The sequence below is a fragment of the Petaurus breviceps genome, unplaced genomic scaffold, assembly GCF_028583685.1.
Source record: "Petaurus breviceps papuanus isolate PSGF00001 unplaced genomic scaffold, PetGlider_PUasm1.0 90444, whole genome shotgun sequence".
Lineage (NCBI taxonomy): Eukaryota > Metazoa > Chordata > Mammalia > Diprotodontia > Petauridae > Petaurus > Petaurus breviceps.
In genome coordinates, this window is record NW_027187256.1 from 816,986 (window position 1) to 889,074 (window position 72,089).

At 38.8% G+C, this 72,089-nt stretch overlaps 4 protein-coding genes and 2 pseudogenes across 5 annotated transcripts; 2 read left to right on the forward strand and 4 right to left on the reverse strand.

Annotated features, from left to right (window-relative positions):
* Window positions 1-8,033: 8,033 nt before the first annotated feature.
* LOC138177755 (olfactory receptor 52B4-like) lies at window positions 8,034-8,978 on the forward strand. The gene has a single exon (XM_069108964.1). The coding sequence runs from the start codon at window positions 8,034-8,036 to the stop codon at window positions 8,976-8,978; it is 945 nt and encodes a 314-aa protein (XP_068965065.1).
* Window positions 8,979-19,669: 10,691 nt separating this feature from the next.
* On the reverse strand, window positions 19,670-20,639 carry LOC138177598 (olfactory receptor 52B6-like; annotated as a pseudogene).
* An 18,209-nt stretch (window positions 20,640-38,848) lies between these two features.
* Window positions 38,849-39,796, reverse strand: LOC138177599 (olfactory receptor 52H1-like). The gene has a single exon (XM_069108811.1). It carries the CDS (start codon window positions 39,794-39,796, stop codon window positions 38,849-38,851), a length of 948 nt encoding a protein of 315 aa, XP_068964912.1.
* Window positions 39,797-50,259: 10,463 nt separating this feature from the next.
* On the reverse strand, window positions 50,260-53,430 carry LOC138177600 (olfactory receptor 52H1-like). Of its 2 annotated transcripts, XM_069108813.1 has the most exons (2): window positions 52,520-53,430; window positions 50,260-50,287 (listed from the first exon to the last, which is right to left on the reverse strand). In XM_069108813.1, the coding sequence occupies exons 1-2, from the start codon at window positions 53,428-53,430 to the stop codon at window positions 50,260-50,262; spliced, it is 939 nt and encodes a 312-aa protein (XP_068964914.1). The 2 variants fall into 2 exon arrangements, with proteins under 2 accessions (XP_068964914.1, XP_068964913.1); XM_069108812.1 differs by lacking the exon at window positions 50,260-50,287 and having other exon boundaries at window positions 52,483-53,430.
* Window positions 53,431-61,524: 8,094 nt separating this feature from the next.
* On the forward strand, window positions 61,525-62,727 carry LOC138177756 (UTP--glucose-1-phosphate uridylyltransferase pseudogene; annotated as a pseudogene).
* Window positions 62,728-70,726: 7,999 nt separating this feature from the next.
* LOC138177601 (olfactory receptor 52H1-like) lies at window positions 70,727-71,674 on the reverse strand. The gene has a single exon (XM_069108814.1). The coding sequence runs from the start codon at window positions 71,672-71,674 to the stop codon at window positions 70,727-70,729; it is 948 nt and encodes a 315-aa protein (XP_068964915.1).
* Window positions 71,675-72,089: the final 415 nt, after the last annotated feature.

A 72,089-nucleotide genomic window follows, 5' to 3' on the forward strand; every position in this document is an offset into this window, starting at 1 on the left:
AGGCAGTTCTCCACTCCCAATCTGTCACATTATCTTCATTAAGGAGATGAAATCTGGAGATTTTAAGATTTTTTTAATTTTTATTTTTTAAACAATCAGGGTTAAGTAACTTGCTCAAGGTTACACGGCCAGTTTTTTTTTTTTTTTTCTGGGTGTGGTGCTGAATATCTGAGCCCGGATTTGATCCAGGTCATCCCAACACTGGAGCCTGTGCTCTTACTCAGTGAGCCACCTGGCCGCCCCTAAGCAATTGGGGTTAAGTATCTTGCTCAAGATACTTAAGATACTTAAGATACATGGCCAGGTGTTTCTGGGTGGGTGCTAAAGTGTCTGAGCCCGGGATTCCATCTCCAGGTCATTCCAACACTGGAGCCGGTGCTCTTACTCACTGTGTTACCAGGCTGCCCCAATTTTAAGATTTTTGAAGATTTTAGTTATGCAGCTGCAATCTTGTCAAGAAGAATATACCTTCTCATTGTCAATATGTGGAATTTTAACAGCTGTAATCACAGGCATTAAAAAAAAACTGAGGAGGAGGAGCAGGAAGACCAAGACTTTCAGGCTCTGGGGGGAAATCGGCATAGTACCTTCTATCTCTATCACATGAAGATTTGCTTTAGAATTGGATTCACCATTTGTGAAATAATTCTGTCCACTGCAAGTTCTAGCTCCCCTTATGTTTGTCTCAATTCATTTCAAAATTGGTTTGGGTTCCACACCTGAGGTGCCACAAAGTTCTCTCATGTCTATCTTAGGTTTTGGCAAGCTAGCTTGGTGTCCACATTGGTGAAGCAAAATCACTATAGAGGCGTTCAAGCAGACTGGCTCTTGAACTACTCCCCAGTTATTGGCTGGAGACACGCTTCCACTGCCATGTCTGTTACAGCCTCTTGGGTTGGCCCCACTGTTTTCATTGCTCCTGTGTGCTGCAGCTGCCTCCTGTCCTCCAGTGTCCACTTATCCTGAATGATTCTTGTCCATACCTATGTAGGCTTGATTGTCAGACCTGAGAAAGACTGACCTCATATTGTTGAGCTCCTGAATGCCCTGAGGCAACAGTTGTGCAAAGTACACAAAGCTTAGCATCATGTGATGCCCTTTCCAAAATATTTATCAGATTATTTTTCAGTTATGTCCAAGTCTTCATGAACCTATTTGGGGTTTTCTTGGCAAAGATGCTAGAGTGGTTTGCCATTTATTTCTCCAATTCATTTGATAGATGAGGAAACTGAGGCAAACAGGGTTAACTGACTTGCCCAGGAGCACACAACTAGTACATGTCTAAGGCCAGATTTGAATTCATGAATTGTTGACTCCAGGTCCAATACTCTGTCCACTGTTCTTGCTGAAGCATATGTTTTCCAAAACCAGGCCCCTATGCCTTGTTCCTACTGAACCCACATATTCTCCCCAGTAACTGAAATCTAATATAAACCCTCCTCCTTTTCCCCATCCATGCTCCCTTCTGGTTAAAAGCCTGCTACACATCCAGCTGCTTTATATCCTGCTCATGGGATATGAGAATACTGGGAGCTGCATGACCCCCAAGATATAAGCCCAATAAATGTGTCATTTGCTCTGATCCCAGCAGTATTAGTGTTGATTCCTTAGTAACCCCTCTAGCTTTTTACTGCTTGTGAATACCTTTTAATGAATCCTTTACTGGGGATGCTCCCAACATGCCAGATGGCCTCTTCTGGTTCATTTAGCAGATCAATGGTGTCAGTGTATGAACTGACTTGATACTGTTGTCTCTATCGTCTCATTGACACAAAGAAAAATAGAATCTTAAGGGTCATTTAGTTCTTACCTGATCAAGAAGCCCAACTCCAACCCTCCTGATGAGTGAGCACCCAGCCTATACTCAAAGACTTCCACCACCACCTCCTAAAGCACTCTGTTCTATGTTGGAGCAGCTCTAATTGTTAGGATGTTTCTCTTGAGATAGAACCCAATTTGCATTTGTAGCTTCCATTCTTTTTTTCCTGCTTTTCTGGAGCCAAATCTAAACAATCAGAACCAATCTAAACAATCTAATCTTTGATTCATATAATAGACCTACAAATACTTCAATATCACTATTAAACGTTTTCTGTCTCCCACAATTCTTTGTTGCTTTTCTTTGAACAAAGAAACTTCCTCCACTTCTTCCGATGAAATCTCTGCAGCTTAGTGTCTCAGAGAGTTGCCTAGCCTTAGAGCAGTGAGTGAAAGAAGTGAAAACTTCTCAGACTATACTCTAAAATCTAGTAAGTCTTTTCATGGGAAACAGGCCCAAGTTCCCCTTCACCAGGGATCACATGATTTACAGGACTCAAAACTCAGAGCCGTAGGGAGTCACCCCTCTCCTCAGTAACACCTCATCATAAGGAATAAGGACAGAAGTACTTTCTCAAATGTACATTGGGTGGTCACTGTTTCCTTTTTCTGGTACTTGAGGTAGATTGCCACACTTAGAGTGTAAGCCTGACTTCCAGCTAGTGGAAGAAAAGGGTTAGGACGGGGGTGGGGGAAAATTCTGCATTAGGGCTTTATAACTTCGCCATTTCCTTTTGTAAATTGCTTCTCCTCCCTGACCATTTGTCAGGAGGGTGGCCCTTTCTCGAGATTGTAATAAACCATTCTTTTCTGCTTTCTACCTTGAGAAACCTCTGAATATTATTTGGGTAAGTATCTCTGTTGCACACAGTTTTGGGGTGCACACAGCAGTGGGAGGGTAAAGGAGTTACCCAGGGTCACACAAGGTCAGAGGTAGGACTTGATCCCTAGTCTTCTAAGGCTGGCTCTCTAGCTGCTATGACACACTCTTGCTAAAAAGCTGTATCTGGAACTGAAGACATCATGCTTGTTAAAGAAGCCTGAGGTTGCAGTGGCTCTTATGGATAGTCAAAATGATTAACTGATGTCAGCTATGGGGGATTGAAGCAAAGGTCATTCCTTTTTGTCCTCACCCTAAATCCACCTTGCCCCCTCTTAAAGAGCTTTGAAAAATATCTCAGAACCTCAAAATCCAGCGAGGAAAGTGTCAAAGAACCTGAAATGTTTGTCTGTAGCTGAATGACTTTAGTGAATAGAGATAATAGCAGAGTCAGAAGTCCCCGGGGATAGAAGGATGGGGCCATTGTCCCTGAGGAGCCCAGAGAAAAGATAAATCACCCTGGAGCTTCCTCTTCCCCTAGTTCTCTAGCTCCTGTCCATACAGGAGCTGGGTGTTCATTTCTGAATGCGATTGCTTCATTTCCAGACCTGAAATATTTGAGGTGAGATGAGGAAGATGAGGTATGTATGAAGTCCTAACGGTAACTAGAGCAAGTTTATGTTTCTATGTACTTTGCATTTGTTATCTTATTTTGTACTGATCTCATTTGTCTTTGAAGGCATTATATCATTTGTTATTCGTAACAACTGTGGAAGGCAGATAATACAAAAAAAATTCTTTGTTTTACAGATGAAGAAACTATACAGCCTAGAGGATAAAATGATTTGCTAACAAAGTGATTATGAGAAAATGGCAGAGGCAGGATCTGAACCCAGATTTTTTGATTCTAGAAGTAGCCCTTGCTTAGCTCATGACACTGAGCTCTAGAACCTGGTCTTCTAGGGAGAGGGAAGTGTGTTGGGTGGTGGTGTTTGTTGGTGGTGGTGGTAGTGTGATTTGTTGTTATTCATTAAGTCACATCTGGCTCTTCATGACCCCGTGGACCATAGCACACCAGATTCTTATCTCTTCCACTGTACCCTGAAGTCTGTCCAAGTTTATGTTCACTCCTTGCAGTATCTATCCATCTCATTCTCTGCCGTCCCATTCTCCTTTTGCCTTCAATTTTCCCCAACATCACGATCTTTTCCAGCGAATTCTGTTTTCTCATTATGTGGCTAAAGTATTTAAGCTTCAGTATTCGTCCTTCCAATGACTAGTCTGAATTAATTTCTTTAAGTTGGTTTACTTGATCTCCTTGCTTTCCAATGGACTCTCAAAAGTCTTCTCCAGCACTATAATTTGAAAGTGTCTATTGTGCTCAGCTTATTGTCCAACTCTCACAGCCATATATTACTACAGGAAAAACCATAGCTTTGACTATATGGTCCTTTATTGGCAACCTTCATGTAGTTCTTTCTCAATCCTGAACCAACCAGTTGTTCTATATGCAGTTCTAACTGTTGCTTCTTGGGCTACATACAAGTGCCTCAGGAGACAAATTGATACTTTGAATAAATGTCACAATTTGTTGTGATCCATACATTCAGAGACTTTATGTAGTCAGTTCAATAAAGCAAAAGTAATGTTTTTTCAGTAATACAGTGAATATTGGCAATTTGCTTTCTAGTTCCTTTGCCTCTTCAAAAACAGCTTGTGCTTCTACTAATTCTTGGTTCTTATATAGCTGAAGCCTAGCTTAAAGAATCTTAAGCATAACTTTGTTGGCATGTGAAATGAGCACAATTTTTGGTTGCCTGAACATTCTTTAGCAGTGCCCTTCTTCAGAACTCAGATATAAATCGACCTTCTCCAATCTAGTGGCCACTGTTGAGTTGTCCAAATTTGCTGGCATATTGAGTGCAACTCCTTAACAATATCATCTTTTAGGATCTTAAATAGTTCAACTGGATTTCTGTCACTTCCACTAACCTTATTGTTAGCAGTGCTTCCTAAGGCCTACTTGATGTCACTCTCCAGGATGTATGGCTCAAGGTCACTAACCACACCATCATAGTTATCAGTGATGTTTAGATCTTTCTTGTATAGTTCTCTTATATATTCTTGCCACTTCTTCTTAATTTCTTCTGATTCTGTTAAGTCTCTACCATTTTTGTCTTTTATCATGTCCAGAGAATTATGATAGGGAAATGCACCCAAACTTGTAAGAAGAGAGGAGGCCCCTTTACTGCAAAGTTATCTGGAGGGACAGCACAGAGGAATTATATTAGTCACAGGGACTGGGTACAAAGAAAGGCAAGCCAACATTACTAAATCTGAAGAGCAAAATGGACAGTTTTCTCTTTAGTACGTATGTGAGGGTGACTAGGGGGACAGAAGGACATAAACCTGTTTGGTGTGAATTTAGTGGTAACAGACAGACCTCTATTTAGTAGCAATGGAAAGACAGATGAACAAGTACACTTTTGATGGGGAAGAACTAAAGAAGGAAAAAGAAATATGGATAGCCACCTATTTGACTGGGAGGGGAGACAGATAGAAAACACCCTTTTATAGGTAAGGAAGATAAACAGCCAGGAAGCTATGGGAGGGAGTGGAGGGGGCCAATGGATAGACAAGATCCCTATTTAGTTTGGAGGGTAGAAAGATGGGAGACTGATCATACAGGGATATAGAACTTAAAGGACTCTTAAAGATTATATAGTCCCAACCCATCATTTTAGAGATGAAGAAACTGAGGCCCAAAGAATGGAAATGTTGGTCAAAATAATACGTTTAGTGCAGTGCTGAGGTGGGACTTGAATGTAAGTTTCCTGAATAATAGTCTACTATGCTTTCCCTGCTTTCCCTTACTTGCTTTGGACCAAGGTAATATAAGCATTTTGGAGAGATGTCATACTGTCCTTAGTCAGTTGAATTACAGTCGTTGAAGGTATGGTATTAAACACACCAAAAAATAGCTTCTCTTTTGCCACATTCCTATGACCCTGGCTCTCTGGTGACATGTTGACCATTTATATAATATAAAAATGCCACACAGGGAAGGTCTAACTTGAAAATAGATTCTATGAGAAAAATCTAGGAGTTTTAGAGGACTATAAGCTCAATATGAACCACCACTGACAGAACAGTCATGGCATCCAGAATGAGGGAAGCGATGAACTGGCTCAACTCTACATTGGTCAGACCACAACTGGGTATCATGTTCAATTCTTGCTCCATATTTTAGCAAGGTCCTTAGCAAGCTTAGCTGTGTTCAGAAGAGGATGAGAAAAATGATAAAAAGATAGGTGACTATTGAAAATCATGATCCAATAAGAATTGGGGATGGTTAGCCTCAGAGAAGATTTTTTTTGGGGGAGGAGTAAGGTTATGATAACTTTTCAGTCATTTTGTGAGCAATAATATATTTTTTTGGGGAAAATAATTAGATTCATTCTTCTTGGCCTCAGAGGATAATAGAACTAGGAATAGAGATAGAAATTGCAGAGGTGAATTTCTATACAGTGTAAGGGAAAATGTCCTACCAAATGAGAACTCTCCCAATGCAGAATGGACTACTTTGCTAAGTAGTACATTTTACATAACTAGATAGTTAATGTCAAGATTGTTGTGAAAGTGATTATTATGTGACTAAGTGATTATTAAGGTCCCTTTTAACTTTAAGATTATTTGATTTAGCTTAGACCCAATGAGAGAGGTTAGATAAAGGTAGTGGAATCTTCTTGAGAGAAGAACAAAATGAGCAGATAATTTCTTCCTCTTTGAGATTCCAAACATCAGGAATTTTGGCTCAGAGGAAGAGCCTAAAGGGAGTGAGGTTCCAGGTAAGGGGAACCCACTGGAGATCCCAGAGAAATTTGGAGAACTAAGGCAATAAGGGCTGTTTGTAAGGAGGTTGTGATAAAACATACCTTATTATTCTCTCTCTCTCTCTCTCTCTCTCTCTATATATATATATATATATATATATATATATATATATACATATATATACACACACACACACACACACACATGTATCAATGTATGTATTTATTGGTGAGTTTGTAGCTGTGTTTGTAACTGTGCTCACAGTGACTGACACACAGTTCAACCCTTATTCTCCTGAGAGAGAAGATTACATGTGTTAAGAGTCTTAACTCACCTGGATATAAGGTACAAGGAAGCAGCCTAGGAACCGTTACACCCTCAGAGGATGCAAAACATTGTCATAGCCTATCTTTGGTCTCTGGGTATGTATGTGTGTGCCATGTATCCCCAAGGACAGGAAGCCTGGCTTCTTTTGTCTCTCCCTGAGAGCATGGCCTACTATGAGGCTTAAAATTGCAGAAAATATTCAAAATAGACTTATGGGAAGGATGGAAATAATCAGTATTGGAAAAATCTATTTTGTTTGTGCTGTTCCTTTCTTTACTCTTGAGGGTATGGTCCAGGAGGGAGGGCAAGAAAGGCTTATGTTTGAAGGATAACAGTGATTTTCTGCAGGTGGACACAAGTTTCAGTATCTTGACTTTTGCATTCATCTGTCAGGATTGACAATATGTTTCTTCCAGCCTCAGACCTATGGAAAGTGCATTGAATTGGGAGGTCAGGGAGCCTGGGTTCTAGAGTTCACTTAGACACTCCCTTTCCCTATGAGTCCTTGAAAAGTCAACTAACCCCTTTAGATATCAATTCAATGAATTCCAAAGTGCTTTTGTGATATAATATTCTACAGTTCCTCCTGAGGTAATGAACCTTTCTGGGTTGACACAGGGAATCTTCTGATTGCCCTGCTACATTGCTGGAAATTTTAACCATCTCCCATCTCAGGCAGAATGGGCATCCAATATATTTTCTTATTTCAAATATTCACCATGCAGCCAAAGAGGGTAATTAGAGGGCAATGAAGCTTTTTAAAGTCTTTTTAGCCTGTCCATAAATGACTCACTGAACTAAAAATGTCACAGTTGGAAAAACCAGCTAATTAAAGGCCATTTAGTCTGTTCCCTTCCCCCTGATTTAAAAGATGAGGAAACTGAAGCCCAGAGTCCAGGAGCAACTATTCAGAGCCAGGTGCTGGCAAAGGTAGATCTAAAATCCAGGTTTCCTGACTCCTAGCCATTTAATGACACACTTTCCCCATTGTCACATACTTCAGTTTAATTTTACAGATATTCACTAAGTATTGATTGCATGTAGTTCAGTGTGCTGAATTCCAGGAATAAAAAAAGACCAAAAGGGAATTACCTCTGCTCTCCAGGATCTTATCTTCTACTGAAGGAAATAGCATGGATGCAGATAAGTAAATTCAAAATATCTAGTAAGTGCATGATTTCCTGATAATATCTTTGTCCACAGGAATGTGACCCAAAGTTGACCATTCCTGGTCATGGCCTCTCCCAACCACACAAGTACCAGTTATACTGTATTCATCCTGCTGGGCATCCCTGGACTAGAGGCCCAGCACTTATGGATCTCCATCCCCTTCTGCTTCTCCTACCTAGTGGCCTTCCTTGGCAACAGCCTCCTTATCTTTGTCATCATCAATGAACGCAGCCTCCATGAGCCCATGTACCTTTTCCTCTCCATGCTTGCTGGGACTGACCTCATCCTCTCTAACACAGCTTTGCCCAAGGCTTTGGCCATCTTCTGGTTCCAAGCTGGAGAGATTTCCCTGGATGGATGTGTCACCCAGATTTTCTTCATCCATTCCACGTTCATTGCTGAGTCTGGAATCCTGTTGGCAATGGCGTTTGACCGCTATGTGGCCATCTGCAAACCACTAAGATATGCCACTGTCCTCAGCCGCAGGACAATTGCATATGTTGGTCTGGCTGTGATCGTGAGGAGCTTTTGTGTGATTCTTCCTGATGTGTTTCTGGTCAAAAGGCTACCCTTCTGCCGCAGCCGAGTACTCCCCCACACCTACTGTGAGCATATGGCTGTGGCCAAGTTTGCTTGTGCTGACATCCGTGTGAATGTCTGGTATGGTCTATCTGTCCTCCTTTCCACTGTGGTGCTCGATGCGTTACTCATAGCCATTTCCTACATCCTCATACTTCAAGCTGTCTTCCGCCTCCCATCTCAGGGGGCCCGTAGCAAAGCTTTGGGCACGTGTGGCTCCCACCTTGGGGTCATCTCCATGTTTTACCTTCCAGGAATTTTCACCATCATCACCCAGAGGTTTGGGCGCCACGTGCCCCTTCACACCCACATTCTCCTGGCCAACGTCTGTATGCTGGCTCCTCCTATGCTGAATCCCATCATCTATGGGGTGAAGACTAAGCAGATCCGGGATCGTGTGGTTAATTTTCTATTCTCATGGGGAAACTAGAGCTGGGAACTTCACTGACTAACTGGTGTGGACAGTTTGAATCACTCTGAAACTCACCAGTTTTGTGATATTGAATAATTCACTTAACTTCTCATATCATTCAGGTCCCATATCTGTGACATGGGGATAATATATACAATGCCTACTTCACAGATTTGTGAGGAAAAAAATATAGCAAACTTTAAAGCACTAAATGAATGTAATTATTGTTCTTACTTCATTATGGGTAGATGACTCTCTTCAGGTTGTAGAGTACCTCTGATTCTCTTGGTCACTCACTGGTCACCTTGAATTAAGAGTTCAGCTTATGGTGAGCAAAATAAGTCTATAGTAGAAATGGGGTTTCCTTGGACAAAAAATAAGTTAGGAGTAAAGAGCCCCAGGAGATGTTGGAGAGACAGAATTCCAACTCAGTAAGGGGTGAACTGAGATTGTCTTGGTGTCAAAATGCTTCCAGATTGCTTCTGAAAGCTTCTTAGCATCTTCAGAAGAATTATGTCCTTGAGTATCTGCAATCTCTCTGATCTGACTTCTAAAATACTTTACTCCATGGAATCCTACCCATCTTTCTTCCAAACTCTTTGAAATGTGATTTGCAGAAATCTAGCATATGTGTCAGACTATGCCAAGATTTCCTTTCCTTCACAGACTCTTGAATGGAATCCCCCTAAAGTTCCCAGCATCCACCTCAAGACCCATTCCTCTTTGTTAATGAGAGCTTCATTCCAAAGGTATTTTCACTGGTTATTTCTCTATTGTTATTCCTTCACATTACCTTCCAACTATTCTTCATTTTTCTTGTATGGTCTCATTTATGTTGTTTCCCCATTAGAATGAAAGCTTCTCGAGAATGGGAGGGAGGTTGGTTTTTACTTTTTATTGTATTCCCAGTACTTAGCACAGTGCCTGGATTACAGTAAGAGTTTATTTAATAAATTCTTTTTCACTAATTTTTTGATTGCGTATACTTTGTCCAATTTGCGTAGAGGCCCTTGAGGCCATGGGTTTTTACAACTGGTTCTTGTCTTAGATTTTGTCTCATGTGAATGTCTAGATGTCTCAATTGCTATTCTTCCTTCTTTGCAGCTACTCTCTATAGGATATATTGTGTGTGTGTATATATATATATATATATATATATATATATATATATAGTACATAAACTGTCATTTTTATTTTGAAGTCCTTTAGATTTGATTTGAAAGACATCTAGGAAAATTTTCTTAGTGATGAATATGAGTAAATAGTATACTATGGTTATTGCCATCTTGGACTGAATTTATGCAAGAGTAGTGTACTGCATGGGGGATATGAGTCCTAACTGTCCTCTCCCCTGGTTAAAAGATATTGGTCAGAAAGTTTTAGGAAAGAAATTTCCAAGCTGAAACATGACCAGAAGAGTGTTCACTTCTGGCACATCAGATTTTAGGAAAGACATGCACATACTAAAGAAAAACATAACCAATATGGTAGAGAATTAGGAAATGTGCCTTATGAGTATGTCAACCTGCAAGTAAGTGTAAGTGGGGATTGAACAGGGCATGTACAGAATATTTTCTGATTCTGGAAGACCACTTAAAAGCTTTGGATGTGATAAAACCTGCTTCCTTCTTAATATGGGACATGGAACTGAAGGATTCTGTTCTGAGATGATTATTAACTGCCAAGAAAGAAAAGTCAACATCTCAGTGGAGCATTACAAATAAAGTTACTTTGATCCTGTAAATTTCTTCCCTTCTGTTTGTGATCATGTCAGGACTGTTTGGAGATGCTTCTCATGAGAAGTAGTGGGGAATGGGGGCAGGGAGGGCACCTTGTCTTGTCCTACATTCTGACTGCCATGTAGCTATGAGCATATAACTTCTTTTTTTAAAATTTTAATTGATTTGTTTATTTACTTTTAGTTTAAAACATTCAGTTCCACAGTCCCTTGAGTTTCAAATTTTCTTCCCCTCTTTTTTAAATTTTTAATTATTTTTTTAAATTAATTTGTTTGTTTACTTTTAGTTTAGAGAATTCAATTCCACAATTGCTTGAGTTTCACATTTTGTCCCTCTCCCTCCCCTCCTCCCTATGATGGCATATAGTCAAGTATAGGATCTGTAAATACTTTCACATTATACATTAGTCAGGTTATAAAGATGGATTATATCAGATGGAATGAAAAATGGTAAAGAAGACATAAAGCCAAACAAGAAAAGGAAAAAAACCAGGTATTTTGCTTCCATCTGGGTATAAACTCAGTTCTTTCTAGTTCTTTCTCTGGATGCACACATTTCTCTCCATCATGAGTCTTTTGGGATTGACTTATATCACTGCATTGCTGAGAAGAGTCCAGTCTATGAAAGTTGGTCATCACACATACGTTGTGTCTGTAATTGTGTACAAATTTCTTCTGGTTCTACTCTTTTCACTCAGCATCAGTTCGTATAAGCCTCTACAGGTAAATATGAAGTACATCTGCTCCTCGTTTCTTATAGCACAATAGTGTTCCATAACATGCATATACCACAACTTGTCCAACCATTCCCCAATTGATAGGCACCCCCTTAATTTCCAATTCTTTGCCACCACAAAAAGAGCTGCTATAAACATTTTTGTACACATGGGTCTTCCTCTCACTTCTATGATCTCTTTGGGATATAACCCTAGGAGTGGTATTGCTGGGTCAAAGGATATGAAAGTATTTATAACCCTTTGGGCATAATTCCAGATTGCTCTCCAGAAAGGCTGGATCAGTTCCCAACTCCACCAGCAATGCATTAATGTTCCAATTTGCCCACATCCTCTCCAGCATTCATCATTTTCCTGTTTTGTCATCTTAGCCAATCTGACTCGTGAGATATGGTACCTCAGAGTTGTTTTGATTTGCATTTCTCTAATCAATAGTGATTTAGAGCATTTCTTCATGTGCTTATAAATATCTTTAATTTCTTTCTCTGAAAATTGCCTGTTCATATCCTTTGACCATTTATCAATTGGGGAATGACTTGTATTCTTATAAATTTGACTGTGTATATTTTAGAAATGAGTCCTTTGTCAGAGACATAGGTTCTAAAGATTCTTTCCCAATTTCCCACCTCCCTCTTAATTTTGGTTACATTGGCTTTGTTTGTACAGAAGCTTTTCAAATTCATGTAGTCAAAATCATCCATTTTACATTTTATAATGTTCTCTAATTCTTGTTTAGTCATAAAGTCTTTCCCTCTCCACAAGTCTGATAGGTAAACTGTTCCTTGTTTTCCAAGACTGCTTACAGTATCAATCTTTATACGTGGATCATGCACCCATTTAGACTTGATTTTGGTATACAGTGTTAGATAATGGTCTAGAGCATATAACTTCTAAAGCTCATATCCTTCCTAGGCAAGCCTGATTCTCATTTTTGGCTGACTTTTTCTCCCCCCTCCACCCCCCGACCTTAGGTACCAATCTAAAGATGGATATGTACAGACTTTGACACCATCATGAGATTTCTAGGAGTTCAGTGAATCTGCCTCTTCAGTCATTGATGACTGCCTTTGAGAAATGGTTCCTAACAACTAATCTGGTGCTTTTGAAGAAGAGGGATGGCTGAAGGATGTCTAATCTCTAATCTGGTTGCCAGAAGACATAGACTTTGTGAGAGACGGTACAGAGCCAAGATAAAACATAAAATGCCTAATCAACAATGTACAAAACTATTTCATGTTTACAGGGTCTTAAGTATCAACTCTTAAGCAGACTATAACAGCAGTTAGTACTGCTAATTGTTTAACTGAAATATTTTTGTTTTTGTTTCTTGGTCAATTCATGCTTGTAAGTGTTTTATATTAAATTTTTGTCTTGGGTATAGAAAACAAATATCTATCCCATACCTGATTAATGTATATTGAATATCTTTCTACTTCCCATTTTAGAGAGTCCTAAGATGTGGGCCCAAACCTAAAACTTAAGTAATTCTCTCTGAAATTCCATAGTAGCAATAGAAAAAGCTGAAGAGTGTGAGAAAAGATAACTTAACCCTCTCTAATTAGAGCTCAGGCTCCTCCAGAACAGAATCTAGATAGGATTATGTATGTAGGTCCAGAGCAGAAGAGCCCTTTAGTGGAGAAGTGGGTGCTCTACCCTTTCCCCTTGGGTCTAGTAGTTTTTGTTAAATGTTAGTTAGGATTAAATTGTGATCCTTAGCCTGGAAAAGGCTTTGAAGGACATAATTGCCATTTCCAAATATTTGAAAGATTTGTCATGTAGAAGAAGGAACGTTAGGATTATTGCTACTTGGAAGAACCAGTTACAATGAGAGGAAATGAAAGAGAAAAGCAGACATACTTAATATAAGGAAAAGTTTCTTGACACTTAGAATTTCCCAAGTGGAAAGGGTTACCTTTGGAGAAAATTGGGCCTCTCATTAATGGTAATCTTCAAGTGAAGGCCAGATGATAACTTAATGGGGTTTCTTCTATTCAAGTACAGGTTGGGGGAGATATTCTCTGAGTTTCCTTCAACCTCTTATATTCTGTGATTCTATAACAGTGAAGAGATTGGAAACTCTGAGATGAAGGAAATAGGAATGTTCAGCTTGAAACAGGGTAGAAGACCCAGAAACAACATTATAATTGTCTTCAGCTTTAACTCTGCAAGCCTCAGTATCCTCATCTTTATTATGAGAATAATAATATTGGTTTTATCTTCCTCATTGCATTGGGAAGACTTCATCAGAAAATGTACATAAAGGATTTCTTGAAACCTAAAACCCTAACTATAAAGTCTTTTCAAAATTGTCATGGAGAAAACTTGTCTCCAGAGGGCAGAACTAAGAGTAGAGGAAGGAGGAAGTTACAGAGAGGATTTCAATTTGGTGTAGAAGGAGGTGGGACTTAGCAATTTGAACTCTTTAAAATGGAATAAAGGAATAGGTGGCTTTAATAGGTGGTGAGTTTACTGTCAGTGGAACACAAATAACCTCTTGTCTGGAGTATCATAGAGAGATCATGGATAACAAAAGATAATCTTTGAGGTTTCTTCCCACTGAGATTCTGTTATTCTATGACTTTGCCTTTTCTAATTCTTTCTCCTAAAAGATTTATCAGATGTCTCTATACATTAAAGGAGATTATGTTGAACACTATAGAAATATAGGCCTGTGACCTCCAGAGAGGGATTTATTCACTCAATAAAGATGTAATAGAGGGGCGGCTAGGTGGCACAGTGAGTAAGAGCTCCAGCCCAGAGTTGGGACGAGGCAGGATGTGTTCCAGCCTGATACTTAACACTGACACAAAAAAGAACTGGTCGTGTAACCTTGGGCAAGTTACTTAATCCCAATTGCTTTAACCAAAAAAAAAATAAAGAGGTGATAGATAAGAATTTGAAGAAAAAAGTAATATGTATAAGAAAAAAATAATTTCATAAAAGACCAAGAATCTCCTCTAAAACATGCCAACTTGTCCTCTATCCTCTGCTTGAAGACTTTAAAGGTAGAAGGGGTAAGGGTGGGAGTGAAGAGGGATGGAAGTCACTATCTTCAGAGAGAACTTATGCCACTTGACATGAGAGGAGCTGGCAGTGTCCTTCCTGTCCCTATATCTGATTAGCCACTTTAGAAACTTTGAGGAGTTTCCTCTTGGTTTAGCTGAGTTATTTTTCTTCAAAATAGGAGAGCTCTTTCACTGTGTATTATCTAGCATATATTCTTGAATGTATACCTTCTCTTGTTTCTGTTTCATTATGATTTGGATAAATGTGTTTCTTTGATATTTTAACAAATAATTAATTAATTAATTTTTAGTTTTCAACATTCATTTCCACATTTATTTTCACAAGATTTTGAGTTCCAAATTTTCTCCACATCTCTCCCCTCCATCCATCCCAAGATAGCATGCATTCTGATTATCCCTTTCCCCAGTCTTTCCTCCCTTTTATCAGCCCACCCACTCTCATCGCCTTCTCCCCAGTTTCTTGTAGGCAAAGATAGATTTCTATATTCTTTCCCTTATTCCCTCCCCACCTACCCTCATTGAGAAGGCAAGCAATTTGATATGGGTTATACTATACATGTGTATTTGTGGAAAACACTTCCATAATAGTTATGTTGTGAAAAACTAACTATATTTCCCCCCCCATCATATCCCACCCCCTATTTATACTATTCTCTCCTTTAACTGTCCATTTTTAAAAATGTTTCCTTCTGACTACTCCCTTCCCCAATCTGTTCTCCTTTCTATTATCTCCCCTCTCTTATCCCCTTCCTATTTTACCCTACTTTCCTGTAGGGTAAAATAGATTTCTATACCCAATTGAGGGTGTATGTTATTCCCTCCTTCAGCCAAATCTGATGAGAGTAAGATTCTCTCATTCCTTCTCACCTCTGCTGTCTTTACCTCCAATGTAAAAGTTTTTTTCATGCCTCTTTTATGTGCGATCCCCATTCTTCCTCTCCCCTTCTCTTTTTCCCAGTACATCCCTCTCTCACCCCTTAGTTTTATTTTTAGATATCCCTTCATATTCAACTCACCCTATGCCCTCTGTGTGTGTATACATACATACACACATACATATACATATATACGTATATAATACACACACAGAGATTATTTTTCCATATAGGAATATAAACAGTTAAACTTTATTAAGTTCTTTAAGATTTCTCTTTCCTGTTTGCTTTTTTATGCTTCTTTTGAGTTATGTTTGAAAGCCAAATTTTTTGTTCAGCTCTGGTCTTTTCTTAAAGAATGCTTGAAAGCTCTCTATTTCATTGAATATTCATTTTTTTTCTCCTGAAGGATTATACTCAGTTTTGTTGGGTAGGTGATGCTTTATTTTAATACTGGCTCTTTTGACCTCCAGAATATCATATTCCAAGCCCTCTGATACCTTAGTATAGAAGCTGCTAAGTCTTGTGTCATCCTGAAATTGTGTTTCCACAATACTTGAGTTGTTTCTTTCTGACTGCTTATACTATTTTCTCCTTGACCTGGGAACTCTGGACTTTGACTACAATATTCCTATGAGTTTTCCCTTCTGAATCTCTTTCAGGAGGTGATTGATGGATTCTTTTCATTTCTATTTTACCCTCTGGTTCTAGACTATCAGGGCAGTTTTTCTTGACAGTTTCTTGAAAGATGATGTCTAAGCTCCTTTTTAAAATATTTGCTTTCAGGTAGTCCAGTAATTTTAAAATTATTTCTCTTGGATCTATTTTCCAGGTCAGTTATTTTTCCAATGAGATATTTCACATTGTCTTCTACTTTTTCATTCTTTTGGTTCTGTTTTATAATTTCTTGATTTCTCGTAGAGTTATTAGTTTCCACTTGCTCCATTCTAATTTTTAAGTAATTCTTTTCTTTTTTTTTCTTCTTGGAGGGCAATTGGGGTTAAGTGACTTGCTCAAGGTCACATGGCTAGTAAGTATTAAGTGTCTGAGGCTGGATTTGAACTCAGGTCCTCCTGACTCCAGGGCTTGTGTTTTATTCACTGTGCCACCTGGCCACCCCAATTATTTTCTTCAATGAGCTTTTGGACCTCCTTTTCCATCTGAGTGATTCTGCTTTTGAAGGCCTTCTCCTTATTGGCTTTTTGGACCTTGTTTGTAATTTGGGCTAGTCTATTCTTTAAGGTGCTATTTCCTTCAATTTTTTTTTGGTATTTTCTTCTTTAGCAAGCTATTAACTTGTTTTTCATGATTTTCTTGAATCACTCTCATTTCTCTTCCCAATTTTTCCTCTACTTCTTTTACTTGATTTTCAAAATCATTTTTAAGCTCTACCATGGCCTGCAACTAATTCATATTTTTCTTGGAGGCTTTTGATGTAGGAGCTTTGAATTTGTTGTCTTCCTCTGGTTGTATGTTTTGATCTTCTTTGTCATCAAAGTTTGATTCTACAGTCCGAGGTTTTTTTTTTTAACGCTATTTGCTTATTTTCTCAGCCAAATACTTGACTCTTTAACTCTTTGTTAAGAGTTAACTGCTTCAAGTGTCTGGGGTGTATGGTGTCGCAAGCTTCAGGGGGTTTGTGCAGCTTTCTTCAGAGATACTTCTAGGGACCTGTAAATTTTCAGTTCTTCCAAGGTAGTATGATCAAAAGAGAGGTATTTATGTGCTCTGGTCTATGAGTGACCACAAACACTCTTTTCTGACTTGGAAGGATTCACTCTCCACCACAGCCACAAACTCCACTATACCAGAGCTCCTCTGTACCCCAGTTCCACCACCCAGGACTGTGACCCAGATCCACACGGGGCAAATCAATAGAATCCAGCCTCAGTGCCAGAAAAGAGATTCCTACACCGTCCCCCCCCCCCCATCAGCCACTCAATCCCCCCACCATTTATCGGCTGAGAGCTGCAGAAGCAGCTGCTACTGCTGCTGCCAGCACCTCCACCACCCTAGGGCTGTGGCCAGACTGCTCTTCTCTCTCACCCAGGTCTAACAGACCTTTCCCACTAACCTTCTAAACTATCTTTGACTTTTGTTGGTTGAGGAGCCTGGAAACTGCCACAGCTACCAGTGCTTCAGTCCCCTGAGGTCTGCTCCAGCCTGGTTTATTCCAGTGTGGTTCCCACTGAACTGCACTCTTATCCTAGCACAGTGCAAAAAAACATTCCTGTTGACCTACCAGGTTGTCTTGGGTTACAAATTTGCTTTATTCTGTCATTTTGTGGGTTCTGCAGATCTACAATTTGTTTAGAGTCATTTTTTGTAGTTATTTGGAGGGATTTAGGGGAGAGCTCAAGCAAGTCCCTGTTTTTATTCCACCATCTTGGCTCTGTCTCTTTGCCTATGTCTTTGTCTATGTGTTTTCATTATGGACCTGACATTGGGTGTGAAGGAGTCAAGCCCTGGATATAAAGTTTGGAGTCCCCCTTCCCCTCCAAAATAACAAAGCTGTCAAAGGTTAGAAGCTACCAAATCCTATCTCCCTAGATAATTAATATTTAAGAGAGTAGATAGATGTAATTCTAGCCTGGTAACGAATTATTTTTTTCTGAAGAGAGTAGAATGGTCGTCTCCACCCACAACCTTCTGCTTTTCCTTTTGTCAGGAATAAAAGTTTACCTTGGAAGAGAGGATAGAGATGACTACATATAATGAATGTAACTTTTTAAGATCTTCCCTGCCCCTAGGCTAAAGTGCACCTGGAGCCTGGGGTGGGAGGATTGTTTTTCAGTAGATACTTTTTGTTTGGACAGTGGGTCAATAAGGTTGTTACATTCTCTGACCCAGGAGAAGGCTATATAAACCCTGATTTGAGGCATTGTTTTGGGGGCTCACTTTGAGAAGTGTTCTGTGATTTGATCAGATGAGACTCTGGGAAGCCGTTGTTGAGAGCCCACCCCACCCCCACCCCCTGGCTTTGAAAAACCCAGATGTTGATTTGGTATGGATGTAATGGTTGGACAGTTTAGAAACTGTCAACTCGATCTGTTTCTCTGTCTTGATAATTCTGTCTGTGTAATCTGAAGTTTGGGGTGCTGACCTTTTCCCCCTGAACTAGGTAAACAATATATATTTGACTGATTAAAGTAAGCTTGTTAACCCATTTTGAGTTGCTTTCCTTTATCAAAGCAGATCCAAGAATCTGTGTTGGTAGACACTCTGAGGATGCTTGGGGTGCTTGCTGCTACACTACACAAACTGACATAATAGGTAATGAACAAATGATTTATTCATAGATAACACTGTGTTTACATCTCACATAGTAGACCTTTGAGGGTAAAGTGTAAAGATGAAGCATCAGAGGCTCTCTTTATGCATGGGTAGGCTTAAAATGGTTAGGTTGGGAAAGCTGTTATATTCTTTTCATTAAGTCCAAGAAGCTGTTCTGAAGGTGACAACTTTCAGGACTCACTTGAAGACTAATAAATAAGGGGTTTAATATGTTGGTAGAATGGAAGATGTTATTGGTATGTCTGGAGAACAGACAGTAGGAGGAGAGAGGGGATGAAATGGACTATCTATGGTAGAGATACAGAAATAGGTATGATGAGGTGATTAGATTAAGGTGAGAAGTTAGATGGGTTTAGGGATAAAAATCAAGATGGGAATGTAGATAGGAATAGGAATCAGCATGAGTTTGGTAATTGATTGGAGCTGAACATGATTGTGTAGATGAGGATAGGGATTGTTATGTTGAAGGATTTTAGATAGAAATGATTTTTATTGGTATAGGACTGAGATAGGACTAGAGGTTGGGAGAGGGACAAAGATAAAGACAGAGTTAGGAAAGTGATATGATTGGAATAGAAATAAAGATATGGATGTGGCTTAGAATTGAGTGGATGCTAATATAGGGTGGGGTTGAGGGGAGAGAGAATTGGAGATTAAGATAGGATTGGAGTTTGGGATAGGTATGGGATGTCTTACTTTGAGAAGGAGATATTCATAGGAATAAATACTGGAACAGAATTGAGGGCAAAGTAGGGATGAAGCAGGTTTGAATTTGGACATAGGGAGAAGACTGGAATGGAGAAGATGATGTGCCTGGATTAGGAGTCAAGATCAGTGGTATCAAACTCAAATGGAAATGAACGTCTGAACCCACATATCTTAGGGGAAAAAAAGGCAAATTAACATTATCCACGTTGTGTTGTTATTTATTGTGTTAAATATTTCATAATTATATTTTAATCTAGTCCTGGCCTCATTTGTTGGCAGTTTAGGCCCACAGGCCACAAGTTTGATATCTCTAGTCAAGATGACTCTACATTTGTTGGCTTCCATCTTGCTCATTTCCCCAAATGTAAAAACATCTGGATAGCCCCTTCCCAAATCTGTTTGGTTCTTACACCATAAATGAAAGGCTTGAGCATGGGTGGAATAACAACATAAAGGTTGGCTAGGAGGATATGGACATAATGGGGAATACATTTCCTACTAAATCAGTAGGCAAAGACCAAGAATAGAGCATGGATGTAGAAAAGCAGTATCATACAAATATGAGAGCTACATATTCCTAGTACTTTGTGCTGAGCTTCATGTGAGGGAAGACGAAAGACAGTACATAGGATGAGAACATAGGAGATGGCAATAAGAATGATATCTAGACCTGTGGAGAGCAAAGCAGCTGCCACACCATACCAGACATTCACAGAGATATCAGCACAGGACAGCCAAGCAACGCCCATGTACTCACAGAATGTTTGAAATTATATTGGTTTGGCAATAGAGTAATCTCTTGAGGAGGAAGATAGATGGGAATATAATGCAGAAGCCACATGTAAGTATGGCTCCAGCTATCTTTCTGATGATGGTGGGAGTAAGGATAGTGTTATAGTGTAAGGGTGAGCAGATGGCCACATAGCGGTCAAAAGCCATGGCCAGCAGGATGGCTGAGTCAGACACAAACAGAAAGTGGATACAGAACATCTGGGTGAGACATGCATCAAATGAGATGACTTGGGTCCCCAACCAGAAGATGGTCAGAGCCTTGGGCATCATGGAAGTAGAGAGCAGGACATCGGCACTGGCCAGCATGGATAGGAACAGGTACATGGGTCCATGAAGACTCCTTTGGGAGATGATTACACTGATCAGGATGCTATTCCCTGTCAATGAAGCCACATACATGATGCAGAAGGGAATAGAAAGCCAGATGTGCAAGTGCTCCAGACCTGGGATTCCAGTGAGAAAGCAGCCAGTAAGGTGGGTGTCAGTGATATTCAGAGAAGGCATTGTAACTTTTACAGCTTTGGAGGTGAGGACTTCATTATTTTATAGATTTTTACCTGCATGAAAGAAGAAAACTAGGAAATTAGTTATAGGCTTTGGTAAAATATATGGAATCTTGGGGTGGTTAGGTGTCTCAGCAAGTAAGAGCACTGGCCCCAGTGTCGGGATGACCTGGGGATTGAATCCCGGGCTCAGATACTTAGGAACACACCCAGAAATAATGGGCCATGTAACCTTGAGCAAGTTACTTATCCCCAATTGCTAAAAAAATAAATAAATTAAAAATATGTATGGAATCTTCAAACAATACCAAATTCTGTTTCTAACTCCAGATGGCTAAGGCATCTATGAATGGCATCTTTGGTCATAAACAACAGACCAGTCTTTCATGCTTTGGCCAGGATGACAGGATTTACAAATAGTATTGGTCTCAGGACATGTTGTGACGGCCTGGGGCACAGTGACAGACTCATGATCAGCTTTGCTGAGTGCATAGATAGAGGGGCAGGAGTGTCACTGTCTCTGTTTTTCGTGAGATAATTAATATAAAATTAGTGGTCACTATTCATAGGAACACTTTTGAAAGTACAGGTTATTGATAGAAACTAACTGACTATAACTATGATGCTTAAATCAGAAAATCTCTGTAAGAAAATCTGCATTGGGTTGCATTTTATTTTATTTTTTTTTTTAAAACAACATTTTATTTTGTACTTTTTTTTTGCTTTTTTAAACATTTTTTGGAGGGCAGTTGGGGTTAAGTGACTTGCCCAAGGTCACACAGCTAGTTGTTGTGTTACGTGTCTGAGGTTGGACTTGAACTCAGGTCCTCCTGACTCCAGGGCTGGTGCTTTATTCAGTGCACCACCTAGCTGCCCCTATTTTTATTTTTTGCCATTGGAAAATGTTTTATTTTATTTTTTGAATGAAATTTTATGTTTATTTTTAGTTTACATCATTCATTTCCACAAGATTTTAGTTACAAATTTTCTCCCTCTTTTCCCCCTACCTACCACCCCAAAACAGTGATCCCACTGAATACCCCCTCCCCCAATCTACTCTCTCCTATACCCTCCCCCATCCCTCCTTCGACTTTCCAGTAGGGCAAGATGGATCTTTATGCCCCAGTGCCTGTATACCTTATTTCCTAGTTGATATATATGTGTAAACATTTCATTTTAAAACTTTGAATTCCAGATTCTTTCCCTTTCTCCCTCCTCACCTACCCTTACTGGGAATATAAGCAATTCAATATAGGTTGTACATGTGTAGCTATGCAAAACTTTTCCATAGTGGATATATTGTGAAAGACTGTATTTCCTTCCATCCTATGCCACCCCCCCACTTGTTTTATTCTCTACTTTGACCCTGTACATTTTCAAAAGTGTGTGCTTCCTACTTCCCTCTCCCTCAACCTGCCTTCCCCTCCATCTTCCCTCCTCTCATCCCCTTCCCACCTACTCTCCTGTAGGGTGAGATACCCTATTTAGTGTGTATGTCATTCCCTCCCTAAGCCAAATTCAATGAGAATAAGGTTGACTCTTTCCCTTTTGCCTTCCTGTTCTTTCCTTCCCTCCGCTGTAACAGTTTTCCCCTGCCTCTTCTATATGAGAAAATTTACCCCATTCTGTCTCTCCTCATTTCCTCTCATTATATTCCTCTCTCACCTCTCAATTTCACCTTTTAAGTATCATCCCTTCCTATTTAATTGGTCCTGTGCCCTCTGTCTATGCATACCTATATATATATATATATATATATATATATACACACACACTCACATATGTGTTCATATGCCCCTATATCCTCCTATATATACATATATGTATATATGCATATATATACACACATTTATATTCCCTTCAACTATTCTCATACTGAAAAAAATTTTATAAGTTACAATTATCATTTTTCCATGTAGAAATGTAAATAGTTCAACTTTGATAAGTTCCTTAAGATTTCTTTTCCCAGTTTACCTTCTCATGCTTCTCGTGCTTCTTGTATCTGAATGTCAAATTTTCTATTCAACTCTGTTTTTTTTTTTTTTTCATCACGAAAGCTTGAAAGTCCTCTATTCCATTGAAAGACCATATTTCTCCCTGAAACATGATACTCAGTTTTGCTGGGTAGGTGATTCTTGGTTTTAATCCCAGCTTTCATGACCTGCAGAATATCATATTCCAAGCCCTTCGATCCCTCAGTGTACAAGCTGCCAGATACTGGGTTATCCTGACTGTGTTTCCACAATATTCAAATTGTTTCTTCCTGGATGCTTGCAATATTCTCTCCCATATCCAGGAATATTGGAACCTGGCTATAATATTCCTAGGAGTTTTCTTTTGGGGATCTTTTTCAAGAGGTAGGGGCGGCCAGGTAGCACAGCAAGTAAGAGCACTGGCTCCAGTGTTGAGAAGACCTGGAGATCGAATCCCGGGCTCAGACGCTTAGCACCCACCCAGAAACACCTGGCTGTGTAACCTTAAGCAAGTTACTTAACCCCAATTGCTTAGGGGCAGCCAGGTGGCTCAGCGAGTAAGAGCACTGGCTCCAGTGTTGGGACGACCTGGATATCGAATCCCGGGCTCAGACACTCAGCACCACACCCAGAAATAACTGGCTGTGTAACCTTGAGCAAGTTACTTAACCCCAATTGCTTAAAAAAAAAAAGAGGTGATTGGTAGATTCTTTCAACCTCTATTTTGCCCTCTGGTTCTAAAACATCAGGACAATTTTCCTTGAGAATTTCCTGAAAGATGATTTCTACGTTCTTTTTTTTGATCATGGCTTTCAGGTAGTCCAATAATTTTTAAATTATCTCTCCTGGATTTTTTTCCAGGTCAATGGTTTTTCCAATGGGATATTTCACATTGCCTTCTACTTTTTAATTTGTTTGGACCTGTTTAAGTGTCTTGATTTCTCATAAAGTCACTAGCTTCCATTTGCTCCAATCTAATTCTGAAGGAATGATTCTCCTCCGTGAGCTTATGAGATTCTTTTTCCATCTGGCAAAATCAACTTTTTAAGGCATTCTTCTCCTCATTGGCTTTTTGAGCCTCTTTTGCCATTTGAGTTAGTCTATTTTTTAAGGTGTTATTTTTTTCAGTCAGGTTGTTGACTCTCTTTTCATGATTTTCTTGCAGCATTCTCCTTTCTCTTCCCAATTTTTCCTCCACTTCTCTTATTTGGTTTTCAAAATCCTTCTTAAGCTCCTCTATGGCTTGTAAATAATTCATATTTTTCTTGGAAGCTTTTGGTGCAGGAGTTCTGACTTCTTTATCTTCTTCCTACTCCATGCCTTTGGTCCCCAAAAAAGGAATCCAAAGTTAGACAGCTGTGCTTGGCCCACTTCCCTCTCTTGTTTATGTTGCCATTCAACCTCTTTACTCTTGAGCTTTTTGCCACAGTAGAACTCTGCTTTCAGAGAGGAGAGCTTTATCCCAAATAGCTGGGGTTTTCTCAGCTGCTGGCGCTATTAGTTGTATGCCCTCTCAGAAGCCTCCACTGGCTCTGACACACTGTCCACACATTTCAGGGCCTCCACCCAGGACAGTGATCCAGATCTAAGCAGGTTAAAGGAAGTGTGATTACCCCTCAGACTGGTGGCTTGGTCCCCCTGCAATCTGCAGGACATGAGCTCTGAAGCAGCCACACAGCTGCAGCTGCCGGGCCTCAGCTGCTTCTCCCCCTGGGGGTAGAGGCTGGACTGCACTCCTGGACCCCCTGTTCCCAAAGTCCACTGACCTTTCACTTTGTCTTTGGCATTTATGGGTTTGTAATTCTGGAAACTGCCACAGCTATTGGTAATCCACTCTCCCAATGTCCCTCTAGCAGCGGCTGGTCGGGCTGTGAGGCTAAAACCTCGGGCTCACATGGGGCTGGGCTCTGCTCCCAGAGTTCTGCGATGACCCCTTCCTGCCAGCCTGCCAGTCTATCTTCAGTGAGAGGTTAGTTTCTTTTTGTCACTTTGTGGCTTCTGTAGCTCTAAAGTTTGTTTAGAGTCATTTTTTACATGTATTGGAGGAGGTGCAAGAGGGAGCTGTGTGGAAGTTCTGTTTCTATTCCTCCATCTTGGCTCTGCCCCTGGCTTGCCTTTTTAAAAGACACCCGGTTTCTGAATATGTCTTGACTTTAGGATTTGTTATAAAGATGCCCAAGAGCTTGATAATCCATGAGTCAGAAGGGGTATTTAAAAGCTATAGAATAAATACTGGATTGTTTTGTTTACCTGTAGCAATCTTTATAATATAGGAGTATAATTTAATGACAGTGACTGATTTTGATTTTCCCTAAATACCTATTTGTCTTTTTGAAAAACTCTAATAGACTAGCAAGTCATGAATACAATGGAAAATTTTTGGACCAGAAATCAAGAGAATTTAGTTTTACTTCTGGCCCTGCTACTAATTTGTGATAGGAAAGTCACCAGTATCTAGGGATCCTTCCAGCTCTAACCTGTCATGATTTCACTATATTGAAATGAATTTTACTCCACCAGCATCCTTTGTAGGTAATTGAGTGAATTAGAAAAGGAAGGAGGGATAGGATGGGGATAAAGATAAGGATAGGAAAACTGAAAGGAGAGAGAGAGAGAGAGAGAGAGAGAGAGAGAGAGAGAGAGAGAGAGAGAGAGAGAGAGAGAGAGAGAGAGAGAGAGAGAGAGAAGAAGAAGAAGAAGAAGAAGAAGAAGAAGAAGAAGAAGAAGAAGAAGAAGAAGAAGAAGAAGAGGAGGAGGAGGAGGAAGAAAAAGAAGAAGAGGAAGGAGGAGGAAGAGGAGGAGGAGGGGGGAGAGGCGATGATGGGTTGATAATTCTGGTATTATCAGAATAAGAGTGTTGGTTACCTGAGCCCTTCTAAATACAAAGAGGCATAAAAACAATATAGCAGAGGGAAAGAAGGGAGGGAGATGAGTATTATATGATCTTTTCCTGTATTGGTTCTGGTGCAAGGAGGGAATAACACTACCAGTTAAGCATAGGACTCTATGGAGAAGAGACACAAAACGTATCATAATAGAGGGAAAGAGGGGAGGGAGAGGAGCTTTGCATGAGATCTGTTCCTGTCAGTCTTGGTGAGAAGAAGAAATAGCATACTACATTAAGTATAAAAATATCCTACAGGAAGTAGGAAGGGGAAAAGGACTATGAAAGGGGGGTGGTTAGAAGGGAGAGAAGAAGTAAGGGGGAAGGGGAGGAAAAGGGAGAGGGGCTGATAAGAAGGGAATACTGAGGGAGACAGTGGTCAAAAGGAAAACTCTTAAGGAGGCTAAGGGAGAAGGGAAGAAAAATGTAAGCATAAACAGGGGAGGGAATAGGATGGAGGGAAAGAAACAGATAGTAATCATAACTATTAATGTGAATGGAATGAACTCTCCCATAAAATGGAGAGAGATAGCAGAATGGTTTAAAAACTACAATCCTACAATATGCTGTTTACAAGAAACACATCTGAAACAGAGGGATACATGCAGGGTAAAGGTAAAAGGCTGGAGTAAAATATATCATGCCTCAGCTAAAGTAAAAAAAAAAAACAGGGGTAGCAATCCTTATCTCGGATAAAACAAAAGCAAAAATTGATCTAATTAAAACAGATGAGGAAGGTAACTATATCCTGCTAAAAGGCACCATCAAGAAGAAGGTTTATCATTACTTAATATATCATTACTTAACATATATCCAGCGAGTGGTATGGCATCCAAATTCCTAGAAGAGAAGTTAAGGGAATTAGAGGAAGAAATGTACAGCAAAACTATACTAGTGGGGGACCTTAATCTCCCCCTCTCTGAACTTGATAAATCCAACCTCAAAATAAACAAGAAAGAAGTTAAGGAGGTGAATAGAATTTTAGAGAGGGTAGGTATGATAGATCTCTGGAGAAAATTGAATGGGCATAAAAAGGAATATACCTTCTTCTCAGTGGTACATGGCACATACACAAAAATTGACCATGTATTAGGACACAAAAACCTCTCAATTCATTGCAGAAAGGCAGAAATATTAAATGCATAATTCTCAGATCATGATGCAATAAATATCATGTGCAATAAAGGGCTATGGAAAGACAGACTAAAAACTAATTGGAAACTAAACGATTTAAACCTAAAGAATGAGTGGGTCAAACAAGAAATCATAGAAACAATCAGTAACTTCACTCAAGAGAATGACAATAATGAGACAATATACCAAAATTTGTGGGATGCAGCAAAGGCAGTTCTTAGGGGAAGTTTTATATCCCTGAGTGAATATATGAATAAATTCAAGAAAAGGGAGGTCAATGTATTGGGCATGTAATTAAAAATCTAGAAAAAGAACAAATTGAACAAACTGAAAATCTGCAATTAAATACTAAATTAGAACCAATGAAAACCAAAGGAGATATTATTAAAATTAAGAAAATTATTGAATTAATAAATAAAACTAAGAAGTGGTTTTATGAAAAAAATAATAAAATTGATAAATCTTTAGCCAATATGATAAAAAAGAAAGAAGAAAACCAAATTATGACTATCAAAAATGAAAAGGGTGAATCTATCTCCAATGAAGAGGAAATTAAAACAAAAATTAGGAATTATTTTTCCAAATTATATCCACATAAATTTGACAACCTTAGTGAAATGAATGAATATTTACAAAAATGTAAGTTGCCCAGATTAACTGAAGAGGAAGTAAATTATTTAAATAATCCCATCTCAGAGGAAGAACTTGAACAAGTCATCAGTGAACTCCCTAGTTAAAAATCTCCAGGGCCAGATGGATTTACTAGCATTTACAAACATTGTTTACAAACAAATACAAGTTTACAAACATTGAAAGAACAATTGATTCCAATACTCTACAAACAATTTGGGAAAATTAGTGAAGGAGTCCTACCAAATTCTTTTTATGACACAAACATGGTACTGATACCTAAAACAGGAAGAAATAAAATAGAAAAAGAAAATTATAGACCAATTTCCCTCATGAATATAGATGCAAAATTTTTAAGTAAAATATTGGCAAAAAGACTACAGCAACTTATCAGAAGAATATTACACTTTGATCAGGTAGGATTTATTCCAGGATTGAAAGGATGGTTTAATATTAGGAAAACCATCAGTATAATTGATCACATCAACAATAAAACCAGCAGAAACCACATGATTATCTTAATAGATGCATAAAAGACTTTTGACAAAGTACAACATCCATTCCTATTAAAAACACTAGAAAGTATAGGAATTAATGGAGCTTTCCTTAAAATAAAAAGTAACATCTATTTAAAGCCATCAGCAAGTATTATATATAATGGATAAGCTGGAAGCATTTCCAATAAGAGCAGGGGTGAAACAAGGGTGTCCACTATCACCCCCCCCCCCCTTATTCAACCTGGTACTAGAAATGTTAGCAGTAGCAATTAGAGTAAAAAAGAAATAAAAGGAATTGAATTAGGCAAAGAAGAGACCAAGTTATCACTCTTTGCAGATGATATACTTAGAGAATTCTAAAGAATCAAGTAAAAAAGTACTTGAAACAATAAATAAATTTGACAAAGTTGCAGGATATAAAATAAACCCACATAAATCCTAGCCATTCCTATATATTTCTAATAAAATCCAACAGCAAGAGATAGAGAAATCCCATTTAAAATTACTTTAGACATTATAAAATATTTGGGAATCTACCTGCCAAAACAAAGCCAGGATCTATATGAACACAACTACAAAACACTTTCCACACAAATAAAGTCAGATCTAACTAAGTGAAAAAACATCAATTGCTCATGGCTGGGTTGAGCTAATATAATAAAAATTATAATTTTACCTAAATTAAATTACATATTTAGTGCCATACCAATCAATTTACCCCAAAACTACTTTATTGACCTAGAAAATGTCATAACAAAATTCATTTGGAAGAAAAAAAGGTCTAGAATAACAAGGAAATTAATGAAAAGAAATGCTAGGGAAGGTGGCCTAGCTAGACCAGATTTTAATCTGTATTATAAAGCAGCAGTCATCAGAACTACTTGGTACTGGCTATTTGACAAAAGCTGCTGGGAAAAATGGAATATAGTATGGCAAAAATTGGGCATAGACCATTATCTAACACTGTATATACCAAAATTGAGTCTAAATATGTGCGTGATGTAGGTATAAAGGATGATACTGTAAGCAATCTGGGAAAGCAAGGAATAGTTTACCTGTCATATTTATGGGGAAGGGAAGATTTCATGACCAAATAAGAATCAGAGAGCATTATAAAATGCAGAATGGATAACTTTGATTACATGAAACTGAAAAGCTTCTGTACAAACAAAGCCAATGTAACAAAGATTAAGCGGGAAGTGGGAAATTGGGAAAAATTTTTTACAACCAATGTGTCTGATAAAGGCCTCCTTTCTAAAATATACAGAGAATTGAGTCAAATCTATAAGAATACAAGTCATTACCCAATTGATAAATGGTCATAGGATATGGACAGATAGTTCTTAGAGGAAGAAATCAAAGATATCTATAAACATATGAAAAAATGCTCAAAATCACTATTGATTATAGAAATGCAAATCAAAACAACTCTGAGGTACCACATCTCACCAGTCAGATTTGCTAAGATGAAAAAAATAGGGAAATTATAAATGTTGGAGAAGTTGTGTATTGCTGGTGGAGTTGTGAACTGATCCAACCATTCTGTAGAGCAATCTGAAACTATGCCCAAAGAGCTATAAGTAATTTCATATCCTTTGACTCAGCAATACCACTTCTAGGGTTGTATTCCAAAGAGATCACAGAAACGGGAGCAAGACCCATATGTACAAAAATATTTCTAGCAGCTCTTTTTGTGGTGGCAAAGAATTGGAAATTAAGGGGATGCCCATCAATTGGGAAATGGCTAAACAAGTTACGGTATATGAATGTAATGGAATACTATTTCACCATAAGAAACGAAGAGCAGATGGACTTCATATCTACCTGGAGAGGCTTATATGAACTGATGCTGAGTGAGAAGAGCAGAACCAGGAAAAATGTGTACACCATTACAGATACAACGTATGTGTGATGACCAACTTTGATAGACCGGACTCTTCTCAGAAATACAGGGCTGCAAGTAAACTCCAAAAGACTCATGATGGAGAGTGATGTCTGCATTCAGAGAAAGAAACAGAAAGAACAGAGTTTGCATGCAGATTGAAGCAAATTATCTGCTCTCTTTATCTTTCTTGTTTGGTTTGGTTTGACCTTTCCCATTGTTCATTCCATCCGTTACAATCCTTCTTTTCAATCTGACCAATGTCTAATGTGAAAATATCTGCAGATCCTATACCTAGGGCATTAGGAGAGGAAGGGAGAGAAAATTTGAAATTCAAAGAACCGGGGAACTGAATCTTGTAAACTCAAAGTAAGCAAACAAATTAATTTAAAAAAAAAAAAGAAAAAGAAAAAATAAAGTGATAGAAAATAAAAATACATGTTGCTAAAAAAAATGCGAACAATATGTGGTGCAGCGAATAGAGCACTAGCCCTGGAGTCTAAAGGATCTGAGTTCAAATCCAGACTCAGACACTTAACATTTAACTAGATGTGTGAACTTGGGCAAGTCCCTTAACCCCAATTGCCCTCCTTTTTAAAAAAGCAAAAAACAACAAAACAAATTTACATTATGTTAGACCTAGAATTGAAATAAGAGCTAATTTAATTAAGAGATATAGCTGGAATTCAAAAGTTTTAATGACCATTTAACTATTTAGAACAGCTAGAATCAAAAGTTTATTAAAATAAGAAATTTAAATATGATTCATATTATAGAAAAGCAAGAAGAGACATATACAGATGTGCTGATAACCCATCCTTTTTTGAATCAGTCTAAGTAACTTTTTCTTTTCACCTCCATGCCCTAGTTTGACTCTGGGGTTGGGAGAGGGTGGGGCAGAGGTTAAAACTACTCTCATAGCTCCCTCAATTCCACTATTGCTGAACTACTCATCTCTGTCTCACTCCAGTTTTTCTGCCATTTTCCTGAGCCATTTAAGGTGCACTGTTCTTGCCCTCAAGCTCCCTGGACCTACTTTCTCTCCCTGCAGTACTCAGCTATTTTGAATTCCTCAGTATAATTGCATTTTCTCTTTTTCCATTCTGAGAAAGACCATAACCCATTCCCATTTTTCAAAACAATAGAAATGACTGTTTAATATTTGTTTTTTCATTTCTAGTGCCTTTTACATAGCAGAAACTTAATAAATACTTATTAGGTTGTATTGAATTGAATTAACTGTATTGACTTGATGGTTCATGGAGTTCACAGAGGAATGAAGACAGAGGGGCAAAAAGGGACTTTCAAGTTGTGAATCCAATAGAGAACAAAAAATATGAAGTAGAATTTTATCGAATTTCTCTTGGCTGCATAAAACTACCAGCCTGGATTCCAAGTCAGGTACTTGCAGACTTTCCTTTCTTTAAAATGTACCTATGCTCCCTAATTCCCTGAACCTTTCACTGGGTAAATATAACTACATCATTGATGTTCTCAGATCATGAAGCATTGCTGAGGTCCCAGAACTGAGATGAGCTGCTTTTCAATACATCCCTCCTTTCTAACTTCAAATGCAACCTCCCTACTGTTCCCTAGATTCTCTGTTTCTTGTGATCACGTAGTATTGGTTCATCCATCCGTTCCTCCTCTATTTAGTAAAATCCCTGGTTGAACTTATTTAAGAAATCCAATCAATGCAGGCTCTCATCATGCCTCTTCTCTGCCTCAGGGTATCTCTAGCTCATACTTCCCCCTTCTTTCCTGTCTCAGAGATCCACTGATCTTCCGCATGTATTCCAATGACCTATGTACTCTAATGAACCACTTCCCTTTTACTCTATTTACCTGTCACTCCTCACTTATTCCTACATTCCTAAACTCACAAGCTGCCTACATGTTCAGCCGTGTACTGAGCCATTATTCTGGGATTTTCCCAAGTAGTTTCCCATGATTCTTTGGTATGTTCTCCTTTCCTTCTCTCGATGCTAAAATCCCTTTCCTCTTCATTTCACCAAAACTTTTCTTTCCCCTTTACAATACCCAGAATGTCTCATCTGAGTCATATGCTCTTCTTATATCAGAAGACCTAGATTGGAATCTTGCCTCTGCCTTTTATAAACTGTGTTATAAAACACAGATCCTGGCTAAGTTACTAACCTTTCTGATTCTCAATTTTCTCATCTATTAAGTGGAGAATTTGTATCACATAATCTATAAGGTCTGTTCCAACTAAGAATCCTATGATCTTGTATTTCCCATTTGCTGTATGTCTGTTTCTTCATAGAAACCTGCTCTCCCTATGACACTGTCTTTCACCTTTACTGACAAAGCACGAAACTGTTGTCTTAATGTTCTGTCTTGGTTTCCTCTTTCTTATCATTCATTCATTTTTAGCAATTTGAACTGCATTTATCTAAAAACATGAGTAGGGGAAATAGTTACTATTCTTGAGTGTTGTCTGCAAAAATATCTACCAATATCAAACTGATACCATTCATCATAGTGGTTCAAAAAACAAGGTGATATCCTTGTTCCCGGAACTATAGGGAACACAAGTAAGATTGTTATATTTGAACAAATAATATAAACTTTTATTTTAATGCAGCTGCTCCAAATGCTGCTTAGAAGCATAGGTCATCACCCAGTAAAGGAATGGGAAGGTTAACACTTTAAAACAAGAGGGGGAGAGGGAAAGCACAACTTTATCTGACCAAAATGATGTATTGAAATATTTTCCCTTTCACATGAATAATGAAATATGGGAACATTTAGAAAAACAAGGTCTTTATGATTTTGAGTGTAAAATGATATAATACTTGTAAAACACTTTGAAAACTTTAAAGTGCTATTATATGAAGGACATTTAATATTATTACTATGCTTAATAACTTTTTTCCCTTTCTTTCATGTGAGCATTTAAAGAATATTAAGCATATCAGGAAATGACTACAGTAAAAGGACAAGGCATTAATTAGACTTTTTTTTAAAGAGTGACCAAGGGAGATAAGCAGAAAGAAAACAAGTTCTTTGTAAATGTCAGGGACTGTTATTGCCTAGATAAAAACATAAGCATTCTTTTGAATGGGAAAGATGGAGAACTGAAGTTGGGAAGAAGCCTTTAACTTGGGTTTCATTTCTCTCCTATAATCTCCATCAAAAGTGTCATCTTTCAAATACAGGAGATGGAGATAAGGTAAAGACATGAGCTACTTAGTCCCAGAGGACAGAAATATGAAAAATGAGATGAAAATTGTAGAAAACTAGATTTCAGCTCAATTTATGGAAAAAAATCCTAACAATTAGAATTGATCAAAAAGAGAATGCCATTTCATTTCCTCTCCCAACTCAGTGACTTTTCACTAACTGTTTCCCATACCTGCACTCTTCTACTTCCTTACCTTCAGCTCCTGGCTTTCTTGATCTTCGTCAGCATTAAGTGAGACATAAGGTTTGGACTGCCTTGACTGAGCACAGAATCAGACACTGTTATTTGTTCAACTGTGCACTATTTTTATGTAGTCCCAACATATGACAAAATAATCTTGTCCTAAATGACTGGTAATATTCTTATTCCTATGTTCCCATGTATATTTTATCTTGTATCCTGCTTGAGTATGGAGGAGCCAATGAGACTGACTAGCTTTGTCCCCCACCCAAACGTCCATTTCATCATTTCATAGTTTCCTCAATACATGGAATGATTTCTGAAGAAATCAAGGTGTTGGAAACTCTCTTCCTCCTCCTTTCTACTTCCTGGATGTCTTCAGGTCCTAGCTAAAATCCTATCTTGTACATGAAGCCTTTTCCCTCTTCCCCTTTTCTCTAAGACTGTCTCCATTTTATCTTATATGTACCTTGATTATACACATAATTTGCATGTCGCCTGCCCCATTATACTTTTATTTCCTTGAGAGTGGAGACTGTCTTTTGCCTTTCTTTGTATCTCCAGGGCTGAACATAGTGTCTAGCATGTAGTAGGCACTTAATAAAAGCTTATTGACTGGCTGATAGGTACCTAAATATGCTTAAACATATACACAAAGATACGTCATTCTAGAAACACCTATATGTACATATAGAGAGACTGGATTATTCACACATGCATGTATACATATATGAATATATATATATATATATATATAGATGTCTCTATATGTATTGTGTCATCTGCTTTGTACACAGTAAGTGCTTAATAAATATTTTACCATTCATTAATTCATATATTTTTTACTATCAGTTTTTACCATCTATTGATTTTTACAATCCTTTTACCATCTATGATGATTTTTTTTTAATAAATCAAAATATCCATAATTTTGTTGGTATGTGTAGTCCTTCTACTGATGCAGAGTTCGACCTCCCTCTGGTTTGAGCTATAAATTCTTGGGAAGACTGCTCCTCAGGCTATCAAAAAAGCATTGTTCATTTTTGGGAACATTCTTGTAGACTTTTCCACTTGATAGGAATTTCCAGGACTTGTACTGCACTGGGATATACTTAAAGAACCCAATGTCACCTATACACCTTCTTGAAGAATAAAGTATACATTCCTTAGCTTCATATTCAAGGCTTTCTGGCTACCAACTAGTTTTCATATAAAAAGGACAATGAATCCCTTTATTATGTTGGTTTTCAGATCTATAGGAACTTTCAGAAATACCTTTAAAAGAGTGTCTTTGTTTTGATGTGGTACCTTGAGTAGACCAGAATATTCCCCACGGGAGCCTCTCAGTGTCAGAGTATGGGGAAACTATTGTATCCTTCATTCTGGACATTTTTACCTCTTGTCATAATCCCTAAAGCTCCATTAGTTGTGTTCTTTACTTCCATAACAAACCAGTTACACTGACCTTGCAATTTACTAAGACCCCCGTATCTTTTCTGTGATAACTAAGTGTCATATAGTTATATACCCTTAATACTATACTTAGAAAGTTGATCCTTAAGGCATGGTTTCATATGTATATGAATGTATGTACACATATGTGCATATATTTATGGTTCTGGACCTCAAGGAATAGAAACATAATCACATCTGCTTTTCCTCTAATGGTATTTATTTATTAATAGCATACAAGCAATATGACACATAAATACATACATAGACCTATACATATATATATATATATATATATGTATGTATTCAGGTAACAGGTAATAGCAAACTCATATTTGCCCACAGATACATCAATAGATACAGACAAACCAAACACTCAATTCAGGGATAAGGAATTACTTTTTAGAAGTGTGTTTGCTGGTTCATCTTTATTCTATTATATTAGATATTCCAAAAAACATGGAGATGTTGATGAGGTGGGAGCTCTAAACTCTGAAACACAGAACTATTTGGGCAAGTCAGATACTGTAATGGGAATGTAAATTTTAAAGATCTTCCCTGTCCCTAGACTAAAGTGCACCTGGAGCCTGGGGTGGGAGGCTTGTTTTTCAGTAGATACTTCTTGATTGGCCAGTGAGGCAATAAGGTTGTTACATTCTCTGAGCCAGGAGAAGGCTATATAAGCCCTGATGTGTAGCTTTGTTTTGGGGGCTCACTTTGAGAAGTGTTCTGAGATTTGATCTGGATTATGGGAAGCCTTTGTTGAGAGCCTCACCTCGGCTTTGAAAAACCCAGATGTTGAAACCCAGATGTTGATTTGGTATGGATGTAATGGTTGGGCAGTTTGGAAATCTTTCTACTTGATCTGTTTCTCTGCCTTGATAATTCTGCCTGTATACTCTGAAGTTCGGGGTAAACGATATATGTTTGACTGATTAAAGTAAGCTTGTTAACCCATTTTGAGTTGCTTTCCTTTATCAAAGCAGATCTAAGAACCTGTGGTGGCAGCGACCCTAGGGACGCTGGGGTGCTTGCTGCTACAGATACTTGGTGACTCCAAGAGCTATTTATTTTGCATCATGGTGTTCCTCTATGGATCTAGGGAGTTCTGTCCTTTGCTATGTTCTATCTTCAAATTCAGCCTGTCTTCATCCTCCTTACAACCCAGAGAATGACACTCACCTGTCTTTGTGGTGCTAAGCACAGATAGGGAAACAGTTAGTAATGGAGCCAGGTAACACAGAGAAAAAATAGATTCTGGATGCACACTGGAGGGTAGGGATGGACAAAAAATCTATGATAAATGAATGTAAGGTGGAAGGAAATAGACTCATAACCAGTAAGAAAGAAAAACATGTCAATTTATCTCTTCCTATGGAATCCCTTTGGGAGCAGGGCACTCAGAGCCAGCAAGGTTCCTGGGTCCCCCAGGGCCCAGGACCAACCTTAAGGGCAAAGTCAAATTACTATAAATATTAAGCTACCAAGGGAGACTGAGGACACCTGTACATTGTCTTTTTTTATGCAGTCCAAGACAACAATAACTTTCCTGGATTTTGCATTGTTATTACATTCTCCAAGTCAAACTATTTGCTTGTATTGATCTTGCAGCCCATTAAAACACCTCCTTCTTACTTAGACAATTGTCCAACCAAGCTTCTCTCTCTTTGTACTTGTGAAGTTGGGACTTTTGAAGCAAAGGATAAGAATATATATTTATTCTAATTAAACATGATCATGTTAAATTCAGCAAAAGGGAATCATCTGACAAGATATTTGAATCTTGATACATTTGGTATTTTAGCTAATGTTCCCTATTTTATGTCATTGTCAAACATGATGAATGTGCCAAACATTCCAAGTTACGAATAAAAATTTTCCCCCAAATTACTAATAAAAATTTTGAAGCAAAGCAGGGTCGAGCATAGATTCGTGAGGACTCTCTTTCAAGTTGCTGTTGAACCAATTAATACTTCTTTGGATTTTACCATTCAAATGAGACCCATTTCTAAGAAATATAATGAATTTTTTCAAATTCCTAAGAATAAGAGCCATTCCCCATTTAATAGCCAGAGCATATGAATAGGCAAATTTCAGAGGAAGAAATAGCTATGTGGGGAAAAAATGCTTTAAATCACTAGAAATCAGAGAGATACAAATTAAAATAATTCTAAGATTCCACCTTATACTCCCCAGATTGGTAAAGTTGACAAAAATAGAATTATAAATGCTGGAGGGACAGTGGGAAAATGGGTACTTTAATGTTCTATTGGTAAAGCTGTGAGTAACAGTTCCAGAAGACTCATAATGAAAGGGACTACCCACCTGCTGATTGATGATGGACTCAGAATACACTGATTTAGACAAAATTCATTTGGGCATTGCCAATATGGGAATTTGTTTTGCTTGGCTAGGGTTTTGTTTTTGTTTGTTTATTTTTCCTTTCTTGGTAGGAAAATAGAGTGAGAAGGAAAAAGGGTAGATATTTATTTGAAAAAAGAAAGATGACAAGTCCCTTTTTGTTGTTCTTAGCTTTTCTTACTAGTTCAATCTCATTCAGAATCTTGCTGTACTTTGTACTATTTTTTTTTCAGAATCATAAATGCTTTTGTATTCATTTTGTGTTATCTGTCCTTACTCATATTGTCAGTAGGTGGTCCTTGTTTCCATCGAGTTGGCTGATGAATTCCCTGTGTATCCACACTAATTGTCTCTTTAAACCCATTTTTCCCCTTATTAGAATTAAGTAGTTGGTCTAACATATTTTTTTTTCTTTCAAGTCCCTGTTCAAATTCCATATACTATGATAAGTTTTTCCTGTTCTCCCTTAATGCTAGAATTTTCTCTTTATTGATTATCTACAATTTATGTTTGTTCATAGTCATTATCTTTTTGTCCTCACACCATTTACTGAGAGATGCTTGAAGGCAGGGAGTGTCTTTTGGCTTTCTTTGAATCCCTAGAACTTAGTAGGCACCTAATAAATATTTGTTGACTATCAATACAGAATGAAAATACTTTTCATTCATGCCCTGGTGAATTGAGGAGTCATCCATTTATAATCACTTCCTTTGGAACTCTTTGGAGTTGTTTTTTTATAATATCTCTCTTGTTGCTTCTGAACAGGCAAAGTATCTAATTACTAGTTTAAAAGGAATATGATAATGTGGATAGAGAATAATGATATATTATATGTATGTATATATATATATACATATATACATAAATACACACAAATATATCACTTTAAAGTTTCCAAATATTTTTAAATATGTTAATTCATCAGATCCTCACAACAATTGTGTGAGGTGGGTGTTGTTACTACCTCAACTTCAAAGGTAAGGAAACTGAAGCAGAAAGAGGTTAACTGATTTGCCTCAGGTCACAAAAACAGTGTGTCTGAAATAGTATTTGAACTCAAGTTTTCCTAAGCCCAAATCCCATTCTCTATTCACTGCACCACCTAGTGGGCTCACTAGAGTCAGACTGGTGGCAAGAAGACCCAGATTTGAATCAGAAACTTAGTAGATGTGTAACCTTGTCAAGACATTTAACTTCTCTGGCCTTCAGTATCCTCATCTTTAAAATGGAGGTGGGGGGTTAGAATCTATGAGTATGTGGTCCCCTCCAGATCTAGACCATGATCTAGTTATGTTCCAAAAATGCCATAGCCCATGAAGGGAAATAAAATTTTCATGCATAAATGTGAATACCAAATACTTTTTTATTTTTGAGCTACTGTTTTATTTGTGGATCTGAAATTTTTTGGCATTTACAGTGACAGAATTAAGAGGGGGCATCAAGGCAGAGACTCTTGAAGGTCTGGATGAACAAACTTCCAACTGGAAAGTGTTGAGAGTACTACTTTAGCAGCTGGGCTCTTATTCTCTGAAACTAAAGAACAATTGACTATAGCCTCACATTTCTTTCAAATAAATTTGACTTCAAATATGTAATATTGTGCCTGGGCTACCTTTCATTTTTCTGCTCTGGCTGCTGGTTGATCTGCAAATTACCTGTCCGGAAAACACATTTTTAAATGGTAGGGAAAAGAGACAGGCTATCCTAATCACTCCTTTTGATTTCAGAAAGCCACAATTTTCCAAACATACTGCTCAAGCACAAATAAGGTCTACCTCCCCGGGTCATAAGTAGTCCTGATCTTCTCCTTGAGAAGTAAATAATGTTTTTCTGATTTCCTTGTTATTGTTTTCTTATCTCTATTCTTCTCATTCCTTGCACTACAGTTAGCCTCTTGAATTTTATGGAGATAGAAATCAATCTGGGTTACTTTCTTCTTTTTATGGAAGATGTCACAAAATGAGTTTTCTTTTAAAGATTACCCTCATCTCTTTCCAGTTCCCATTCCAATATTCAGATGTCACTGTGTCCCCTTTGGAGAAAATAGGAGGAGAAACTTATCACGAATTTGCTTGGTCTTCACTCCATAAACAATGGGGTTGAGAGCTGGAGGAATAACAACATATAAATTGGCAAATAGGATGAGGACATGACGTGGGACATTGTGTCCAAAGCGATGGACAAGAATGGAGAAGAAGAGGGGAGTATAGAACATGAGGATGACACAGATGTGAGACCCACAGGTTCCAAGAGCCTTCTGGCGGGTACCATGAGAAGGAAGGTGGAAGACAACCCTCAGGATGAGAGTGTAAGAGACAACAATAAGCGCAATGTCAGAGAGGACAGTTATAATGGGCACAGCAAAACCATACCAGATGTTGATGGAGATGTCAGCACAGGAGAGTCGGGCCACCCCTATGTGTTCACAATATGTGTGAGGGATGACATGTGTTCGGCAGAAGGGCAATCGCTTTAGCAAGAAAACAACTGGAAAGATGACACAGAAGCTCCTGATGACGATTCCCACCATAATCTTACTGATGACCTGGTGGGTCAGTATGGTGGTATATCTCAGTGGGGAGCATATGGCCACATAGCGGTCATATGCCATGGCCATCAATGTAGCAGAATCCACAGCACAGCTGAAATGGAGGAAGAACATCTGGGTGAGGCAGCCTGAGAAGGTGATTTTCTTGTCCCCAAACCAGAGGTTACTGAGCAGTTTGGGCACTGTGGTCGATGACAGAATCAGGTCCGTTTGAGCTAGCATGGAGAGGAAAAGGAACATGGGTTCATGGAGGCTGTGTTCCCTAGCAATGAGGTACAGCAGGACACAATTACCCACAATGGCCACAAGGTAGATGACACAGAAAGGAATTGCGATCCAGACATGGAACTTCTCAAGTCCTGGGATCCCCACGAGGGTAAAGGAGCTGGGGTTGTAGCTGCTTAGATTGAATGTGGCCATCAGGACTCCTGAAGAGGTGATTCTTGGGCCCTGAAGAGAAGTCAAAAGCCAGAATTAATTGCCAGATTTGATGGTGGCACTGAGGAATGTGCCAGTGTCAAATTTTCTGTGTGGTTGGAGAGTTCTTCCATAGTGCAAAGAATTCTGCATGATGTGGCACACCGAAGAACAGCTCAGTGTTAACCAGGGCACTTTGTAGGAGGAGTATAAAAGACAGAGATCATTTTGCGTCCCAGCAGAGGAATACCATACTAAATCAAGTCAGGGGAGTCATTCCTACACCCCCCCACACACATATTTGTAAACATACATATTTGTATATATAATACATATATAATTATATTCAAAGATATAAATGCATGTACACAGGTGTGTATATGATGTATACTAAGTTTTATTTGCACAATATACATACCTAAATCAGTATATTATATGTATGTGTGTATACAGGTAAAATGCATATAAAAAGTGATTTTCACATATAAATATATATATATGCATAGGTATATATGTGTGTGTGTGTGTGTAAATATTATTGTATTCATACATTTTATGGTTTACAAACTGCTTTCTTTACACCAACTCTGTGAGGTAGTTATAAAGTATTATAGTCCCACTTTATAGACGAGAGACTTAGATTCAGAGAGATTAAGTAATTGACCTATAGTGACAATATTAAGAAATTTGAGAACCTAGGTCTTGTGGCCAGCACTCTTTGCTTAAAATGCCAGATGATCAGACACCTTCAGCCACAGACATACTACCTAGGTTGATCCCTGACCTTAGAATAAACTGTGAATTCTTGGGATGGTTCCTGATAGTAAGAGTATTAAATAATATAGCAAACAGACTATTGCATAAGAATGGTATGATTTATTTGAGGATGGAAATATTATTGGTATTGGGAACTGCTGGTTAGGGGCTTCTATCAATGAAGGTTAGCATTTTCTCTGATATCTGTGGCATTAGAGAATTGACTGGGGGCATTTATTGGTTAAGTGACTTACTCAGGGACACACGGTATATTCCAGAGGTGTACTTGAACCCAAGTCTTCCTGATTCTGCAGTCAGCTCCCTATTCCCTCTACTATATTGCTTCTGATTTATATTCAAGAGGAAATGATACTAGATCAATTTAATAGTCATGTCATCACCACACTGGAGGGGATCTCGTCTTTCACTGAGTAATCTAGGCAATTCCTTATCTGAACAGGAGCTCCATCTAATTCATCCCTAAAAAGTGATCACATAATGTCTACTTACAATTATAGGACTTTGAGTTTTAGCTAGAAGGCACTTTAGAAGTCATGTAATTCAACCTCCTCATTTTACAGATGAGAAACCTGGTTCCCAGAGAGATTGACTTGTTCAAGGTCACACAAGTTGTGAGAGCCCCCTGTTGCCAAGCCTGAACTTCTTCCTAGTATACTGTGAGAGGCATCTCATTACTTGTAAATGGCAGCCCATATTACATCTGTACAACTCTCTTAGAGAGTTTCTCTTATGTTAAACCTAAATATTCCTCGTTGTGACTTTCTCCCACTGGTGAGAGCTCATATCTGTGGGGCCATGTTGAATAACATGCATCCCTACTCTACTTGCCAGTTTTGTGGAGCTTTGAAGACAGTGACTAGATCACACCTAAATTTTATTTCATCTGGATTTAATTCCTTGGAGCAGTTTTCATTTAGCCTGGTCTCTATTTCCCACACTATCCAGGTTATCATTTCATGGAGAAATGACAACCTGAACTGAAGCCAAATAATAGAGCAGAGTACAGCAAGGTGATCCCCTCTCTTGCTCCAGGCCATCTTGTATATATGTATGTAGCCTAAGAAAACACACAGCTTTTTAATTGGTAAGTCACACAATTGAATCTTCTTGAGTTTATGCCTGTTAAAAGGCCAAATTCATTTGTATTTGTTAAATTTTTTATGACGTTTTATCTGGGTATGAACCATCCCATCCTCCAAACCTCATTCTGGACTTACATTATTAATATTTTTGAAGACCACTTCAAAACTTGACATTGATTCCTATAAAAATTTTTTCAGTGATTTCAAACTTCAATAAAAATGGGAGAGACTATAAACTTTAAGTAAAGATATCTACTGGCCACTATTGACTTAGAAAACTGCAGGTTAACATTATCAGTGCTTTATAATATTTTTATTTATGTTGCCAAATGTTTCTCAGTCATTCAATTGGTAGTGTTGTGGGCCACATACAGTCCAATTTTCTCATTTTTCTGATTAGGGAACTGTGGGTTGGGAAACTAAATGGCTCCTCGAGGCTACACAAGTAGTTTATATCAGTTGGTTTGAGGTGATTTGTTTCCTTAAAAAAATCATCCTAAGGAGTGACCTGGAAAATAGATCCAGGAGACAGAATTTAAAAATTATCAGACCTGAAAGCCATGATAAAAAGCCAAAAAATTATACAGAATTAATAGTTAATTGAGGATTATAGTTAATTTATGACTAACTGGATTGGATGTAGTTCCTTCCTCCCACAATGCAGTCTCTCCTTGAATGGCCAGAAGGAAGGGAAAAAAAAAAGCCCATCAAAGTTGATTGGATTTATTTATTCAGTGATTATCTTTCTTTAAATTTCAAAGTGACTTCTTCATATGAGAGTGATGACCCTGTATGACCTGGAGCTAACTTTTGATCTTATCTCCTACTCCCATATAGTAATATGAGGGCCCCCTTCTCCCTCAATATTATATACTCTAACTGATGTGGACTACTTACTCTTTTTCTCTCAAATACTCAATGGATCATAAATCTAGAGCTGGCATGGTCTCAGAGAACATTTAGTCCAAGTCTCCTCCCTTTGCAGATGGAAAAAGTGAGGCCCCAGGAATTTACTGGTTTGACCAAGGTTGTTTAGGTTATAAGTGCTGGAGAAAGAATTTTAACCCAGGTCTTCTGACTCTGGATCCCACCATTCAATAATGCCATTTTTATAGCTCTGTAACTTTGCTTTTGACTTTAACCTGGAGTGGACCATTCTCTATCCCTGCCCCTCTTTATGTGATAAAGTGGAACTCATTCTTTAAAGTCCAACCTAAATGATAACCTTTCCAGGAGTGTCTTTCATCCTGGGGTGATATAAGGCTAAAATGAGATAACTGATATAAAACACATTGTAAACTTTAAAGTTCTCTATAAATACCAGTTATTGTTAAAATTATAGGCATTATTAGACTTCATTACCTTAGCCTTCTACTATATACTACTACTGAGTTCAAGCAATGTTATATAGAAGAATTAAAGGGTGTGTGACAAATGTTTTATAAGTGAACTCTGAGGAAAATCTGCACACACTCCCACATCTAAGTTTTATCTGCATTAGAAACATTTTTTTTTTTGCTTTTTGTAGGGCATTTGGGGTTAAGTGACTTGCCCAAAGTCACATGGCTAATTTTTGTGTTAATTGTCTGAGGTCTGATTTGAACTCATGTCCTCCTGACTGCAGGGTCAGTGCTCTATTCACTGTGCCACCTAACTGCCCTAGAAACATTTTCTTAAGTAAAATCAATGAACCAATAAATTAAGCTCTGCTTTGTACCACTTTCTGAAGTATAAATGTTCACACTGAAAATTTAAGTATTGAGTCTTAAAAGGTGGTTAGAGCTGATTGCAGCATGCTTCTGCTCTGATTTTCCCTATATGGTTTGAAAAATTACTGAGACTTTTTTAAATGGGTAAGTTTATACTCACACTGTCCCTGAAAATATTCTTGAATTCTATGATGACATAAATACTAGAATGATTCCATAAATAAGTGCTTCTCTGGATAGAAAACTAATGATCCCTTACATCAAATGCTGGACCTAGTTTTATTTAAATTTTTTTCTAAATGATTAGGACAGAGTGCAGTGAAAACTCCATATTTGCAGATGATATTAATGACTTCCACACAATTTATTGGGATAATTTTCAGACACTTTGAAATTACTATACAATACACTCTAAGGACTCAAGACAATGGTCTGGTGTAGATAGTACAACCAATGAAACTATGAGTGGCCTAGGAAATAAATTGGGAGAAAACATAATTTTAAAATTCTGAGTGTACCCCATGCAAAAGAATTTTAACCTAGCTTTATTTCTGTCTGGAAGCTTATGCCTTTTGCTTAATGTTGAATCATGCAGTAAGAAAAATGAAGAGACATATTTAAAAGCCACAAAAGCACATGTGTATGAATTAATCAAGGAAAAGATTCCAATGCCAGTCCCTAGACCCAGACCCCATTCAAATATTTTTCTCAGGATTGAATCCTTTTTATATATACACACAGACACACACACGTGTCTCTGTATGTTTATTTATATGTTTATATGTGTGTGTGCTCATATACATATATAAACACATCACATTCTCCATATCTACTCTCTGATTCTTTCACAGCTAGAAGAAGCCTGTACTCATCCAAGGTGGCCTTATGCACTTCTTTACCTCCAAGTGGGGTTATATCCTACACAAGTCTAAGACAAGGTAGTTTATTGATATTTTTGGACACATGAAATAACCCTCCACCCCCCACGCCAGTCCCCTAGCCTCTATCACCACCACCACTGTGCTCACAACCTTGGTGTACCTTCCCGAGCTCAGGTTCCAGCTATCCCACTTGTAGAAAAGTGAAATCTCTCTTTCACAGGGAACTCAGCTGAAGGCTGAATGAATGCTCTTGTAAGACAGAAGACTGGGCCTTTTATTCTTCTCCTTGGAATCCCAGGAGGGGAAGCACCAAGCCTACAAATCCCTGAGTACTTCCTTCTGTGCCATCCTCCAAGTTATGATAAAAAAATCAGCCAGATTAACCCTTTACCTGTCTGAGACAGATATTGTATTCTCTGAGGAGAATGGTTCTAAAGGCTATAGAGGCCAAGAATTCTTGGGCTCCTGAGGGACTCTGCCTTCAGTGGGTTGGATCATGAGAGTAGTCTCAGACTATGAATTTGTAACTCATTAGATTACAAGTTATGATCTCAGGTCAAAAGCATTAGTGACTTCTCTTCTATATTATATAATATAACCTTATTAATTTGGCATTCATGACCATTTAGAGTATATGCTCAGCTTTTCAGGCTTATTTCACTTTCTCACTTCACATAGACCACATTCTAATTAAAATGCAGATTTTATCTGTAAGTTAATGCATGATCCTCACGTGCCTTCTTTCACCTCTAGGTATTTGCCTGGGCTGTTCTCTGGGACTGAAATAGACTGAATCCATCTTTGGTCCTTTATGGTAGGGTCTATTGAATTCCTATCGTTACTTCAATGTCTAGTTTAGATGGCATTTTCTCAATGAGGCTTCCTTTGATGCCCCCAGCTAGAGGAAACCCTAGCTTTCTTAAGTTTATTTATCCCCTTCTAACTTTTGTTATGAGAGGCAGCATTGCATATTGGATAGGGAGCCAGCCTTGAAGAGAAAGATCTGGGTTCGTGTTCTACCCTCTGACACTTATTAGCCATGTGACCCTAAGCAAGTCATTTAACCTTTTGGTGCTCTAGACCTCAGATAGTGTCAAATTTAGATAGAAAAGGGCTACTTAAGTGTACTTATGGGATGCATATTGACTTGGAAAACTATATATTAACATTATCTATGTACTACTCTATTTTTATTTATTTTGTTAAATATTTACCAATTACATTTTAATGTGGTTCATCTGCATACTGAAATGTTTCATGCTGCAATGCCTGTGGGTGGAGGGTTTGACATTTCTAACTCTGTAAGACTATAAGTTGCACAGAAATCATTGTCCAAGTATTGGTGGAATGAGTGTTTTCTCACCTGGGAATTCCCTAAACCAATGAAAGCACAGGTACAGTCTTTTACTCTAATTTGCATTATAATTTTTGGTGGAGATGCTTTATCCTTATGCTAGATTGTAATCTATTGAGACAGATAGTTTCAGTGACCCTACATCTAGCATGGTGTCTTGAACATGACAAATGTCTGTTGAATGGCAAGTGAGTATTTCAGTTGTTGTGTGTGCCTGAATGTACACATACATACACACACACACACACACACACACACACATACAGAGGCATTCAGTAAGGGAGATATTGACTTGGGGGATGAGGGGGAATGATCCAGTACCTTTGAGAGGGCTCAGGGAAATTAAGACTGTGAAACAAAGTCTTCAGTGGACACTTGTCTCAGTACAAATATCATAGAAGGAGAGTGTTCCCTGAAAAGGTGACCGAACACTTAATAAAGACACATAATGTCTGGAGGCAAATAAAGAACTTTCTATTATTGAGTTTTACTTGAGAATGAGGCACATGGTTGAGAGGGACCAACACAGGCACACTCAATTACCACCACCATTTTATTTAGCATTTATTGTACAGACAATACAATGAAACAAATGAACATCCCCTCAAGGAGCTCGAAATCTTTTGGGAGGGGGGGATGTATAACGTGTGTATACTCAGAAACACATGCGCATTTATTTAATAGTGCACTGATAAGCATGCATGTATATTAAACATATCTATATAATGCTAGCATCTTCTCATAAGCAATCACTCATACATTTTCAATAACTAATATACATAAATACAGACACAATATGAGTATTTCCCATTATAGGAAGTCTTTAAGTACAATCTTGATGGACACTTTACAGAAATATAGAGAAAATCACTATATTAGGTGGAAAGATAACTTTCATGACCTTTAATATTCTTTCTACCTCCCAGAATGCCTCCCTATGACTCTCTTTTTCATAATTTAAACATTTAAAATGAAAAAAGGAGATGACATCGCCATCTGATAATTTATCTTTTTTCTTGATACTACAGACTTTCATCAACTCTCCATGTCAGCCAGCCACTAGAATAGCCATTTTCTGGGCCTCATCCCTGTGGTGTAACATAGTTTTCCTGCCGTCCTAAGCTGTCTTGGGCTAGAAAATAGTTTACTCAATTTTTTGGTCATTTCTGACACTTTAGAATTTGCTTAGTCTTTATTTAAATGTATTTGGTGAGGTTTGGTGGAGAATTCAGGTGAGTCCCTGTCTTTACTCCATCATCTTGGCATCACCTCCCATTCCCATTTTTCAAAATAACAGGATTGACTGTTTAGTTTTAGTCTTTGCATGTCTAGCACCTGACACATAGTTGACACTTAATAAATGCTTGTTAGGTTGTATTGAGTTAAATTGACTGTATTGACTTGATGGTTGATGGGATTCACAGAGGAATGAAGCAGAGAAAAAAAGTAACTTTCAGGTTCTGAATCTGATAGATAACAAGGAATATTGAATAAAATGTTATGCAGTTTCTCTTGACTAGACTTGAAACCCTAAAAAGCCTGGACTCCAAGTCAGGCACTTGTAAGCCTGCCCCTTTATACTTTCCTTTCTTTACAAAGTGCCCATGCTTTCTGTTTCCCTAGGTCTTTAACTCCCTGAGTTAACTCCCTGAGCATTGTTCAAATCCTAGAGCTAAGAAGAACTACTTTGCAATAAGCTCCTCCTGTCTGACTTCAAAAGGAACCTCCATTCTCCTCCCCAGGTTTCCCACAATGGCTCATTCTGTCCTCCTCTATTTAGTACTAAAATCCCTGATTGCCCTTATTCAAGGAATCCTATCAGTGAAAGCTCTCATCATCCCTCTTCTCTGCCTCTGGGTATCTCCAGCTCACATTTTTTCCCTTTCTCTCCTATCTCAGAGAAAGAGTTTCATTTGTCTACATTGTGGAGAGGAAATGTCATCCCCACTCCCACTCACATTGGGTTCTCATTCCAATCCAGATTCATATTCATTCTCATTCCTCCAGATTCTACCAGGACTTTACACCTATACTTAAAGCCACAGGCCCTCCCATACTGCAGTAGACATATTCTCTTTTTCTCCTTATTTTTCTTACCTCCTATGTCTACAAACATGCACCAGGCTTAAAAGATCCTTCACTTGACCACAATAACATTTATATAACACTTCCAAGGTTTCAAATTACTTTACATTCATTGTTTAATTTTTCTTGCAAAAGAATACTATGATATTTTTATTATAGTTATCATTATCAATTTCCAGAGGAGGAAACAGATTCAGAGAAGCTAAATAATTTGCTCACATTTGATACCAGAAGAGGGATTTAACTCCAGGTAGATGGACTGATTTCTTGCTCTTACTCTAACACTCTATCCATGATGACACATGATCTCCTCTCTTATTGATACTGCTATATTTTCCTAGTCTCTTAACCTTGGAATCACAGTCATCTTTGACTCCTTCCTCTCCCTCACCACACTCAATCATTCACCTTGTCCAAATCTGTATCTTTCCATTACCGCAGGAACAACACTTCTCTGCCTAGTCACATCCTACCCAGTATCCAAAGCTGAATTATGTCTTAGTCTCTTCAGGAAGCTTTCTTTGCTGATTCCTCCTCCTGCTTAATGTCCAGGAGTGCTCTTCTCTGTACTGTAAATACACTCAATCATTACCTTGGAGTATTTATCAATTGTGTCATGGGTTCTCAAAACCAGGAAGAAATGTCTTAAGGTCAAGCTGGGGACCAACACTGTAATTGTTTTCTCCCCAAAATCTGATAGAGGTCTGGGACTGGAGTCAGAAAGATTCTTTCTGAGTTCAAATCTGACCTTAGACACTTAGTGACCCTGGGAAGTCACTTAATCTTGTTTTCCTCAGTTTCCTCATGTGTAAAATGTGCTGGAGATGGAAATGGTAAGCCACTCCAGTATCTTTGCCAAGAAATGACTGAAAAACTATTCAGTAGATGTGTATTAAATGATTGAACTCTCCATTCTCTCTCTCCCTCCCTCCACCCCCTCCCCTTATACACACACAAAAATACACCCCAAACACACCTGGAAACATATAAATATAATGGTACACTTGCATAAATAGATGCACATATTTAAACATATACTTCCATATGTATGTGAAAATAAGCAGTATACGATAACAGAGAGAGGCACTTGTATACAGTCATCCATAGATCCTTCCTAGATTCTCCCAAATTTGTGTAGACATAAACACTCATATCTATGCCATTGACATGATAGTCAATATGTTCCTCCTTCCAGAACCCCTATATTGTAAGAAAAGTTTGGACAAATACAAAGGCATCTCAACGTTTTTCAATCCCTGACTTTTCCTTCTTCTCCATGGTTGTTTTCATGAATAATCATTCCTGCCCTCCTGATCTTCCAATCTCTGATCCACTAGTCTCTAGATCTCCAATCTACCAATCTTACACATGTATTCTCATGACATATACTCTAAAGAACCACTCCCCCTTTTCTCTACTTACCTCTTGCCTCCCAACTATTCCTCCATTCCCAAACTCATCACATCACAAGCCCTGGTACACCTTCAGCCCCTACCCTAGTCCCATACTAAGCCATTATTCTGGGATCTTCCTAATTAATTTCTCATGATTCTTTGGTATGCTCTCTTCCTTTTTCTCTCAGTGTTACAAACCCTTTCCCCATCATTTCCCCTCAGCCTTGCTTTCCCCAGTACAGTCAGTAGAATGTCTTATCTCTGTAAAACATGATCTTCTTTACTTATATCAGAAGATCTAGACTGGAATCTTGCCTCTGCCTTTTATAAACTGTGTGACCCTGGCTAAGTCACTGACCTCTCTGACCCTCAGTTATCCCATCTATTAAATGAAGAATTTCTATTATATGAGCTATAATGTCTCTTCCAGCTCAAAATACTATGAGTCTGCAATCCCCATATGTTCTCTTCTTCAATAGTAATGATGCTCTATCAATGACACCCTCTTCCACCTTTTCTGCCAAACCATGTATCTCTCTTCCTTAATTAAAACTGACCCAGGTGCTCGTCCTTCAGGAAGTTTTTTTTTTTTTTTCTGGATTTTGTTTTCTTTCAAGATCTCTCCTAACTGTCTGTTAAACATTCAGTTCTCTTCATCCTTATTTATCAGGTCAGTTTCCTGGTCTTAAGATACAATACATTCCTGCATGTTCTCTTCCCCAGGGAGGAGAGGCCAGGTACTTCCTCCCTCTGGGTACTTTCATTTTCCCCACCCCTTGTTGCTCAGCACAGTGTGCTCTCTCTACTCCATATTCCAACTGGGCTTTGATAGACTGCGTCAGTCCCAAAGACAAATCAACAGTTATTACATGTTCCTCCAAGGGAATGATGACACTACCTGGAGATCTCAGCCAAACCAGCCCTTTTCTCCATTATTCATTTTTTTTCTGATACTTGCAGGACTTCCAGAGAGTTCCAAAGTATCTAGCATCAACCTTAGGCCCTACCCTTTCCATTTTTCCCTTTGAGGCCCACTTCTAGGACACTTCTCAGACCATTTATTTCTCCTGTTCTCCATTCATTCTTCCTCTACTCTCACCTCTCTCATCAAACATTCTTCCCTTTCTGTAGTTTTTTTTTTTTCTTTTTGGAGGAGCAATTGGGGTTAAGTGACTTTCCCAAAGTCACAAGGCTAGTAAGTGTGTCAAGTGTCTGAGGCTGGATTTGAACTCAGGTCCTCCTGACTCCAGGGCTGGTGATCTATTCACTGCACCACCTCTCTCTGTAGTTTCTTTCTTTCTTTTTTTTTTTTTAAGCAGTCAGGGTTAAGTAACTTGCTCAAGGTTACATGGCCAGTTATTTCTGGGTGTGGTGCTGAGTGTCTGAGTCCGGGATTTGATCCAAGTCATCCCAACACTGGAGCCAGTGCCCTTACTCGCCGAGCCACCTGGCCGCCCCTAAGCAATTGGGGTTAAGTAACTTGCTCAAGGTTACATGGCCAGGTGTTTCTGGGTGGGTGCTAAGGTTCTGATCCCGGGATTCTCTGTAGTTTCTTACAGCTCTGTCCTACTGTTAATAGACTTGAACCACATACCAAACGAAAGAAGTAATATGAAAGGAATAAAGAAATGTCTTATATTTAGATCAAGAACTGTCTTTTGCCTTCTTTATATCCTCAGTGCTTAGAATTATGCCTAGCATATAGTAGGCATTGAATCAAAGCATACTGATTGATGGTTGGGGTGGACAGCAGTTCATGTAAAATAAGAATTAGAAGTTTTCATAAAGGAGCAAAGACAAGAGTAGCTGATACTTTTAATTAGTTAATAGCATCATAGAACTGGAACTGAAAAAGACCTTGGAAGCCTTCTAGTCCAAACACTTTCTTTATACATGAGGCAACTGAGGCCCAATAAGGTTAAATGCCTCATTTAATGCCATATAATATATACATAAAGCAGTGGCCAGGTGGAGCAGTGAGTAAGAGCGCCGGCCCTGGAGTCAGGAGGACCCGGGATTGGTTCCAGCCTCAGATACTTAACACCCACAGAAAAAATAACTGGCTGTGTAACCTTGGGCAAGTTACTTAACCCCAATTGCTTTAAAAAATTATACATATATATGTATATACATACATACATACATACATACATACATACATACATACATACATATAATAAGTGACAAGGGCAGGAATAGTGCCCAAGTCCTTTGACACTAAAACTAAGACTTCTTTTGCTGTTCCAGGTCTTGGGTATCATTTAACAGAAAGTTCAACATTGGTCAACAGGGTGACATGGCACCTATGAGTTAACTTATGTTAGTCTGTAAGTAAGACCCAGGTTTGAATCAGATACTTAGAGGATGTGTAACTGGGTCAAGAAATTTAACTTCTCTGGACTTCAGTGTCTTCATCTGCAAATTAGTGCATTAGAATTTATGGAATGCTTGGTCTCTTCCAGTTCCAAACCATGATCCAGTTATGATCCTAAAATATCATAACCCATGAAGGGAAATGAGATTTTCATTCATAAATGAGAATACCAAATGCTTCCTTTATTTTTAAGCTGCTGTTTTATTTGTGGATTTGAATCAGTTTTTTTGTTTGTTTGTTTTTTATGCCTTTTGCCTTTTCAACGGTAATTGAGGTTAAGTAACTTGCCCAAGGTTACACAGCTAGTTTTTTGTTTGGGTGTTAAGTGTCTGAGACCAGAACCAAACTCGGGTCCTCCTGACTCCAGGGCTGGTGTTTTACTCACTGTGCCACTTAGCCACCCCTTGAATCAGTTTTTTAAAAAAATTTACAATGACAGAATTAGCAGGGGGCTTCAAGGCAGAGACTCTTGAAAGTCTCGATGAACAAACCTCCAACTGGAATGTATCTAGAGTTCTATTTTAGCAGCTGGACTCTTATTCTCTGAAACTAAAGACTAATTGCCTATAGCTTCACATTTCATTCAAATGCATTTGACTTCAAATATGTAATTTTGGGCCTGGGCTGTCTTTCAGTTTTTTGCTCTGACTGCTGATTGATCCCCAAATCACCTGTCTGGAAAACACATTTTAAATGGTAGGGAAAAGAGAAAGGCTCTTCTAATCACTTCTTTTGATTTCAGCAAGCCACAAGTTCACACTATACACTAGTCAAGCACAGATAGGGTATCTCTTGCCTGGTCACAAGCAGTGTTGACTTTCTTCTTGAAAATAAAATCATCTTTCCTTATTTCCTTGTTATTGTTGTCCTATTTTTGATTATTTCTTGTACTAGGGTTTGATGCTTGAATTTAGTGGACATAAGAAGCAACTTGTCTTTCTGCCTTCCTCTTTTTATGGAAAATATCACAAAATGAATTTTCTTTTAAGGATTCCCCTCAGCACTTCCCAGTTCCCCTTTCAATACTCATATGTCATTGTGTCCCCTTTGGAGAAAATAGGAGGAGAAACTTATCACGAATTTGCTTGGTCTTTACTCCATAAACAATGGGGTTGAGGGCTGGGGGAATGGCAACATAAAAATTGGCAAATAGGATGAGGACATGACGTGGAACTTTGTGTCCAAAGCGATGGACAAGTACAGAGAAGAAAAGGGGAGTATAGAACATAAGGATGACACATATGTGAGACCCACAGGTTCCAAGAGCCTTCTGGTGGGCACCATGAGAAGGAAGGCGGAAGACAGCCCTCAGTATAATGGTGTAAGAGACAGCAATAAGGACAATATCAGAGACTACAGTCACGAGTGGCACAGCAAAACCATACCAGATGTTGATGGAGATGTCAGCACAGGAGAGTCGGGCCACCCCTATGTGTTCACAATATGTGTGGGGGATGACATGTGCCTGGCAGAAGGGCAGTCGTTTTACCAAGAAAACAACTGGAAATATGACACAGAAACTCCTGATGATGATTCCCACCATAGTCTTGATGATGACTTGGTGGGTCAGTATGGTGGTATATCTCAGTGGGGAGCATATGGCCACATAGCGGTCATATGCCATGGCCATCAATGTAGCAGAATCCACAGCACAGCTGAAATGGAGGAAGAACATCTGGGTGAGGCAGCCTGAGAAGGTGATTTTCTTGTCCCCAAACCAGAGGTTACTGAGCAGTTTGGGCACTGTGGTCGATGACAGAATCAGGTCCGTTTGGGCCAGCATGGAGAGGAAAAGGAACATGAGTTCATGGAGGCTGCGTTCCACAGCAATGAGGTACAGCAAGACACAATTACCCACAATGGCCACAAGGTAGATGGCACAGAAAGGAATTGCAATCCAGACATGGAATTTCTCAAGTCCTGGGATCCCCATGAGTATAAACGAGTTGGGGTTGTAGCTGCTTAGGTTGAATGTGGCCATCAGGACTCCTGAAAAGGTGATTCTTGGGCCCTGTAGAGAAGCCAAAAACCAGAATTAAATGCTAGGGTTGATGGTGGCACTGGGAAATGTGCCAGTGTCAAATTTTCCATGCTGTTGGAGGGCTCTTCCGAAGAATGGTGCAGCATGTCATACACCCTGCAGAACTAATAGTTCATCATTATCCCTGGGTATTTTGTAGGAGGAGTAAAATAGACAGAGGGCATTTTGAGTCCAAGCAGAGGAAGAGTGCGATAAATCAAGTAAGGGTAGTCATTCCTACACACATACAAACACATATATATGTATATGTATATATATATATATATATATACACACACACACACACATATTTGTATATATAGAATAACTTAACAAATAAAATAAATATATAACATAATATAGTATAATACAATATATAACATTTATTTAATGAAATAAATACATATGCATATATTATACAATATACATTCCTAAATATGTATTTCATATGCATGTGTATATACAAATGAAATGCATATGTAAAGGGTTATTCACATACAAGTATATATACACATAGGTATATAGATGTATATAATGTGGTATTCATACACTTTATAGTTAACAAACTGCTTTGCTTACAACAATTCTGTGATGTGGGTAATACAAAGTATTATAATCCCACTTTAAAGATTTGGGCCTTTGATTTAGAGAGATTAAGTAATTGACCTGTAGAGACAAAATTAAGAAATGGAGACCCCAAGTCTTGTGACCTGGCCAGCAATCTTTTCATGAAATGTCAGACCATGAGACACTTACATCCTTAGCAACACTACCCAGGGTGATTCATCTTATTTTTCCCTAAAAAATGGTCATATGATGTCTACTTACAATTATGGGATTGTTGATTTTGAACTAGAAGGGTCCTTAGAAATCATGTAATTCAACCTTCTCAGTTACTGATTCACAGAGAGATTGATTTGTTCAAGGTCACACAGGTTTTGGCAGAGCCCTCTGTTGCCAAGCCTGGCCTTCTTAGTCTACTGTAAGAGGCACCTTATTACTTTTAAATGACAGTCCATTTTATGTCGGAATAACTCTTAGAGAGATTCTCTTATGTTGAAGCAAAATATGCCTCCTTGTTATTTTCTTGAATTAGTGTGAATTCGTATCTGTGGGGCTAAATTGAATAAACTATTGTCTCTCCAGTTTTGTGGAGCTTTAAATATGTAGAACCAAAGAAATATTCATATCACCAATGGTGACTGTAAATATGCTGGCATAGTTCTGAATCACAAAATAATATAGCAGACTCCCTATATAGAACACATAAGTAAAACCTTGATTCAGACACCAGAAAATTGAATTCTCAAACCAGAAAGCTGAATCCATCATTGCAACAAAGAAGCTAATACACCATAGCACAAAAGGGAGCCACACCATCCTTTAGCCTTCCCACAAATGTTCACAAGCCTAGTTGTCTCCTTGGGTGGGTCCTCTCCTCTTTCCAACTCTAACTGCTCTGACTCCCAGCTTCCTGTGGGTTCTTCTCCACCCTTCAGCAAATTCCTCCCACCAGAGGCACCATGTGTTTGCATTGGCATTGAAAGGGCAGGGAAGATCTTCAAATTATCATTACCATTACAGACGACAGTGACTAGATCTCCCCTAAATTTTATTTCATCTGGACTACATAGCTTTCATTCCTTGGAATAGTTTTCATTTAGCCTGGTCTCTATTTCCCACACCATCCAGACTATCATTTCTGAGAGCTATGACAACCTGCACTGAAGCCAAAAGCCAGAGCAGAGTACGGCCAAGGTGATCACCTCTCTTGCTCCAGACAGTCTTGTTTCTATGCTATTCTATGAAAACACTCAGCTTTTTAATTTCTAAGCCACATCATTGAGTCATCTTGAGCTTATGCCCGTTAAAAGACCGAATTCATTTGTGTTTTTGATTTCTACATGACTTATTATCTGGGCATAAAGCACCCCATCTCATTACCACCTATTCTGGACATTTAAAGTTAATTTTTCTCAATCCCATTTCAAAGGTTGACATTGATGCCTATACAGTTTTTCCAGTGGGTTCAATTTTCAATAAAAAGTGGGGTGAGGCTTTGAACCATAGGAGAAGATATCTGCTAGTCACATATTAAGGTAGAAAGCCACATGTTAACATTATCAAAGTTTTATAATATTTTTATCCATTTTGATAAATATTTCTCAGTTTCACAGTTGGGAGTGTTGTGGGCCACATCCCATTCAAAAATCTCATTTTTCTGAAAAGGGAACTGAGGGCCAGGGAAACCAAGTGACTCCTTCAGATTACACAAATAGTTTATCTGGGTTGGTTTCTTTTCTTTCTTTTTTTTTTTTTTTTGCCTTTTGGAGGGGGGAAGATAGGGCAATTGGGGTTAAGTGACTTGCCCCAGGTCACACGGCTAGTTTTTGTGTTAAGTGTCTGAGGCTGGATTTGAACTCAGGTCCTCCTGACTCCAGGACTGACCCTCTACTCACTGTGCCACCTAGCTGCCCCTGGGGGATTTGTTTCTTTAAAAAAAAATCATCCTCAGAACGTACCTGGAAAATAGACCCAGGAGAGATAAATTCAAAATTATTTCACTACCTGAAAGCCAAGATTAAAAATAAAAGCCTAAAAATGTGATACAGAATGAATATAGTAAATTGAGGATTACAGTTAATTTATGTTTAATTTAATTGGGGGAAGTTCCTTCTTCCCACAATTCAGTCTTTCCTTGAATGACCAGAGAGGAAGAAAAAAAAAACACATCAAACTTGATTTGATTTATTTATTTAGAGATTATATTTCTTGAAACTTCAAACTGACTTCATTATAGTGGTGTGCTAGCCCTCTAAAACATGGAGCTAACTTTTCATTTTATCTCATTCTCCCATACAGCAATATGAGGGTCCCATTCTTTCTATATATTATGTACTCCAGCTGAGGTGGACTACTTGCTTACTTTTCTCCACATAGTCAAAGAATCATGAATCTAGAGCTGACAGGGACCTCAGAGGTCATTTAGTTCCCCTCTTCTCCCTTTGCAGATGGAGAAAGTGAGGCCCCAGGAATTAATTGGTTTGGACAAGGTTGCTTAGGTAATAAGCATTGGGGATGGAATCTGAACCCATCTCTTCTGACTCCAGATCCAGCCATTTAACACTGCCATTCTTATAGCTCTGTAACTGTGCTTGTGATTTTAACTCTCAGTAGAACATTCTCCATTCCTGCCCCTCTTTATCTGGTAAATTGAGATTCATTCTTTAAAGTCCAACCTAAATGATACCCTCTCCAGGAATCTGTCTCTCATCCTGGGATGATGTGATGCTTAAATGAGATAATCAAAATAAAACACAGTGTAAACCTTAAAGTGCTCTATCCCTGAGAGTTCTTGTGATTACGATAATAGGCATTTTTAGCCTGCGTTCCCTTAGCCTTCTACACAGAAATCAAGCAAAATTACATAGAATAATATACAGGTGTGCTGTTAAATATTTGATAAGTGGATTCTCTAGGAAAAATCCCATACACTCCCACAATTTAGTTTAATCTGCTTTAGAAACATTTTCTTAAGTAAAATCAGTAAACCAGTAAATTAAGCTCTGCTTTCTACCACCTTCTGAAGTGTAAATGTTCACAATGAAAATTTAAGAAGTGACTCTTAAAAAGTTGGTTAGAGCTGACTCCTGCACTCTTCTGCTCTGATTTTCCCTATCTGGTTAGAAAAATTAGTGAGACGTAATTAAATGGGTAAATATATATTCACATTCCCCCTGAAAGTATGGTTAAATTTTATGATAACCTGAAATACCAGAATCAAAGGCTTAAAGAGATGCTTCTCTGGATAGAAAGTTAAATGTCCCTTACATAAAGTCCTGAACCCAGCTTTATTTAAATATTTTTTTCTAGATGATTAGAAGAGTGTACATTGAAAACTCCAAATCTGCAGAAGACATTAATGACTTCCAACCAACTTACTGGGATAAATTTCGGAGACTTTGAAATCACTGTATATAATATCCCCTAAAGACATTGGGCCAATGGTCTCTGTAGACAATACATCTAACAAAAGCATGAGTGGTGTAGGAAGAAAATTGGGAGACAACACAGAATTTTTAAATTCTGAGGAGCACATAACTCATTTCAAAAGAATTTGAACCTTGTTTCATTTCTGTCTTGGAGCTCATATCTTTCACTTACTGTTGAATTATGCAGTAAGAAAAATGAAGGGACATAATAAAAGCCACAAAAGTGCATGTGTAAGAAATGATCAAACAAAGGCTTCTGATGCCAGTCCTTTGATTCAGGTCCCATTACAGTACTTCCCTCATGGCTGAGTCCTGCTTATATACAAACAGAAACAGCATAAAAACAAACATATATGTATATGTGTATTCATGTGTTGATGTATATATATATGTGTATATATATACATACACACATATACAAATATCACATTCACCATATCTGCTATCTGATTCTTTCACAACTAGAAGAAGCCTCTATTCATCCAATGTGGTGTTGGGCACTTCCTTACCTCCAGGTGGGATTGTATCCTACACAAATCTGAGGCAAAGTAGTTTAATGGCATTTCTGGACATATAGAACCAAGTCCCCTAGTTGCCACCACCATCACTATGTCCACAACCTTCTTTAGCTCACCAAGTTCTGGCTTCAATTCTCCTATCTGTAGGAAGGAAAAAATCTGTCTTTGACAGAGAACTCAATTGAAGGCTGAATGAATACCTCTGTAAGAAAGGAGATAGGACTTTTTATTCTTCTTGAAATCCCAGGAGGGAAAGCTCCAAGCCTGCAAATCCCTGAGTATATCCTTCTGTACCTCCTTCCTCTAGAATATGATAAAAATCAACCAGATTAACCCATTGCCTGTCTGAGAACAGATATTGTGTTTTGTTCAGAGAATGGTTCTAAAAACTGTAGATGCCAAGGATTCCTGGGTTCCTGAGGGACTCTGCCTTCAGTAAACTCGACCAATGAGAGTAAGTCTCAGACTATGAATCTGTGCCTCATTTGATTAGGGGAATTATCTCAGGTCAAAAGCATTAGTGGCTTTTCTTCTTCTATAATATATTATGTACCTCATTAATTGGGCATTCCTGACCATCTAGAGTCTGTGTTCAACTTTTCAGGCTTATTTTACACTCTCTCACTTTGCACACTCCACATTCCAATTAAAGTGCAGATTTTATTTGCAAATTTTTGTCTGATCTTCATGTGCCTTCTTTCACCTCTAGGCATTTCCTTGGACTGTTCTTCATTCCTTGAATAGATACAATGTTTTTCTATCATTTTGGTTCCTTCAGTAAGGTATATTGACTTCCTACCTTTCCTTCAATGTCTAGTTTAGATGGCATTTTCTCAATGAAGCTTCCTGTGGTGCCTCCAGCTAGAGGAAACCCTAGTTCTCTTAATTTCCTAGACAGTTCTGTTTTGTATTTATCCTCTCCTGATTTTATTATGAGAGGCAATATTTCATACTAGATAGGGATCCGGCCTTGAAAAGAAAGACCTGGGGTCCAGTTCTACACTCTAGCACTTTCTAGCCATGTGATAGTAAAAAGTTATTTAACCTCTTGGGGCTCTAGACCTCAGATAGTGTCAAACTGGAATAGAAAAGAGCTACTTGTTTGTAGACATGGAGTGCATACTGACTTAGAAAAGTACATATCAACATTATCTATGACTTATTGTGTTTTTATTTATTTCTCTAAATACTTCCTAATTACTTCTTTTGTTTTGCTTTTTGGAGGTGGGAAGTCAAGGCAATTGGGGTTAAGTGCTTCCCCAAGGTCACATGACTAGTAAGTGTTATGTGTCTGAGGCCAGATTTGAACACAGGTCCTCCAAACTCGAAGGCCGGTGCTTTATTCACTATGCCACCTAGCCACCCCCCTTAATTACATTTTAATTTGTTTTTTTTATTTTTTGGAGGGAGAAAGGTAGGGCAATTGGGGTTAAGTGACTTGCCCAAGGTCACATGGCTAGTTTTTTGTTAAGTGTCTTAGGCCGGATTTGAACTCAGGTCCCCCTGACTCTAGGGCCAGTGCTATATTCACTGTGCCATGTAGCATCCCCCCAATTACATTTTCAGGTACACACTGGAATGCTGCCTGTTGCAATGCCAGTGGGTAGAGGGTTTGACATTTCTCTTCCAGACAACTCTTAAGAATATAAGTTGCAGAGAAAGCATTGTCCTAATATTGTTTGAAGGAATTTGTTTATTCACCTGGGAGCTCCCTATAAACAATGAAAGCATAGGTACAGTCTCTCACTCTAGTTTGTATTATATTTACTGGTAGAGATGTTTTATCCTTACAGTAGATTTTAATTTGCGTGTGGGCAGATGTCTTCATTGGCCCTACATCTTGCATGGTGCCTCGAATATGGCCAATATCTGTTGAATGGTAAGTGACTATTTCAGTTATTGTGTGTGCTTGCATGTACACACAGAGAGACATGCAGACACACACATATGTGTCCACCCTAACCAACAAACAAACATTTAATAAGTGTGGTATTGATGTGGAGGAGGAAAGAGAAAGATCCAGGACAGATGAGAAGGCTCAGGGAAATTAGGACTCTGCGGTGAAATAAAGTCTTCAGTGGACATTTGTCTCAGTACAAATATCACAGAAGGGGAGTGATCCCTGAAACCTAGAGAGAATACTAAATATAAAAACGTTAACATGGCCAGCTATTTCTGGGTGTGGTGCTAAGCATCAGAGCCTGGATTCGATCCCAGGTCATCCCGAATCTGGGGCTGGCACTCTTACTCACTGTGCCACCTGGCTGCCCCTAAGCAATTGGGGTTAAGTAACTTGCTCAAGATTACAAGGCCAGGTGTTTCTGGGTGGATACTAATTATCAGAGCCCAGATTTGATCCCAGGTCATCCCGACTCTGGGGCCAGTGCTCTTATTGGCTGTGTGCTACCTGGCCACCCCTAAAAACGTTATTCTTGTACTGCTTTACTCAGTCTGACTTCTTCATTTTGCCCATACCCCATTCCAAAACCCAGGTGAAATTTCCCACAGTAAAATTCCTTTATCTTATATCTCACCTGACTACCTGCTCCTTCAATGGTGAACACTTTATATGGTGATATTAAAATCTCTTGAGATTTGATAATGGATACAGAATAGAGAAGAATCCTAGTTAGTACATGCTTTTCTAGTAGAATTCTTGAACAAGTACCCTTCCTAAGTTGCCTAACTTAGATGAGCCACTCAAATCGAGAACATTTCAATGTAGGCCTTCTGGTTGTGCAACCGATTTTGGAAATACAGTGGGATAAATAGGGACTTGCTCTTGTATTCAAACTATAGGTCATTACCTACCCTCACTAAAGGTAACCCTTGATTATGGGTCACTGCTCTGACTTCTGCCCAAATATGCTGAACCACTTTTTGAGGGTTTTCAAATTCCATTAGTCATCTTGGGCTCAAACCTCAATAGAGAGGTATGGTGATGTGATTAGGTAAAGATGGGCATGTAGATAGGTTTAGGGACAAATTTTAAGTTAGGAAGGTAGATAGGAATTGGCATCATCATGGGTTTGGGAATTGACTAGAGTTGGAAATGATGGTATGGATAAGAACAGGGAAAAATTATTGTGATGGGTTTTGTATAGAAATGATTAGTGTTGGTATAGGGTTGGGATAAGATTGGAGGTAGGGAAAGTGAAACAATAAGGAAAATTATATGATTGGAATAGGGAAATAGCTATGAATTTGGCTTATTGAATGGATACTTAGAGAGGGTCAGGTTGAGTGGAGATAGAACTAGAGATCAGGATAAGTTTACAGTTGGGAATAAATGTGGAGTGCCTTACTTTGTGAAGGAGATATTCATAGGGCTAGATACTGGAAAGGGATTGACAAAAGAGTAGGGATGAATCAGACTTAATTTGGGTACAGAGAGAAAACTGTGATGGTGAAGACAATTTTTCTGGATTAGGAATTAATATTAAGATCAGTGGTGTAAAACTCAAATGGAAATGAATTCCTGAATGCACATTCTTACTCAGAAAACCACTAATTACCTCCAAGTGAGAGTCCTGAGGGCTGGCAGGATGGACTTGCCCTCAGCAGATATTGGGAAGTTTGGAGGAGAGGTGGGTACAGGCAATCTTAGCAAAGCAATGTCTCAAGGTGGGACTTCCCAGTTTCAAGAAGTCATTTGACAAAAGTTGGAATTATCAGTAAAATGGGAACTAGAGAAAATACTTTCAATTGCACCAGAAAATAAATCTTAGTATACTGAAAAAGTCCTCAAAGAATTTCAGAAGAAATTCAGAAGATTATAAGAAGTTTTGTTACAAAAAAAGCACCTTCTGTGCTCTGGGGAAAAATCCAGAAGGTTCCAAAGAATTCAATTCAGCCTTACGAGAAGGTAAAGGTCAGTGGCTTAATTGATGCTATCTCTTCTGTCCTGGATAAGTAGGTGTTGGTAAAACTGAATGGTGTTTGGGAACTAGTAAGGGCTATGAAGGCCCCAAAATTCTCATTGGTATGAGGAATGAAAACTCCTTTTTGAATCTAATACTTCAACAAATTGAACACTTAAACAAAATATATAATACAGATTTTTCTCTTGTTTGGTGAACTCTTTTAAAACTGATGAAGATAGGAAAAAAAAACTTCAGAAGTTCAGTTATTGCCGTGTGAAAATGTTCTCTTTTAATCAAGCAGGAGGTAAAAGGTACATCTCACTCAGGGAAAAATGCAGAATCTTGGTATCCTCCAGGTCAATGTGATATTTGCAGCAGTTTCTGCAATTCTGGCTTGTTTAATACTTTTATTATATTTTATATGGAGAGGGAAAGGAGTACATTTTCATATTCGACATAGATAATTTGAGTATCATGGTGGATCTGTATATTTTTAACCATCTTATGAATCCACCCAATGGAAAATGTTGCAAATTTGTCATAGAAGTCACAAACAAGACAAAAACAGATGTAAAGGGTGTTACCCTCACCCAATGTGAAGCCAAACTCAGGTTGGTTGAAATTGCTCAAGTGTCAAAGGTCTGCATTGATGCATTCAAGTCAGTATCAAAATTCAAAATATTTAAGAAAAACAACCTGTGAATCTCTCTAGCAGCAGTCAAGAGTCTGAGGGAGAAAAATGCCACTGATACGGAAATCATTGTTGATCCAAAGACCTTGGATAGATGACCAAAACTTATTTAGTGGGAAGCTGCTATTAAAAGCTTTGAGAATTCTCTTGGCATTGATTTTCCCTGAAATTGCTTTCTGCCTGCTAAGAAGTGAGTCAAGGGGCGGCCAGGTAGCACAGTGAGTAAGAGTACCGGCCCCAGAGTCAGGATGACCTGGCATCGAATCTGGACTCAGATACTTGCCACCACACCCAGAAATAACTGGCCATATAACCTTGAGCAAGTTACTTAACCCCAATTACTTTTAAAAAAATTGAGTCAAGAGATAACTCCTTAAAAAAATCTTTGAGAGGAAGACCCTCAGGGTTGCTGGTCAAAAGAGGATCTATTACTATTGACATCTACTTTGAGCCAGGAGAGCCCAAAATATAGCCAAGAAGTGAAGCTTGGACAAGATCCTGTTATGGTTGAATCTATGAAATGGTTTTAAGGTTTGGTAGAGAGAGAGAGGGGGGGGAGACAGAGAGACAGAGAGAGACAGAGAGAGAGACAGAGACAGAGAGAGAGAGAAAGAGAGAGGCAGAGAGAGAGAGAAGGGGAAAAGAGAGGAGGGGGAGAGGGAGGAGGAGAACAACAACAACAACAACAAAAACAACAACAATTGTAGAGGCAGCAGCAACAACAACAAGGAAGAGGGGGAGGAGAAGTTGTTTTCGGTGGTTTCTGAGCCCTTATGAAGACAAGGAGAGAAAGTTTTTCTGTTGAGTCAAGACCTGGACTGAAAGGGTGGGCCTGGCTGTAGCTCATTCTTTTTTTTTTTTTTAAGCAATCAGGGTTAAGTAACTTGCTCAAGGTTACACGGTCAGTTATTTCTGGGTGTGGTGCTGAGTGTCTGAGTCTGGGATTTGATCCCCAGGTCATCTCGACACTGGAGCCGGTGCTCTTACTCGCTGTGCTACCTGGCCGCCCCCCCCCCTTTTTTGGAGGGCAATTGGGGTTAAGTGACTTGCCCAAGGTCACATGGCTAGTTTTTGGGTTAAGTGTCGGAGGCCAGATTTGAACTCAGATCCTCCTGACTCCAGGGCCAGTGCTCTATTCACTGTGCCACCTAGCTGCCCCTGTAGCTCATTCTTAGCATGGATAATAAGTGATCATATTCCATGGAATAAGCCCATATGGCTTGGTTAATAGAGACAAAGTTTTGCTGCTGACCAGGTCTCTATTCCCTTATTTCTATGTTGCCAAGGATCAGAAGGTGTTCTTTGCCTGTTTGGATATTAAAGAGCATTTTTGAAGTGTTCAGGAAAGACAAAATGAAAGGAATTAATTTTTCATTGAAAATCAGATTGGATTTGTGATTACAACAGTCTAGAGTATTCCTTGTAAGGAACTCCCTATATGAATACACAAAGACTCCTCTGCTACTTACAGAATCCTGTAGGCACTTAGCGTCAAATGACTTGCCCATATTCATACAGCATGTGTCACAAGAGGGACTTTGTCCTAGGCTTCAAGGCCAATTGTCTAACTATGCTGCCTGTAGCTTTTCGTTAATGCATTTTTGGGCTTGTTTTCCTGCCCTTACACTGCTCTGTCCCCCAGCTCTTGGAAAAGAGGATGAGCTGAGGCTGAAGAAAGAAGGATTCAGGATAGAACATAACCCTGTAACCCCACAGGTGGAAAGGACTTCAGAGATCATTAAGGTCAACTTGTCCCTGCACAGAATGCCCTGTACAGCATTTCTGAGTGTTATCCAGCCTTCACTTGAACACCTCCAGTGACAATAGCTCCATCATATCTTCCTATGATTGAGTTTTACTTGAGAATGAGGCACATGATTGCAAGAGAACAACACAGACATGCTCAATCATTACCACCATTTTATTAAGTATTTATTATATGTAAGGTACTGTACAGACAATACAATGAAAGAAATGAAGTATCCACTCAAGGAGCTTTTTTTCTGCTGGGGGTATGAGGAATGTAAACTTGTGTATATTAAGAAATATATACACATTTATGTAATAGTACACTGATATGCATACCCATATATTAAACATAGATCTATATAATACTTGCATCCTCTCACAGGCCATCTCATACATTTAGAATTGCATACACAGACACAGACACAATGTATGTACTCTCCATTATAGGACGTGTTTGAGTACAATCTTGATGGGTATATTACAGAAATATAGAGAAAATTACAATCCTGGGTAGAAGGATAAATATGATGACTTTTAATATACCAATCTACCTCCAAGAGTCTATGGTTCTATTTTTCATCATATTAACATTCAAAATGAAAAGCCAGATGCCATTGCCATCTGATGATTCATCTTTTTCCTTGATTCTACAGACCTCCATCAACTCTCTATGTCAGTCAAACAATAGGATACCCATTTTGGGGACTTCATCACCCTGGGGCAACAGACCTTTCCTGTCACTCTTTTAATTTGTCTTTGGCAGGAAATTAGTTTTAATCCATCTTTTTGCCAGTTCTGCTACTTTTGAATTTGTTCAAAGTCATTATTTAAAGATATTTGGGGGAGAGCTCAGGCGAGTTCCTATCTTTACTCCACCATTTTGGCCTCATCTCCCATTTCCATTTTTCAAAACAATAGAAATCACTGCTTAATTTTTGTCTTTCCATGTCTAGTGCCTGACACATAGTTGACACTTAAGAAATGCTTGTCAAGTTGCTTTGAATTGTATTGACTTGATGGTTGATGCGGTTCAAAGAGGAATGAAGACAGGAAATGAAAGTACTTTTCAAGTTCTGAATGCAGTAGAGAACACGGAATAGTGAATAAAATTTTATGGAGTTTTTCTTGGCTGCACTTGAAACCCCACCCAGGCTGATTTCCAAGTCAGCAACTGGTAACCTGCCCCTTTATATTTTCCTTTATTTAAAACGTACTTATGTTCCCTGATTCCCTGAATCTTTGACTAAATAAAAAAAAATATTCCATATATGTTCTTAGATTGTTGAGCATTTCTGAAGTCCCAGAACTGAGACCAGCTGCTTTGCAATTAGTTCCTCTTCTCTGACTTCAAAAGGAACTTCCCTCCTGTTAACCAGGTTCTCATTTTCTTGTGATCCCATAGTATTTTTCCACAATGGCTCATCCAGTTCTTTTCTGTTTAGTACTAAAAATGCCTGCTTGCCCTTATTCAAGAAATCCAATCAGTGCAAGCTCACATCACCCCTCTTCTCTGTCTCTATTTCTCTAGCTCAAATTTTCTCCCTTTTCTTCTATCTCAGAGAAAGTGTTTACATTTCTATATTGCTAAGGCAAAATGTTATACCTACTCCCACAGACATTCGATTTGCATTCCTATCCATACTCCTATCCATTCTCATTCCTCCATATTCTATCAGAACTTTATACCTATACATAAAGCCACAGGCCCTCACATACCACAATAGAAATATTCTCCTTTTCTCCACATTCTTTTTACCTCCTTTGTCCACAAACATTCACCAGCCTTGAAAGGTCATTCACTTGACCCAAATGACATTTATATAACACTTTCAAGGTTTTAAATTGCTTTATGTACATTATTTCATTTTTCTCTAGAAGAACACTGTGATTTTGTTACACTGATTGTTATCATTCTCAATTTCCAGATGAAGAAACTGAGATTCAAAGAGGTTAGATAATTTGCTCAGCTTTGGAATCAGAAGAGGGACTTGACTGAAGGTAGATGGACTGATTTCTTACTCTTATTCTAGCACTCTGTCCATGATGACACATGGCCTCCTCTCTTATCATCTTTCCAGTCTCTTAAGCTTGGCATTACAGTCATTTTTGACTCCTTCCTCTCCTTTACCACACCCAATTGCTTACCTTATCCAAATAATCTGTATCTTTCCATTCCACAGGAAGAACTCTTTTCTGCCTAGTCAAATCCTACAATTTTCCAAGGCTTAGTTATGTCTTACTCCTTCTCGGAAGCTTCCTTTGCTGATCCTTCCTCTTATTGAATGTCCAGGTGTGCTCTGCTATGTCATTACCTTGTAGTGTTTATTATTGGTGTCATGAGTTCTCTACATCCAGGAAGAAATGTCTTAAGGTAAAACTGGGAACTAACAGTGTAATTTGTTTCTCCCCAACATTTAATACAGTTCTGAGCCTGGAGTTAGGAAGACTCCTGAGTTCAAATGTGACCCAAGACACTTAGTAGCTGGGTGTCCCCGGGAAGTCACTTAACCCTGTTTGCCTCAGTTTACTCATGTGTAAAATATGCTGGAGAAGGAAATGGTAAACCACTCCAATATCTTTGGCAAAAAAAAATGCCTGAACAACAATTCAGTGTATGTGTATTAAATGAATGAATTCTCCATTCTCTCTCTCTCTGTCTCTCTTTGTCTCTATCTCTGTCTCTGTGTCTGTCTTTCTGTCTCCCTGTCTCTGTCTCACACACACTCTGTCTCTCTGCCTCTCTATCTCTCTGTCTCTCTTCCTCTTTCTCTCTCTCACACACACACTCAGAAGTACAACCAGGTAGACATAAGTATAATATTACCCTTCCATAAAGTATAATATTACCCTTCCATACATAGATACACACATTTAAACGTATGTTTCCAGATACATGTGAAAATAAGCACTGAATACTAATGGAGAGACATATATATACAATAATCCAAAGATCTTTCCCAGGCTCCCCCTAAGTCGCCCAGACATAAACACTCATATTTGTACCATTGACATGACAATCAATATGTTACTCTTTCCAGGACCCTTGTATGCTAAGAAGTGTTTGGGCAAGTACTAAAACATCACTACATTTTTATTCCCTCACATTTCCTGCTCCTTCATGGTTGTTTTCATAAACAAATATTCTTGACCCGATCTTCCAGTCTTTAATCCACTAGTTTCTACACTGCCAATCCACCGATTTTCCAGATGTATTCCAATGACCTATGTACTGTAATGGACTACTCACCCTTTCCTCTATTTAGCTCTTGCCCCTTACCTATTCCTCCTTTTCCATACTCATCACCCCACAATCCCCTTACACTTTCAGCCCCTACCCTAGCCCCACACTGACCCATTATTCTGGGATCGTCACCCTAGCCCCATACTGACCCATTGTTCTGGGATCTTCACCCTAGCCCCACACTGACCCATTGTTCTGGGATCTTCACCCTCGCCCCACACTGACCCATTGTTCTGGGATCTTCCTAATTAACTTCTTATGATTCTTTGGTATGCTCTTCTTTTCTTCTTCTCCCAGTGCTACAATCCCTTTCCCCATCATTTCCCCTCAACCTTCCCTTCTCCAGTACAGTCATCAGAATGCCTCATCTCTGTCAGACATCGTATTCTCTACTTGTATCAGAAGAGCTAGATAGGAATCTCGTCTCTACCTTTTACTAAATGTGTGAAACGATCTAAGTCACTGACCTCTGTGGCCTTCAATTTCTCATTGATTATATGAAACATTTGTATTATATGATCTGTAAGTCTCTTCCAGCTTAAAATCCTGTATTCCTCATATGCTGTATACTCTCTTTGTCATAGAGATCACGCTCTGTGCCTGACACCCTCTCCCACCTTTTCTGCCAAATCATATATCTCTTTTCCTTAAAGAAAACTGACCCAAGTGCTTTCCCCTTCAGGAAGTGCTTTTCTGGATTCTGTTTCTTCTTTCAAGATCTCTGCTAACTCTCTATTAAGCCTTTGATTCTGCATCCTTATTTTTCAGGTAGGGTTCCAGACCTTAAGATACTCTATATGCCAGCATCTTCTCTTCCCCAGGAATAAAATCCCAGGTTCCTCCTTCCTCTGGGTACTTTCACATTCCCCACCCCTCACTGTTCCCCACACTCTGCTCTCTCCCATCCCCATTCCACTTAGGTTTTAATAGACTGTGTCAGTCCCAAAGACAAATGAACAGCTATTACATGTTCCTCCAAGGGAAGGATGACCCTGCCTGAAGATCTCAGCCCCAGCACCCCTTTTTCTCCATCACTCATCTTTTTTTTTTAATCCTTGCAGGAGTTCCAGAGAGTTCTAGAGTATCTAGCATCAACTTCTGCCCCTGCCCTTTTCACTTTTCCCTTTGAGCCCCTCTTCCAAGACACTGCTCAGACCATTTATTTCTCCCATTGTGCTTTCATTCTTTTTCTACTCTCACCTCTCTCATACCTGTCATCAAACCTCCTTCCCTTTCTCCCTGTAGTTCCTGCTCTGTCCTACTTGTTGATAGACTTGAACTATGAACCAAAAGAAAAAAAGTAACATGAGGGGGACAAAGAAAAGTCTTACATTTAAATCAGAGAATGTGTTTTACCCTTCTTCATATTCCTAGTACTTAGAATGGTTCCTAGCATGTGGTAGAGCATGCTCATTGATGTTTGGAGTGGAGAGCAATCCTTGTTAAAACAAAACAAACTAGAGGTTTTCAGAAAGGAACAGTCCCAAGAGTAGCTGATATCTTTGATTACTTCATAGGACCACAGAAGTAGAGCTGGAAAAGACCTTGGAAGCCTTCTAAACCTACTCCTTGTTTTACACATGAGGTAACTGAGGCTCAATATGGTTGAGTCCTCACTTAATGTCATACACATAATAAGTTACATGGGAGGATTTGAACGCAAATCCTTTGACACTAAAGCCAGGGCTTCTTTTGCTGTTCCAGGCCTTGGGTATCACTTTAGTTCACCATTAGTCTACAGGGTGACATGGTACCTATTAGTTAACTTATCTTTGTCTGTATTAAGTAAGACCCAGATACTTAGAAGATGTGCAACCTGGTCATAATATTGAACTTCTCTGGCCTCCTGTGTCCTCAGCTGGAAAATACGAGGGTTGGAATTTATGAATGCTTGGTTTCTTCCTGCACCAAATCATAATCCAGTTGTGATCCCCAAATGTCATACCCCATGAGGGAAAATTAAATTTGTATACATAATAGAGAATACCAAATTCTTTTTTTATTTTTCTGCTACTATTTTAATTTGTGTATATGCATCTCAATTTTTTGGCATTCACAGTGACAGGATTAGCAGGGGGCTTCAAGATAGAGACTCTTGAAAGTCTGGATGAACAAACTTCCAACTGGAAAATGTCGAGATTCCTATATTAGTAGCTGGGCTCTTACTCTGTGAAAATAAAGATCAAGTGACTATCACCTCACATTTCATTCAAATTAATTTGGCTTCAAATGTGTAATATTGTGCCTGAGATGTCTTACAGATTTCTCCTCTGGTGAAATATTGATCCCCAAGTCCCCTGCCTGGAAAACATATTTCTAAATGGCTAGGTGTAGCAGCAAGCACCCCAAGCGTCCTCAGGGTTTGCAGCTACCACAGGTTCTTGGATCTGCTTTGTTAAAGGAAAGCAACTCAAAATGGGTTAACAAGCTTACTTTAATCAGTCAGACATATATCGTTTACCTTGTTCAGGAGAAAAGGTCAGCACCCTGAACCTCAAAGTATACAGGCATAATTATCAAGACAGAAACATCAAGTAGACAGATTTCCAAACTGTCCAACCATTACATCCATACCCAGTCAACATCTGGGTTTCCACATTCTGGGTTTTTCAAAGCCAGGGGACTCTCAACAACGGCTTCCCAGAATTCAGATCAAATCACAGAACACTTCTCAAAGTGGGTCCCAAAACAAAGCTACACATCAGGACTTATATAGCCTTCTCCTGGCTCAGAGAATGTAACAACCTTATTGACTCACTGGCCAATCAAGAAGTAGCTACTGAAAAACAAGCCTCCCACCCCAGGCTTCAGGTGCACATTAGCCTAGGGGCAGGGAAGATCTTTAAAATTTACATTTCCATTACACTAGGAAAAGAGGAAGAATATCTATCCTAATCACTTCTTTTGATTTCAGCAAGCCACAAATTCACAATACACACTGCTCAAGAACAAATTGGGTCTCTCTCTCCCTCCTGGTCAAAGCTATCTTGACCTTCTGTTTCGGAATAAACCATCTTTTGTAATTTCCTTGTTATAGTTTTCCTATTTCTATTCTACTGATTCCTTGTACTAGGGTTCGATTCTTGAAGTTTATGGAGATTGAAATCAATATGGCTTTCTTCTTTTTATGGAAAATGTCACAAAGTGATTTTTTTAAAGAATTCTCCTCAGCTACTTCCAATTCCCATATCAATACTCAGATGTCACTCTGTCCTCTTTGGAAAAAATAGGAGGAGAATCTTATCACGAATTTGCTTGGTCTTCACTCCATAGACAATGGGGTTGAGAGTTGGAGGAATGACAACATAAAAGTTGGCAAATAGTATGAGCACATGACGTGGAACTTTGTGTCCAAAGCGATGGGCAAGAATGGAGAAGAAGGCTGGAGTATAGAACATGAGGATGACACAGATGTGAGACCCACAGGTTCCAAGAGCCTTCTGGCGGGTACCATGAGAAGGAAGGTGGAAGACAACCCTCAGGATGAGAGTGTAAGAGACAACAATAAGCGCAATGTCAGAGAGGACAGTTATAATGGGCACAGCAAAACCATACCAGATGTTGATGGAGATGTCAGCACAGGAGAGTCGGGCCACCCCTATGTGTTCACAATATGTGTGAGGGATGACATGTGTTCGGCAGAAGGGCAATCGCTTTAGCAAGAAAACAACTGGAAAGATGACACAGAAGCTCCTGATGATGATTCCTGCCATGATCTTCATGATGACCTGGTGGGTCAGTATGGTGGTATATCTCAGTGGGGAGCATATGGCTACATAGCGGTCATATGCCATGGCCATCAGTGTGGCAGATTCCACAGCACAGCTGAAATGGAGGAAGAACATCTGGGTGAGGCAGCCTGAGAAGGTGATTTTCTTGTCACCAAACCAGAGGTTACTGAGCAGTTTGGGCACTGTGGTCGATGACAGAATCAGGTCCGTTTGGGACAGCATGGAGAGGAAAAAGAACATGGGTTCATGGAGGCTGTGCTCCCTAGCAATGAGGTACAGAAGGACACAGTTACCCACAATGGCCACAATGTATATGACACAGAAAGGAATCGCAATCCAGACATGGAACTTCTCAAGCCCTGGGATTCCCACGAGGGTAAAGGAACTGGGGTTGTAGCTGCTTAGGTTGAATGTGGCCATCAGGACTCCTGAAGGGGTGATTCTTGGGCCCTGAAGAGATGTCAAAAGCCAGAATTAACTGCCAGAGGTGATGGTGGCACTGAGGAATGTGCCAGTGTCAAATTTTCTGTTTTCTTGAAGGGCTCTTCCATAATGGGAAGAATTCTGCAGGGTGTGGGACACTGAAGAACAGCTCAGTGTTAACCTGAGCATGTTGCAGATTCTGTAGAATAGACTAAGGCCTTTCCTTGTCCCAGCAGAGGAAGAGAGTGCTAAAGCCATTGAGGGAAGTCATTCTTACACACATAAAGTTGTATACATAATATTATATATATATATATAATATGATATAAAAATACTAACATATTTGGGCACAACTGTTTATATAATGTATATAAAGTGCTATTCACATTTATATATGCCTATATCTGTATAG

Excerpts from the sequence above, each read along its gene's own strand:
- LOC138177755 (XM_069108964.1), top strand. The coding sequence starts at position 8,034 with ATGGCCTCTCCCAACCACACAAGTACCAGTTATACTGTATTCATCCTG.
- LOC138177599 (XM_069108811.1), bottom strand. The coding sequence starts at position 39,796 with ATGGCCACATTCAATCTAAGCAGCTACAACCCCAGCTCCTTTACCCTC.
- LOC138177600 (XM_069108812.1), bottom strand. The coding sequence starts at position 53,430 with ATGGCCACATTCAACCTAAGCAGCTACAACCCCAACTCGTTTATACTC.
- LOC138177601 (XM_069108814.1), bottom strand. The coding sequence starts at position 71,674 with ATGGCCACATTCAACCTAAGCAGCTACAACCCCAGTTCCTTTACCCTC.